At 34.7% G+C, this 60,948-nt stretch overlaps 5 protein-coding genes and 2 pseudogenes across 7 annotated transcripts; 2 read left to right on the forward strand and 5 right to left on the reverse strand.

The window, feature by feature from the left end:
• Positions 1-4,100: 4,100 nt before the first annotated feature.
• On the forward strand, positions 4,101-4,733 carry LOC146957655 (monothiol glutaredoxin-S11-like). Its single transcript, XM_085737885.1, has one exon. It carries the CDS (start codon positions 4,209-4,211, stop codon positions 4,506-4,508), a length of 300 nt encoding a protein of 99 aa, XP_085594011.1. The 5' UTR covers positions 4,101-4,208; the 3' UTR covers positions 4,509-4,733.
• Positions 4,734-9,868: 5,135 nt separating this feature from the next.
• LOC146957656 (glutaredoxin-C13 pseudogene) lies at positions 9,869-10,556 on the forward strand (annotated as a pseudogene).
• Positions 10,557-15,761: 5,205 nt separating this feature from the next.
• Positions 15,762-19,008, reverse strand: LOC146957657 (LRR receptor-like serine/threonine-protein kinase EFR). Its single transcript, XM_085737902.1, has 2 exons — positions 16,202-19,008; positions 15,762-16,105 (listed from the first exon to the last, which is right to left on the reverse strand). Exons 1-2 carry the CDS (start codon positions 18,876-18,878, stop codon positions 15,771-15,773), a joined length of 3,012 nt encoding a protein of 1,003 aa, XP_085594028.1. The 5' UTR covers positions 18,879-19,008; the 3' UTR covers positions 15,762-15,770.
• Positions 19,009-21,539: 2,531 nt separating this feature from the next.
• LOC146957658 (LRR receptor-like serine/threonine-protein kinase EFR) lies at positions 21,540-25,985 on the reverse strand. Its single transcript, XM_085737908.1, has 3 exons — positions 23,195-25,985; positions 22,719-23,102; positions 21,540-21,952 (listed from the first exon to the last, which is right to left on the reverse strand). Exons 1-2 carry the CDS (start codon positions 25,872-25,874, stop codon positions 22,729-22,731), a joined length of 3,054 nt encoding a protein of 1,017 aa, XP_085594034.1. The 5' UTR covers positions 25,875-25,985; the 3' UTR covers positions 21,540-21,952; positions 22,719-22,728.
• A 19,206-nt stretch (positions 25,986-45,191) lies between these two features.
• LOC146957659 (putative receptor-like protein kinase At3g47110) lies at positions 45,192-48,430 on the reverse strand (annotated as a pseudogene). Its single transcript, XR_015030421.1, has 2 exons — positions 45,668-48,430; positions 45,192-45,574 (listed from the first exon to the last, which is right to left on the reverse strand). The product of XR_015030421.1 is annotated as a putative receptor-like protein kinase At3g47110 (transcript).
• A 7,288-nt stretch (positions 48,431-55,718) lies between these two features.
• On the reverse strand, positions 55,719-60,107 carry LOC146957660 (putative LRR receptor-like serine/threonine-protein kinase At3g47570). 2 transcript variants are annotated; one of them, XM_085737919.1, is made up of 3 exons: positions 57,354-60,107; positions 56,847-57,261; positions 55,719-56,144 (listed from the first exon to the last, which is right to left on the reverse strand). In XM_085737919.1, exons 1-2 carry the CDS (start codon positions 57,655-57,657, stop codon positions 56,888-56,890), a joined length of 678 nt encoding a protein of 225 aa, XP_085594045.1. In that variant the 5' UTR covers positions 57,658-60,107; the 3' UTR covers positions 55,719-56,144; positions 56,847-56,887. The 2 variants fall into 2 exon arrangements, with proteins under 2 accessions (XP_085594045.1, XP_085594040.1); XM_085737914.1 differs by lacking the exon at positions 55,719-56,144 and having other exon boundaries at positions 56,756-57,261.
• Positions 57,658-60,107, reverse strand: LOC146957661 (LRR receptor-like serine/threonine-protein kinase EFR). The gene has a single exon (XM_085737923.1). It carries the CDS (start codon positions 60,034-60,036, stop codon positions 57,658-57,660), a length of 2,379 nt encoding a protein of 792 aa, XP_085594049.1. The 5' UTR covers positions 60,037-60,107.
• Positions 60,108-60,948: the final 841 nt, after the last annotated feature.

Below are 60,948 nucleotides of genomic sequence, written 5' to 3' on the forward strand. Positions count from 1 at the left end.
TTAATTTTTTTAGAAAATTTTCGAAATTTTATTTTTTCCAGAATTTTTTCAGAAATTTTTAATCTTTTTTAATTTTTCCAGATTTTTTAAATTTTTTCCTTTTTTTTTCATTTTTATTAATTTTTCAATTTTCCATAATTTTTTGATCTTTTTTTCAATTTTTTATTATTTTTTCAGATTTTTTTAATATTTTTTTCAATTTTTCCAGGATTTTTTAATTTTTTAAAAAATTTTTAATTAATTTTTCGATTTTCCAGAATTTTTTTAATTTTTTTATTAATTTTTTAAGTTTTTTTTAAAAAAAAACTATAAAAAAAATTCTAAAAGATTTGCAGGGACTAAAAGCAAAACTGGCATATTTTTGCAGGGACCAAAAACTATAAAAAAAATTTGCAGGGACTAAAACCAAAACTAGCCTATTTTTGCAGGGACCAAAAGCTATAAATTTTTTTTGCAGGGACTAAAACCAAAACTGGTCTATTTTGCAGGGACTAAAACCATATTTTAGCCTAAATTATAAGTCAATTTTAGACAATCTCCACTATTTATTTGATATGGGACAATTAGTATCCTTAAGCAGTCATAACTGGGATCTATTTCCCAGCAATTAATAGGAATAAAATAGAAAGAGGGTCCACCAAACCCAACTCATTCTCAATCTTTCTTCATAAGGATTCAAATTAAAGCGTTTGATATTTTAAGAATCTTCGTTGTCACATAAATTGATCAACGTCTCAGTATTTACATTCTTGTTGCCTTTGAATTTTTCAGTGAATCTTTTATTTATTTATTTTTTGCATAATAAAGTGTGTACATATTATTCTATCTAACTAACGGCCAATGATGGTACACGCCTGCTGACATAAAACAAATAGCACTAACTTGGTCTCTGGAAGATTTATTTTCACTTGGCTTTGTTGAGAAAAGTCATAACATACACCTTAAATCAACTTTTAATCTCCCAAATATCACAATTGTGCAATTTTACTCCTTTTTTTTTAACGATTTTGGCCTCTATATTTTTTCCTTTTTAATTTCGTACTCTTCCAATTGCCACTCAAATTGTCATGTGAGAGGGATGAAATCTCTAATTAAAATTTTAAATTTATGAAAGTATTGATCGTTTTCTTTTCCTAAATCACAATGTCCTTTAGCTTTTTTTCCTCATTTTGCTGTCATTAGATGGAGAATTAATCGCATGACATACATGAAAGATGAAGCATGAGAGAAACTTAAATAATGATTAGCACCAACCATATGGTAAAGCTTGGTTGAATATTGGTGAAGTAGATGAATTAGAAGTATAAGAAAAAGATGAAGAATACATTCATATTTTGTGTTTTTTATTTTAACTTTAATTTCTTTTTACGCACTATTTTAGCTTCAATTAAAGAACCAATTAATTGTCCTCGTGAGCTTAGCTAAATTGGTATGGACAATGCATAATATAGGCAAGGTTCGGGGTTCGAACCTGGCCACCACAAAAAAAAAAAAAAAACCAATTAATTGTCAAACCTTCGCATAAATTTAGAGGAAAATTGGGAGGGAGCTATCAAATAAGAAAGGAGGGATTATAGGGGACTAAAATTCTCTAACACTGTGTTTGGAACAACAGATTTAGAGGCGAGAGAAGTTAAGGGAAGAGAAATATTGAAGAAATGGACAATTTCTTCTGTTTGGCATAGCGATGAAATAGGGAAGAGAGAAAAAAATCTGCGGGACCCACAACCTTTTTGTTTCTCTTCATATGTGCGAAGAAAGTTGAGAGAGAGGACTCAAATTTTTCCTTTTCCATCTATACCCCTGCCTTCCTTACTTGCTTCTCTGTTTGTTTTACTCTCTTCAATGGCCAAATTAAAATTCAGAACGGCGATGTTGGTATTGTGTCGAGGTTATCAGAAAATTGCATATCTTAATTTACTTCTGTAACTTCTGTAACAAAACACGATTAATTTCTGCATTTAATTTTGTGGGTGGTGGTAACAAATCAATTGAATCCTCTCAAAAAACAATAATCAATTGAATAAATTTGGTTGTGGTTTTGTACAAAAAAAAAACAAAAATTTGGTTGTTGTTTATGTGAGTGAGAGAGTTGAAAAATTATCCACTGATTTGTGCAAAATTGGGGAACCGAATAAAGTACTAGTATTATTTCTAAAGTAATTAAGTTAAAACAACCCACTAACAAAATTAAAAATAAATAGTTTAATTATTTGGTTATTCAACTAAATGTAGTAAGAAATCCTCCTCTAAAAAAAGCAGTAAGAAAGTAAATTAGTTTTCCCTTAAAAAAAAGTAAATTAGTTTTCAATTAGAAATGAAATTTATAAATTGAATGGTTATTTTAAATAAGGGTATATTTGTCCTTTTACAAAATAACAATACTTCTTTCTCTTCTATTTCTCTTTTCATTCTCTTCTACCAAACAACCCTTCAAATCCACTCTATTTCTCATCTCTTTCTCTCTTCCCACACTCTCTCTCACCTATTTCTCTCTTCACAACTTCTCTTCTAAACCAAACACACAAAGTATGTCTGGATGAGAGGATTTTTTGAGATAACTTATTTTAATTAGAGGATAATTCAAAGTTTTCTATGTAAACTCCATTGTTTTGACGATAAACTTAGAGTGTAAGTTGGAATCACAATATGCCTCTTTTATATATTTATTTGAATTTTTCAAAAAATACTTGGTGTGTTTCAGAAGAGGTAATTGGAAATTCTAAGGAAATTATAATTCTAGACAATTTAAATTCTTCAATTGAATTCTCTTTATAATTCTAAAGAATGAATTTAATTTTTTTAGTTTTTAAATGGTTTTTAAAATTCCCAAAATTACACTTTGACCAATTGCTTTGTAAATTTCTTAACTTGAAAAAAAGTTAAACATGTTTTTAGTCTCTACAAAATCATTACCTTTCAAATTTACTACCTATTAAATTTTAATTAAAGTTTGAGTGAAGGCCTATTTCGGTCCTCACAATTTTTTGATGGGTCAATTTAGTCTGACAAAAATAAAACCCAAATTAGTCTCAGACATGTTCATATTGCCATATTGGGGACAAAAAGTCCATGATTCATTATAGCAACGAGAATAATTTGTCCCCAATATTAAAATGTCAGAGACCACTTTGTCTCCAATATAAAAATGCTAGGGACTAATTTGGGTTTTATTTTTGTCAAGGACAAAATTGGGCCATCAAAAAATTGTGAGGGACTAAAATAGATCTTCACTAATTAAAATTTTAGTCCTTCACAATATTGTAATTTGCAACAAAAGCATCTATTTTGAAAACTTTATACAAAAATCGATACTATTAGTCATTAAAATAGTCTATGTAAAATGCAAGCATTGACTAAGTGATTTTGTTTGAAGGACTAAACCTAAAAGCATGTGGTTTTATAGAGACTGTTTTAAGGACTAAAATGTGTTTTAATTTCCTACAAAATTATGACCTTTCAAGTTTACTACCTATTATCCTTAAAAAAAAAAAAGTTTACACCCTATTAAAATTTAATTAATATTTTAGTCCTCCGTGTTATTGCAGTTTGCAAGAAAATCATCGATTTTGAAAACTATATAGAAAAATGGATACTTTTAATCCTTAAAATAGTCTTTATAAAATGCAAATATAGACTAAAAGTGAACAAAAGAAATTGACGGATTAAACTAAAAACACGTGGTTCAATAGGGACTAAAAATGCCTTTAGCCTTTTTGAAAATATCTAAATTTATCATCCAAACAATTAATTCCTTTTTTTAAAAAAATTTCCACATAAGTTATATCAACTCAAAAAATTCTCTCATTCAAACACTCTAAAATAAAAGTAACTAAAATAATAGTACAATATTGATACTTGAGGGGACATATATAATATATGGCTATAGTCTCATTACCTGTCCACTGATTGAAGCAAATGCATGTAAATAATGTCTTTCAAAATATTCAGTCTAAAGTGGCATAGAAGGGTCTTTATATCTCCAAAGTAATTGGGGCATCTAAAAAGCAATACCTCTTTTGAATTTGCTTTAATTTGTTCTAAGTGCTATACCTAGCTAAGTTGCACGTCCCTATAAATAGCATACCATACTTGCTCATTTTCAATAACATCAAGCCTCACATATATATAGTTTACTAAATATTTCCAATTTTTGTATTTAGAAAATAATTTTTTTTCACATTTTATTTGGAATCAGTTATATTAAGATGGAGAAGGTGATGAGGTTGGCTACAGAAAAGGGTGTTGTGATATTCACCAAGAGCTCTTGTTGTTTGTGCTATGCAGTGAACATTCTGTTTCAAGAAATTGGAGTGTTCCCTGTGGTTCATGAAATTGACAAAGATCCTGAAGGAAAAGAAATGGAGAAAGCTATAACAAAGTTGGGTTGTAATTCACCTGTCCCTGCAGTATTCATTGGAGGAAAGCTTGTGGGGTCCACCAATGAAGTAATGTCCCTCCACCTAAGTGGTTCACTCGTTCCACTACTTAGGCCATACCGTATTTAGCTTAATTTGATCAGTTTGATTATTAGGAACACGTGCAAATTACATGCCCTAGCAGCTACCTTAATTTGAAGAATAAAGTACTAGTAGTAGTAGTAAGTAAGATAAGTATTCATTAATAATAGTCTATCCTATGATGTGTGATTAAGTTTCTATTATTTGTTTTCTATATAAGGTAATCTGCAAAATATATTAATCTTGATACTTGTACAAGCTATTGTGATTCAAGAATTTAAAGATTAAGTTTGTAAAATTTATGAAACTAATTATCAGTTATTAATTCTCGAATCAAATTCAATGTCTCTATTTACAATCTATCATTGCATATGAGTCGAACACATGCATGAAGCATGGTACTTCGGGGTTTCAAATATGAAGATTGTCAAACAAGGAAATGAGCTAAAAAGTAAGATAAGAATATGAAAATTGTAAAAACAATATATCGACATAGTTGATTTTCAGTTTCAAAAGATATTTTTCATATTCCTGATTTTTTTTTTTAAATATATTAGAAAATGGTGGGTTTTTTATTAATCTTAGTAATGTTGTACAAAGTCATCATCGAACACATGCTAAATTTAGCGGTTCCTACGATAGTTGTATTACATTATTTATTTTTAGGGCTAAAGTAGTTACAAACTATCCATATCTAGTGTTGGGTTTCAAATATGAGTAGTTAAATCTCATATTGTTAATAATGTTGGATATATAAGATATGTGACTCATATACCTAATGTCATAAGGATTTGGATGAAGATGTGGTGTCTTCCTCACTTGTGGTTTTGAAGTATTTGCACAGTTGTTGTTCCCGACATCCCTAAATTCCCCCAACAAGTAGTATCAGAGCCCTAAATTCGGCTTGGTGGAGGAGCGAGAGCTGGATTCTGCTACAGAAGATGAAAACACTAACACTTGAGGGGCAAATTGTTGGATTTCACACTTGAGTGGTTAAATTCTACATCGCCTATGAATGAATAAAAATGTTGAACATATATAAGAGGTGACCCACAAACCTAATGCTTTAAAGTTTTTTGTGAAAATTTTGTGTGTTCCTTTCTTCTACTCTTTGAGCATAGAACCGTTCTTACTTTCACGCTCCTCCAAACTCCCTAACGATGTAGAGCACATTGAGGTCCTATAGTTGAGGGAATCATACTTTTAAAGAATTAATTTCATTTGTTGCATAAAAATCACAATAACAAAATTACACTCAAATAAATTATAGTACATGAGTCAACTCGACATGTAACGATATATTTTGTCTTTAAATTATTAGTCAAATGAGTTCTCTCTTTTTTAATTTTGAAAAAAACTATTTTCCATCGTTTATATAAAGATATTCTTTAGCATTTTCTTTATGGGTCTTAATAATAACTAAATATTATTTATCAAAAAATGCCAGTGAAATAAAATTTATTTTTTTTCTTCAAAATTTTCATTACTCATAGTGAATATTGAATATATCTTTACGATAAAATATAAAAAATTATTATAAAGCTTACAAACAATTAAACATGTCATTTTATGAAATGATCTTTTCTAAAATTCAAAAGTTGGTGTATAGGTCTTTGATTCATTCCCATTCTTTCTCTTGTGAGCCTTCACTAAAATCCTAGTTTCTTCTCCTTCATCCACCAAAGATGGGTGATTTAGGGTCAATTTTTGATCCAAAATCACCCCTCTAACTCGTTTTTTATTCCCCTTTTATTGAAATAAGTGATTTTCACATCTATTTTGTTTTTTCTTTTGTGATTTCGTCGGCTTAGTGCGACGTTGTTTTGTTCGTCGTCTTTGTGCGACGTTGTTTGTCTTTCTTGTTTCGTTCAGGTATTTGTTCGTTTCAGATTGTCAGACCAGCTTCAATCCAGTGCAGATTAAATCGATGACTTTGGAGTCGTCAACGTTGCAGATCCGGAGACATGGGTATTCTGGAGACTTAAATATAGTCATATGTGTAGGATTTAGTACTTTGTCGTATTATATATGCTATTAACATAGATGTTGTGAGTTTGTTCACAAATTCATCATTTTTGTTTTTAGCGAATTTTCATTGTACTGATGTACTCTATCAATTTAAATGAATGAATATTATTTATTTTTGTCAAGAAAAAAAAATGTACCAAAACTCTTCAATTTCTGAAGGCACAATAGAATTTTTAATTTTTTTTGTGTGCAAAGAAGCTCCTTTTTTAAAACATAACTTAAAATACAAATTGTCTAATTTTCAAACAACTGACTTGAGACGTTTAACTGTTTTTTTTTTTTTAAGAACTGTGTTAATTCATGATCATGTAGAATTCATTTAATTGCTTAGAAACATCAATATGCAACAGCAACAGAATTCGATCGTGTACGAAAGACTTCTCATTCTCAATCTTTCTGCATAAGGATTCAAATATTAAAGCACTTGATAATAAGAATCTTCAACATTCTCACATAAATTGACCATCGTCCCAAAATTTACACTCTTGTTACCTTTGATTTTTTTCTGAGTGAATCTTTTTTCTTTTTGCATTATAAAGTGTTTACATCATTTTAGCTAATGGTCAATCGTGATACACGTCTTCTGGCACAAAATCTAATAGCATGAAAAGAATCTACAATACAGCTCCTTCGGTGGCGTTTAGGGTAGGAGAGGTGAATAGGTCCCCTACCATAGGAGACTGTATAAAAGACAACTTTTTTTTTTGTTATTAAAATGACTTGTGTTTGCAGGTTTGTATACATTGGTAACCTGTTGCTGGAGGTAAATTCTATTTAAGTTATTCATTTAACTGAAGGTCAATGTTGGGATTTCCTCTTACATAAAAAATTAGTTTTCCATCTAGATCTGTCTGGATTACAGATTTGTTCCTCTCTTCCTTGAACACCATTAAAGCTTCGAAGAACACCACACATTTTCTATTATTTGCAAATCTGTTTGCTCTTCCTTGTCTCTAGCTTCTTCAATATATCAGATTTGCATATTTGGTATTGTAGGAGGTCGTGATTCTTTGGTGGATCAATTTCCTCTGTACTTGTTGATTTAAATTTAATTATGTCTTCACTTCTATGAAGTTAAATATCTGTTTTAATTTTATGAATTATTGAAACATTAGTAATCCTTATGTAACACAACAACACAAACACCATGTAGAACCCAGAAATAACATATATTGATTTAGTGCTTCTTCAAAAAAAAACATATATTGATTTAGTGTTTTTGAGAATCAAATCAGCTGCAAATTAGTGTTGATTATTAATAATTATTTGTTGTAAATACTTTTGCTATCTTATAGATTGTGAGGATATGCGTTCTATGTATATAACACCAACACGTGAGCTTGTATGAGCTTGCTGGGAAATTTTTCAATTTTACCATCAATGCCAAAAACACCCTTTTTAAAAATGAATATAGATGTTTAAATAATACAATCTTAATGAGTTATTTAACTTGTGAATCTAAACCATTCAAAAGTTTTCAACTACATCTAATGGTTGGCATCCATTTTGCAAACAAACAAAAAAAAAAAGTTCAGCTCCTTCTATTTAAGTTGGGTCTTGTGTATCCACGTCACTCGATTATAAAATTTTAATGATAACACTTGTTAATTTCTCAAATCATTCAGCCTGGATTTGGTTTTTTTTTTTTTTTTGGCAAAATTATGTCTGAAAACCTTGAAATTTAACTTTTCTGATATTTGACCTTAAAGTTTTTTCTTCTTTTCAAATTAGTTATTTGTGTTATACATTATAGTATTATACTTTTTTTTTTAGGGAAATTATAGTATTATACTTGTAATGTAGCCATTTGTCTCACCTTCGACTTTCGATGCAATAAGAAGCATCTCGATATTAGGATTGTTGAAATTGACTTAAAATTTGATGGATGAAGAAGTGTCAAAATCGTGGAACGATTTTGGACCAATTTTGACACTTTTGTTTTGACAAAAATAGTGGCACGATTTTGTGCTGAAGGAGAAAAATAAAAACGTATTTTCAGCGTGATATCTGTATCAGATAAAATTTTAAGTGTTATATTTCTCTATAAATTTTAAGGGATATATTCTAAATTTTAAGGGTTATATTTTTCAATAAATTTTAAGGGTTATATTCCAAATTTTAAGGGTTATATTTCTCTATAAATAAATTCAGATCATGTATCAGATGAAATTGAGTAGAAAAACAAGCAACAACAAAACTAGGGTTTATAGAGAATTCTTTTGGCAACAAACACTAGGGTTGGGATTGAATTACCATCGATTCACCTTGAACAAACACTATTAGATTAAGTCTCTTGATCACGGAAAGAGATTCGGGACTTTGGGTATATTTAAAATTGAAGATCGATTCTTGTAACCCTTTGGAATAAGTTACTCATCGTTATAGTGGAAAGGAGAGTTGTTCTCCCCACAAAGTAGGTAAGTATTGGATCAAACTAGATAAATAAATTCTCATGTGTTCTTTTCTCTCTCCTCTCTTTCAGTTTTAATTTTACTTGTGTTTATAATTGTCACTCACGTTGAAACTGATTGTTTGATTAATTTACTCCACACATCAAGTATTTTATTGGTGTGATTTTTAATGAATTCCCAACAATGATCTTTGTCCATTGTGGCAAAAATATGCCCCATAATAATTTTTCATAAAGCATCATTCAAGCTCTTTAAACGTCTACATATTTTAGAGTTCTCTAGAACAATTTAAGACACATTACAACCTATAAAAACATGGCAAGAAAACCATATTCACATGACCAACGTCATTAACCTCATTTGCAAAGTGGCTTGTATAATCACTTGATCATGTTATCCATATTAGATCTTAACATTTTATGGCAGTAATTCATGATAATGGTCAAACTTACAGAACTGTAAATACTTGTATAATTTAATGTCTAAAGTGCAAAAAAATATAACCTAAAAGACCACTTCGAGAAAAAAATTCAGGACCAAAAGTCAGGAAAAATGTTAACCTTAAAGGACCACGAACATATTTTGCCAAAATTTATTAAGTAGAACCCATAAAAGATGAAGAGAGAAATGACAATGGAGATGTATGTTTATTTAACTTGATGCTACAAAGGAGAGGACCCCATTGTGATGCTCTAACATGATCTTTGGAAGATTTTTTTTGACCTGTTACTATTGAGAAAGTCATAACATATAATATACGGCTATGATCTCATAACCTGTCTACTGATTGAAGCATTTGCATATGTAAATAATGTCTTTCAATATATTCAGTCTAAAAGTGGAATAGAAGGTCTTTATATCTCCAAATTAGTTGGGCATCTAAAAAGCATAGCCTCTTTAGAATGTGCTTTAATTTGTTCAAAGAAACAAGTCCTAAACCTAGCTAAGTTTGTACGTCCTATAAATAGCTTACCATACTTGCTCATTTTAAGTAACCCTAAGCCTCAAATATATATAGTTTTCTATATATAATTTCCAATTCTCCTTTAGCCTCTACATTTGCTTGTAACTTTTGTCTCTAGAAGATAATTATTTGATCAGTTTTTATATTAAGATGGAGAAGGTGATGAGGCTAGCTACAGAAAAGGGTGTGGTGGTATTCACCAAGAGCTCTTGTTGTCTATGCTATGCAGTGAACATTTTGTTCCAAGAAATTGGAGTGTACCCTGTGATTCATGAAATTGACAAAGATCCTGATGGGAAAGAAATGGAGAAAGCTATAACAAAGTTGGGTTGTAATGCACCTGTCCCTGCAGTATTCATTGGAGGAAGGCTGGTGGGGTCCACCAATGAAGTAATGTCCCTACACCTAAGTGGTTCACTTGTTCCACTACTCAGGCCATACCGAATTTAGCTTACTTTGATCAGTTTGCTACCTTTATAGGAACACATGCAAATTACATGTCCTAGCAGCTACCTTTATTGGAAGAATAAAGTACGTACTAGTATCAGACAAATAACTAGTACTAGTTAGTAGTAGTAAGTAAGATAAGTATTCATTAACTAGTCTATCCAATGATGTGGGATTAAGTTTCTATTAGTTGTTTGCTATAATGTAATCTACTAAATATTCTTAATGAAAAGTCTTATTTATATACTTCTATTGGTGTATGTCCAAAGCCTAGACTATATGACTAGCATTGCTATGTTCTTATCAAATAGAGTCAATTCAATTTAGTCGTTCAAATGTAGGGCATTATAAAATTTTATTTTCAAAATTATTAATATTATAAAAAGGTCTCAAAAACTATAAATCTTTTACCATGTCAATTATTTTGTCAATCATTAAAGGGATCTTCAAATAAATACAACATTCTTTACTTTAGGTTAATTATAGTATTAAACTAGTCCACGGCTAAAAACTGTTACCTAAACTGTACAACACTTTGCTAATCGTGTCCAGAGCTCCTCATAAAAGAAATCGCTACGATTTTTTTAGAAGATGAGTAGGTATGACCTAGTTCAACTTTAGACAACGAATTTTTAGTCGTGGACTAGTTCAATGCGACCTAAAGTCAAAAATATTATAGTGAGACAACTTTCTGACAAAATTGCATTAAACTAAAACAATGACACTTTTGTACTTGTTATTTCTTCATTCATGGCACGCCTTGAATTGTGAATTTATTAAAATACTTCTTGTTTGTTTTTTACACACACAAACGATTAAAGGACCAAATTCTCGAGGTCCACAACTTAGGTCCTACTGCTAGTGGTTGAGGTCCTATCTAAATCCTACGGTTTGCGTCCGATGATCGGCGACTTTGTTTTCGATAACTGAAGATTGTATGAGCGGTAGAAAGGGCTTGCATGACACCCTTGATGTCTAAGGGGCTGAGTAGTAGGGTACTAGGGTGTCCCCCACTCTCGTCCCGAGGCGCTAAATGGCCTTTGTTTTTGAAACAGACAGATTAACAACATAGTAGGATAGACAACCCGAGTCTCGTCTTTCGACAATCTAGATTTTTAAGAGCATTGTTAATAGATTTTACAAACGAAAAAGCCACATATGTAGAGAAAAATATCATATATATTATAAAACTTTTAGGTCTTTTGAACAAAAAATATGTATCTAATATAATATACTATTTAATTATGAACAATCAGTCTTTTTTTTTTTTTTTTGAGCAAATATGAACAATCAGTCAAGCACCCAAAATTTGAAAGAAAGAAAAAATTCAAGAGGATCTTGAGAATAGAATCTTAACGTCAATATGTAAACATGTTCTAAGCACTTATAAGCAGGCATTAACTTTTACATCTTTTTGCATTGTCCGTAGGATTGTAAAGTTAAAAGGAAACTTTCTCTTTTCTCTTATGCATGCATTGTTGAGATTCTTCAACTTTATACTTGAAAAGAAAGATATTATATTCCGCACTTTTTATATTATAATCTCAATTTTTTGTTGTTTTACTCTTGAAGTTGATTTTAATCAAGGGCAGAGTAGGCATTTTAGAGCAACTTCAATGATGAGTTCTTCATGAATTGTTAAGATTAAGAACCAATGTTGTGTATATAAATATAAGCAAATATTGTTAACAATAATCACCAAAAGCCGCTTGTGATGAATTTTAAGAGTAACCGTGATAATATATATAGATTCAAGTTATCTACGATATATTAGTTACTCCCTCCGTTTCAAAATACATGTCAAAGTCAACCACTTCACATATGCCAATGCACAATTTTGACCGTTAATATCTTTAATTATCTAAAGTAAAAAATTATAAAAATTTAATATTTTGAAAATATTTGTCGAGACAAATCAAACAACATCTTACATGCTAATATTTGTATTTATACATTAGTTAAAAAGTATGGTCAAAGTAAGTCAAGTGAATAGTGCACATTGCAAAAATTGGACATGTATTTTGAAACGGAGGGAGTATAATACTCATGTATATATAGGTATGAGTTTTCGATTTGATAAAGGTTAGATTGGTTCACATAGGTCCAAGAAAGAATAGTAATTAATTACATATCAAAATTAAGATAGATTCCAAATCAGTGGATAGATCTAAGATCTTAGTCTTCCACGACATTCAAAGAGAAAATGGAAAGGATAAAAAGGGAGATGGGATACTCTCTTAAGACTCTAAATCCTATCTCTTCCTAGGTTAACCTAGGTCGTTGAACGGATTTGACCAAAAGGTGAGCCTTAGCCAAATAGGAGCTAATTACATTAGTCACCCAAAAACGCACGGTGACTTTGCCAATTTCAGTAATTTATGTTTTTTTTTTTTACCATCTAAACGTATGAATGCCCCGATTTAAAATAGGAGCCGTAGATAGATGTGCTTCTTAACTTTCCAATGTCATTAAGATCACTACCATCAGATAAGTACAACCCAAGTTTTGGCCAACGAAAAAGAAATGGTAAATGTAAAGATGCAGTAAAATCCAAAAATTAAGTAAGAATTTCACCAAGTCCAATTAAAGATTATTAGGCATAACACACATTAAAAACTTTTTTTAAGGACCCAATTACAAATTTAAAACAAACTCAGGAATCCAGTCACAATTTATTTAGTTCATATACCTATTTAAAAATCTTCAAATAATTTAGGATCCAAATAATTGTAATCAAACCTTAAAAAATCAGAACCATTTCTTTTTGAAAAGGAAAATATAAATGCCAATGAAAAATGAATCAACTCAGGTCTCATTGTTTTTGCTTTCATCTCTAAATGCTTTTCCAACAATATGGGAAATAGCTGTCAACGTGTATTAAAAGCATAGGTATATATTTTTTCAGGAATTCAACTTGAAGTCAGTTCAGAGAACTAAAGTGGTCACTGGTCAATTAATGAATTATATGTGTACAAAGTCAGAGATTTTAGGGACACAAGTGTGAGTTGAAGGTAAAAGCATATCTTGCAGATTTGCAAATGGACCATATGGAGTATATATCAATTGGGATATTTTAGTTTTGGAAGCTTATATAGTGGACAAGAAAATTTTATTCGCTAGTCATGCTCAGAATATTAATTTTTAGTGATAAATAATGTTGTTTGACAAGAATCACAGTAATCAGAATAACTGAAGGATTTGAAGGGACCTTACAGTTACAGTGTATGTTACTCTAGATCGGAATTGAAAATAGAATCAATAACAGGTAATTGTTCATTAATTTAACTAATTCATCAGGAGGAAATTATATCGATGAATATAATGCATACAAGACCAAAGGAAAAAGACTAACTCTAATTCTCCAATAGAAAAACAATTTAGTGAGGCAACAATGATGTTAGAAACTCTTTACAAACTTCATTTCTTATGTCATTACCGAGCAATTAACTTGTTTGATTTTTGACACAAAGGATAGGATGGCGCACTTTGTCGTCCACTTTTGCAAACAAACAACATGCATAATATACGCTCTTTATAAACAGATTCGTCGATTTGAAATCTCCCTTAAATCAGATATGATCACAATGGTGGCAAAGTTATCCTCAACGTGTATATTTCTGCCTAAGTTGGTTTGTACAATTTTTCGATACACACCAGTGGCGGAGCGATCGTGGAGGCCCATAGAGGCCTTAGTCCCCCTTAAAATTTTAATTTTGTTTAACAATATATATGCATACAACAATTCCAGATTTTATATTCGATTGCGTTTCTTTTAAGTTATATTCGTGATTTCTGAAAATAAAATGATAGATATATACAAGCCCATGTTTGTTAGTTTACTAAATTTTATTCTTGGTATAAAATGTTTCTGGAAAACACGGGGTAAAAACTGCAATTAAGCCTTTAAATATATTTTTGAAATTTATCACACATATAGCCTAGGATGTTTGACAAAGTATCTGTTGTCAAGTGATATTAAGACCATTCACAATGGAGATCCTCCATTTGGGTGTCTAAGTGGATCTCACGTGTACACATCACTCATTTCTTAATTGTTTGATGCTTAATAAACACCAAATTTCTTTCACCTTAAAAAAAAACATTAAATTCTTTCAACTAAGCACCTAAAAGAATTCATAATGGTATGTATGGTTTCACAGTACAAAGACAATTTTCGCATCCCTATGTAAGTTTACTATGACTTTTACGAAGTTAAGATTTGTAGAAGTTGGTAAATACACGTAGACGTAGGAACAAACACATATTAAATCGCTCTCACCAATAACTATATATCATAACATTTCATCAAAACTCAATTATCTTAAAACAATTTATTAAATATGGTACACGAAAAAGGAGAGAGAGAGTTTTCATGGTCACCATTTCTCTATAAGCACCCAAAATTATCAATGGGTGTCTATTTAGTTTGGTGAGAATGTAAAAATAAACAATTTGATTGACATCAAGAGAATTGGTGTTTAATTTTTAAGTTAAATAATTTTTGATTAGATTTTTCTCTCATCCCTTACCGTAATTCTTTATAAATACAACAAATAGAGATAATAGGATTAAGAGAGGGTAAAGATAGAGGAGGAAAAAGTGAGTGAGAGGAAACATTATGTGTGCAAATTAATCAACCAGCTCACCCTTGCCAATCATCCTCAATTTTGGTGTATCCTGGATGTAGAAAAAGTTGGTGATAAATTAATTTTCTAAAGTGAATGTCTGAACAAAGCACTTGTTGAAGTCAGAAATGTGCAGAACAGTATGTACAAAAAATTGATAGCTAACCATACCTTATGTAGTTATGAATAGAAGAAACACATAATTTTAAATGGTTAGGAAAGGGCACAAACTTGCGGTTTAAGAAATTACAAGAAAGGAAATCATATAAAGAACATGCTACATGTGTGGCATGCTACACCTGAATTTGTGATCCAAGTACTAGAACTGCTAAAAGGGGAACAATATGTGATGATAAAATCTTACTAGCAGAAATAGACTGATCATGAGGATCCACACTTGGGTGTTTTCTGAATTCAGCACAAGTTTAACAAATTGCACAAGTTCTTATAGAATAACTAATGATTTCTTCTAGGAATTTCATTTTATTAGTATATTGTTATGTTTATATCTTACTGAATGAGCTTAACTTTTTCAATCATATCCCTAACATACTAAATGGCATGAACTATGTACACAACATGTACCTATGAGCTGTAACTAAAATACTATTTTCTAGTTTGCCAAAGGTGGAGCTATGGGGTTCATTTCCCATTTCTCGGATCATGCAAAAGCTATACCGCCTACTACCTAATCTAATGGCAAAATAAATAAAAATACAAAACCATAAAATTAGTTGTATAAGTTGGCATGAGTAGCATGCTACCTCTAAATATTCTTTGGGGTTACAAGTAGAAAATTACCTTTAATCCCTTAATCAGCCAAAGCTTTTGAAATTTAATTAAGTTCTGCGATGACTTCCTTGATATTGATTCTTTCTCTTGGAGACTCCACTGAACAAGATAATCCAATCTTAAATAAAGAAGATAAGCACCTCTCAACATTGGGATACAAATCACTTGCGACCTTGGTTGCAACTGCAAAATGGAGTAGAGTTGCATCCACAATCTCCAGAATGTTATTTGGAAATGCAATTTTTACGTAGTTATGGACGTTGTGCCCATCTTTAAACATTTCATCAGTTGGCCTTCTCCCAGTGAACATCTCCAAAAGAAGAATCCCAAAGCTGTACATGTCGCCTTCTGTTGTCAATTGAGAATCCATTCCATACTCTGAAATATGCATATTTCAAGTTAATTAATCATTGCTAATTCAAAACTCATCATTTCAATATAACAATCACAAAAGAATTTTCAAACTATATATACCTGGAGGAGTATAACCTATAGTCCCCTTTATTCCCAATGAACTGGTTTCCTTATTGGAGTTGCCATCAATTGTAGAAACAAGTCTGGCTAAGCCAAAATCACTCACATGAACAACCATGTCATCATCAAGAAGGACATTGCTTGGTTTTAAATCACAATGAACAATAGGATTCTCACATTCATTGTGAAGATAGTGTAATGCCGAAGCAATTCCAATAACAATTTCAAATCTTTTTTCGAATTTCAGTATTTTTTTTTGTCCTGCATTACGATGCAACCATTCCTCTAAGCTCCCATTTGTCATGTATTCAAAAACTATTGCTTTAAAGTCATTACCTCTGTGATCCACACTAGAGCAACATGTGACAATCTTGACTAGATTTCTATGCCTGATATTTCTGAAAACATTACATTCGGCAATGAAACTTTTATGAGCACCTTTCTTCTGAAGGTTTAGAACCTTTACAGCAACAGCTCTTTCTTCTGAATTAAGTTTTCCTTTGTACACAAAACCTGTACCTCCAGTTCCTATCAAGTTCTGAACCGAGAACCCATCAGTTGCATGGTGTAGTTCTTGGTATGATACCTTTGGAAGTTGCTCAATTGTTGAATCGGTGGATACTTTTCTCTGCCTTTTCCTCATTATCTGACAGACAATGATAGTAACGACAAATGACACTAGAAGAAGAAATGCAATTGAGAAGATGATGATCAACTTGCGGCAAATATGGTGCTTTCTCTTTTTCACATTTTTTGGAGGGCAAAGTTGCAGATTCAGTTTTGCTACCCCGCCACAAAGCTTGTTATTGCCAGTCAATGAAACTCTACTAGCATTCTGGAAAACGCCAAGCATGGGCACCTCACCCTCCAACTTGTTAAAAGAAGCATTGAACCATTCTAACACAGAATTATTTTGGAATTCCTGTGGAATCGAACCAGACAAGTTGTTTCGTGACAGGTCTATTTGTAGAAGACCTTTTAATGAAGCTAAAGAAGATGGTATGATTCCATTGAAAAAATTACCCTCTAAAAATAGGTACTCCAAGCTTAAGCAATCTCCGATATTTTCAGGAATGCCACCGGAGAGATGATTTTGAGATATATCAAGCGTCCCAATGGTTTGAAGCATGCCCACCTCAGGAGGCAAATTACCACTTAATGAGTTATGTGATAGGTTGAGCACAAGTGATAAGTAGGAAAGGCTAAGAAGTTGTGTTGGTATAGTTCCACTAAGGTTGTTCATTGAAAAGTCTACTATTTGCAACTGTTTGCAATTTCCAATAGTGGAAGGAATCTTTCCAATGAACAAATTGTTTGCTAAATCCAATTGAGACAAGTGACTGAGATTTCCTAAAGCCGCCGGAATTTCACCCGATAGTCTGTTTATATGTAAAGACAACACTTGCATGTTTTGAAACTTAGCAAAACTCTCTGGAATAACATCAGTTAAGAGGTTGTTCGCCACGGACAAGAAAATCAAGTTTACAAGATTTCCCAGTTCGGTTGGAATTTTTCCAGATATCTGATTGCCAGCCATAGCAAGTTGTGAGAGATGGGTGGACAGATTGCCAATAATTTTGGGCAAAGGACCTCCAAAGTTATTTCTTTCAACAATTACGATATAAATCTGACTACAGTTTACCAAAGACTTTATAAACTCCCAGTCATCACTATTGGATGATGAATTGCTGCCAAGATTATTTTTGCCTACAGCCAATACAGAAAGATCTTGTAGATTTCCAAGATTTGGAATTTGTCCTACAAAATTGTTAAAACCAATATCGAACATTTGAATCCGAGATGCATTATTGATGGATGTTGGGATTGGACCTGAGAATCGATTCGAACCAAACCAAAATTGCCTAAGATTTGGGAGGGTTGTGAACATGTTGGTTGGAAGAGAGCCATTGAATTTATTTGCTGCTGTGTGGACGTGAGTGAGAGATGACATATTGTAAAGTGACCGGGGAAGCATGCCAGATAATTCGTTTCGTGACACTGACATCTTTGTTAAGTTTTTTAAAAGGCCTATTTCTTCTGGTATGTTTCCCTCCAAGTAGTTATTAGACAAAGTGAGAACAGTGAGGGAAGAAAGATTCCATATAGAAGGTGGAATTCTACCAGTTAGATTATTTCTTGCAAGATTGAAATATTCAAGCTTGCTAAGGAAGTGAATCTCCATTGGTATTTGACCAATAAACTGATTCCCATATAATCCAATCTCCGTCAGTTTAGAGCAATTTGTCAAACTCATTGGAAACTGACCTCCTAATGTATTATTGGCCAAAGAGATAGTCTGCAGTCGAAATAAACTGCCTAATTCTCGTGGGACATTGGCACGGAAGCTGTTATCATCAAGGTAGAGGACTCTCAGAAAGGAAAGATTCCCAATGTGAGGTGATATAGAACCTTGCAGTTTGTATCCTACCAACTTGATCTCTGTGACTCTTTGATGTCTATGACCGCATGTTACTCCATGCCACATGCAAAAGTGGGTAGAACTATTCCAAGAGTTTAATACTCCAAAAGGGTCACTGGATATTGATTCTTTGAATTTGAGTAAGGCAGAATAGTCAGTGTTGTTTCCTAAGGCAGAGGCTGATTTGTTCAGGAAATTTGAAGTAAAGAGAAGAAACAAGACAAGGTGGCATATTATATACCAAAAGACCCTTAACATGGTTGTGAATAAAAGTTTCTAAGTTGTAGAATTGCTAAATTTGATATTACAAATGGGATGGGATTGTATTATGTTTTGATATTACATTACATATGCGATGTACTTACTATGTATATAGCCAAACCATGTGAGTGGAGTTCGGATTTTGGAACAAAACTCAACTCTCTTTAATTAATAGCTTGTGCTGGTCAATGGTGTGTACAATAGTTTGTGACATGCCATTTACTTCCTTTTCTAACTAAATATGAAACCAACCCAAGTATCCCGGGTCGTTGGTGCCAGAAGTCAATGTTCATCACCTATTGAAATAAAAAATTTATATAGTACGTGTTCTAAGAATATTTGGTAAAGAAACTTAATATAGTAGTGTATTTGTTTGGAAATTGTCTAATCAGTTTCTAAAAATTCTCTTTTCAACATAGAAGTTTATCTTTTAGGTTCTTTAACAAATGTCTTTAGACACTTATTATCATAATCCGGAGTATTTTATTTGTCCATCCCAAAGATAGTTTCAAGCTAACTAAATATGAAACCAAAAGCCAATGATTTGGATATGTGTGGATTCTTTCTCCACTTCAATTTGTTGACCATTGAACAAGAGTGATGATGTTGCTATCACTTAACGGATGATTGCTTAGTATAAACAATCGAATTTATTTATGTACATAATACTAATATTTTGCTCAAGTGAATGTAAAACCGATCAAGAAAGCAATTAAATTTCTTTAAAAAAAAGCAATTAAATTTTCAATGTTTTTAATATATTTTTTGCGTATTAATTAGTTGAATAAAAAAATTAAGTAAATTTAAAAGCAAATGAAAATATAAATACGTGGGATACGATTTTTTATTAAAGAAAATAATAATAATCAGGCTTTTTTTTAAGGGGTAATAGTCACTTTGGTCCCTGAAATTGTAATGAATAGTCAAAATAGTCCTTCAATATATCAAAACTTCAAAGTAGTCCCTGATTGTGCATTTTGTTAGTCAAAATAGTCCTTAACGTTAAAATATTTCATTAATATTGTCAGATTAGTACTCTAATATACTTACTTATTGCCATATTAGTCCTTATAAGTACATGTTTATTGTCATTTTAGTCCTTATATGAAAAGAGTTATTGTGAACATTGAGATGTTATTTTAGTGGCGGGGACTATTTTGACTAACATAATGCACAATCATAGACTATTTTGAAATTTTGATACAATGAAGAACTAAGATGACTAATCATTAAATATGCAGGGACTAAAGTGACTATTAGCTTTTTTTTAATGAAACAATTGAGAAAAACATGGCATGAAAGGGATTATAGGAACCTGTCGTGGTCTCGTAGTTTTTGAAATATTTCATAAATGTACTTGTTAGTTTGATGCAAAGTTATATTTGAAATATATGAAATATTAAAAAAAAAAAAAATATAGATTAAATTAAACTAACACAAGTATTAAAATAAAAGTATTTTGCTCGGTTTTCAAAAAGAAATTTGAAATCCGATCAGATCCGAACGGATTTCACAAAATAGCATCCAAACACAACCAACCAAATTTTGTTTTGTGCGATTTTCAGTTTTAATTTTGATCAACTTGAATTTGAACACTCATATAATAGTGTTTATGAAGCAATTAACATTGAAGGGGAGAACCATGTTCCTAACATTGAATTTAGCCCATGGTATGTTCTTAACTATGATTCTCTTTCTTCAAGCGAAGGGGAGAACCATGTTCCTGAGTTGTAGGTTACTGGACCGCTCCAGCAAAGCATTAAATACGGTTATTTTAGGTTTTTAAACTAAACTAAACTACTAGACTACTAAAAAAGATAGCGGAACTGCATATATTATAGGTAATTCTTACATTGCAAATTTTAATCTAAGAACGATGAATATTTATGGATTTTGGTCATAGGCTCCACACACTACATATGTTATTGGTTAGATTGGTCCATTGCTTACAATTAAATAGGTAGAATCATAACCCACTTGGGTTGGTCGGGTGGTATTGGCTTGGGGCATGGGAGTGTGCTCCTCCTCGAGTCTCAGATTCGATTCTCCCCGATGTCAATTTAGGTGAGCTAATTTAGCTTCTTAGAAAGAAAAAAAAAAAAGACCAGTTAAGTAAATGGATCATTTACGGAGGAAGTTACTCGACCACAAAGCTGCTATGTTTCAACAGGTTCCTGTAATTCTTTCTCTTCACTTCAATATGCCCACGTTTCTCTTCTGTGAACATGTAATTCAAACGCATAAGAAACAAAATTCCCCTGTTCTGTGATAAAAGGAATGTACGAAGTTTGGAGCCCCCTAATTCCTGTTATTTTTCGTTTTCAAATGAATTACTTCTGCTGTTTATGGAATTTTACATTTCCTACATAATTCTCTACTTTTGAAATGTATGAAAAGTTTGCACAAACTTAAAAGGGAAGATTATGTAAATTTTCAAGATTGAAATCCATGTCACTCTACCTATTAACCAAATGAAATACCATCCAAGTCTACCAGGTTTTATGAGAGAGTAGTGTTGGAGACAAATAAAGAGAACAGGATGATCAGAAGTAGTTGACGGAGAAAACAGAGAGAAATAAAGTTTCAAAGATCTTTCATGAATATTCTGATTTGTATTATATGAAAGAATGATTACCAGAAGCATACAACAAACAGAACTAAACAAATAGAATCTACCGGAAGTCATAACATTGATATATGAACAGACAGAAAATGTAGGAAATAAGTTAAGAGATGCTTCAGTAGATAGATAGCAACAAAATTACTGTGGAGATTCACATAGCCTAGACTTTAATCCTCACCTCTTGATCTAACCTGAGTTTTAGCTAGATTTAAAGTCTAAATTTTAAGATGGTATCAAAGTCTATTTTATTAATGCGGACATTAGAAGAGTCTAAGCTCATACCACAAAAAGATTGTCCATACATTTATTTCACGGGAACACTATTAAACGTAACTATCCATAATCCATGTAACATTAGTGTGTTGTGCAGCACTCCTAGAAATAGAGAAGTGGTAAAGACCATCAACCAGCTCACCCTTTTGCCAATCATCCTCAATTTTTGTGTATCCTGGATGTAGAAAAAGTTGGTGAAGGCAATTGTCTAAGGTGAATGACTGAACAAAGCACTTATTAAAGTCAGAAATGTGCAGAACGGCATGTAACAGAAAAATCGATAGATAACCATACCTTACGAAAGTCAGAAACACATAATTTTAAATGGTTAGGAAAGGACACAAACTTTCAGTTTAACAAATTACGAGAAATGAAAACATGTAAAGAACATGCTACATGGGTGGCATACTGCACCTGAATCTGTGATCCAAGTAGTAGAACTACTAAAAAAGGAACAAGATGTGATGATAGAATCTTACTAGCAGAAATCTGATCATGAGGATCCACACTTGGGTGTTTTCTGAATTCAGCGGAAGTTTAACAAATTTGCACAAGTTCTAATAGAATAATGATTTCTTCTAACAAATTCATTTTATTAGTATCTTATCATGTTTATATTACCCACTTAATGAGCTTAACTTTTTCAATCATATCCCTAACACCTCAAATGAAAGTGTAAATTCCTTTTCATAGTAAATGGCATGAACTATGTACACAACATGTACCTATGAGTTGTAACTAAAATACTATTTTCTAGTTTGCCAAATGTGGAGCAACGGGGTTCATTTCCCATTTCTTGAATCATGCAAAAGCTAGCCCGCCTACTACCTAATCTAATGGCAAAAGAAATAAAAATATAAAACCATAAAATTAGTTGTATAATTGGCATGAGTAGCACGATACCTCTAAATATTGTTTTAGGGTTACAAGTAGAAAATTACCTTTAATCCTTTAACAAGTCAAAGCTTTTGAAATTATATTGAGTTCCGCGATGACTTCCTTGATATTGATTCTTTCTCTTGGAGACTCCACTGAACAAGATAATCCAATCTTAAATAAAGAAGATAAGCACCTCTCAACTTTAGGATGCAAATCGCTTGCAACCTTTGTTGTAACCGCAAGATGGTCATTTTCCTCTGAGAAGAGAGTTGCATCAACAATCTCCAAAATGTTATTTGCAAATGCTATTTTCACGTAGTTATGGAAGCTGTGTCCATCTTTAAACATCGCATCAGTTGGTCTTCTCCTAGTTAACATCTCCAAAAGAAGAATCCCAAAGCTGTACATGTCGCCTTCTCTTGACAATTGAGAATCCATTCCGTACTCTGAAATATGCATGTTTCAAGTTAATCATTCCTAATTCAAAACTCATCATTTCTATATAACAGTCATAAAAGAAGTTTCCAACTATACATACCTGGAGGAGTATAACCTATAGTCCCCTTTATTCCCATTGAGCTGGTTTGATTATTGGATTTTCCATCAATTGTTGAAACAAGTCTGGCTAAGCCAAAATCACTCACATGAGCGACCAAGTCATCATCAAGAAGGACATTGCTTGGTTTTAAATCACAATGAACAATAGGCTTCTCACTTTCAAAATGAAGATAGTGTAATGCAGAAGCAATTCCACTAACAATTTCTAATCTCTTTTCGAATTTCAGTGTTCTTTGTTGTTCTTCATTTCGATGCAACCATTCCTCTAAGCTTCCATTTGTCATATATTCAAAAACTATTGCTTTAAAATCATTACCTTTGTGATCCACACTAGAGCAACATGTGATAATCTTTACCAAATTTCTATGCCTGATATTTCTAAAAGCATTACATTCGGCAATGAAACTTTTATGAGCTCCTTTCTTATGAAGGCTTAGAACTTTTACAGCAACAACCCTTTCTTCTGAATTAAATCTTCCTTTGTACACAAAACTTGTACCTCCTGTTCCTATCAAGTTCTGAACCGAGAAACCTTCAGTGGCATGTTGTAGTTCTTGGTATGATACCTTTGGAAGTTGCTCAATTGTTGAATCATTGGATGCTTTTCTCTGCTTTTTCTTCATTTTGTGAATGATGATGATAGTAAGGATAAATGACAATGCAATTGAGAAGATGATGACGATGATCAAATTACGGCGAATATTGTGGTGTTTTCTCTTTTTCACATCTTTTCGTGGGCAACCTTTCAGATTCAGTTTTGCTACCCCACCGCAAAGCCTGACATTTCCAGTCAATGAAACCCTACTAGCATTCTGGAAAATGCCAAGCATGGGCACCTCACCCTCCAACATGTTAAAAGAAACATTGAACCATTCTAAAACAGAATTATTTTGTAATTCCTGTGGAATTGAACCAGACAAGTTGTTTCGCGACAGGTCTAGTTTTAGAAGACCTTTTAGTGAAGCAAAAGAAGATGGTATGATTCCATCTAAAGAATTACCCTCTAAAAATAGGTACTCCAAGCTTGAGCAATCTCCAATATTTTCAGGAATGCCACCAGAGAGATGATTTTGAGATATATCAAGCGTCCCAATGTTTTTAAGCATGCCCACCTCAAAAGGCAAATTACCACTCAATGAGTTATGTGATAGGTTGAGAAGTATTGATAAGGAGGAAAGGCCAAGAAGTTGTGTTGGTATAGCTCCACTAAGCCTGTTCATTGAAAAGTCTACTCCTTGCAACCTTTTGCATTTTCCAATCGTTGAAGGAATATTTCCAATCAACATATTGTTTGATAAACCCAACTGAGACAAGTGACTGAGATTTCCTAACATAGCTCCCGGAATTTCGCCCGACAGATTGTTTTTATTTAAAAACAATTCTTGCATGTTTTGAAAATTAGCAAAACTCTCTGGAATAACACCAGTTAAGTGGTTGTTCTCTATGGACAAAAAAATCAAGTTTACAAGATTTCCCAGCTCTGTTGGAATTTTTCCAGATATTTGATTGTCAGCCATAACAAGTTGTGAAAGATGGGTGGACAAATTGCCTATAATTTTGGGCAAAAGACCTCCAAAGTTGTTACGTTGAACTTCGACTATATCAAGCTGACTACAGTTTACCAATGACTTTATAAATTCCCAGTCATCACCACTGGAAGGTGAATTGTTGCCAAGATTATTTTCGCTTAAAGCCAAAACAGAAAGATCTTGTAGCTTTCCAAGATTTGGAATTCGTCCTACAAAATTGTTAAAACCAATATCGAACATTTGAATCCGAGATGCATTACTGATGGAAGTTGGGATTGGACCTGAGAATCGATTTCCTCCAAACCAAAATAGCCTAAGGTTTGGGAGGTTTGTGAACACGTTGGTTGGAAGAGAACCAAGGAATTGATTGCTTGCTGTGTGGAGGTCAGTGAGAGATGACATATTGTAAAGTGACATTGGAAGCATACCAGATAAATTGTTTCCTGACACTGACATTTTTGTTAGGTTTTTTAAAAGGCCTATTTCTTCTGGTATGTTTCCCTCCAAGTGGTTATCCCAACAAGAGAGAACGGTGAGGGAAGAAAGATTCCATATAGAAGGTGGAATACGACCGGTTAGATTACTTTTTGCAACATTGAAAAATTCAAGCTTGGCAAGGTAGTGAATCTCCATTGGTATTTGGCCAATAAAATGATTCCCATAGAATTGGAAGACCTTAAGTTGAGAGCAATTTGTCAAACTAATTGGAAACTGACCTCCTAAAGTATTATTGGCCAAAGAGATGACCTGCAGTCGAAATAAACGACCTAATTCTCGTGGGACATTGGCATGGAAGCTGTTACCATCAAGGTGGAGGATTCTCAGAAAAGAAAGATTTCCAAGGTGAGGTGATATAAAACCTTGCAGTTTGTATCCTACCAACTTTATCTTTATGACTCTTTGATGTCTATGACCGCATGTTACTCCATGCCACTTGCAAAAGTGGGTAGAACTATTCCAAGAGTTTAATACTCCAAATGGGTCACTGGATATTGATTCTTTGAATTTGAGTAATGCAGAATGGTCAGTGTTGTTTCCTAAGGAAGAGGCTGATTTGTTCAGGAAATTTAAAGTAAAGAGAAGAAACAAGACAATGCACCGTGCAGATCTAAAGAGACGTAACAATAACATGGTTGTTGAATTGAAGTTGCTAAAATTGTAGAATTGTTAATCTGTTATCACAGATGGGATGTATTATTATGCATATAGCCAAACCAAGTGAGTGTAAAATAGTGATATGCCATTCACTTCCTTTTCCAATTAGATTTTATAGGTGACATTTATTTTGCCTCTTCAAAAGATTTTATAGTTTACAACTAAATAAATATGAAATGAACCAATCCAACTAGCCCGGTCGTGGATGCCAAAAGTCGAGGGATAGTTATCTTTACCAGTGGATACTTTTGTGCTTAGACTTGCTTAACCTTTTTTATTCTGATTTGGATTTTAGCAGAGTTAGAGATCATGACCTGTTGGACGTTTGGTGGCATTGGAGGGATAGTTATCTTTATATTTAATACTTCACTTTGCAAGTTTCGGAGAGATGATTGGAAATTTCCCCACTGATTTTGATTTTGTATCAATTGTACAGTATCTTTTATTTTCTCTTAGTTTGGGGAAATTAGTATTTCCTTATCAAGATTTGGAGAGACACTTACTTTGCAAAGCCTGTGAATTTGACTTTTATAACTCTGTATTTTGATCTAACTCAGATACACCTTGTGTTTAGGTTAATCCTATGATGCATATGTATGTCTATGGTACCCAATACGGGTATGGATACCGGTACGTAATACGCCAAATTTTAAAAAATGAAGGTATGAGTACGTTGGTATAAAATATCAAACAAAAATTTTTTCAAGTGAATTACTACCATTTGGTATTGTAAAAACATGCTTAGAAAAAAATCAATTATAATAAAAAATAGTATAATATTATTCTTTTTTTGAGAATAATATTATTCGTATTTTGGTCCTCTTATTTTTACTCATTCACGAAATTGGTCATTTCATTTTAAAATCACGCAGTGTTGGTCCCTTTTTCATATTTTTCAACTTAGAATTGGAGATGTGATATATTTTAAATGACATGTTATATGAGCCGATGATGTGGAATCTTCACCAACCATGAAATTACTAGAAAATCCTTTAAAAACTTAAATTCAAATATGATATATTACCATTTTTAAGTTCAAAAATTTAAAAGAGAAACCAAAACTCTATGATTTTAAAATAAGGAGACCAATTTTGTGACCGAGTGAAAATAGGGAGACTAAAACTATAATTAAATTTATAATGTATTAATCTTTATACGATATTCCAAACATCCATTTTTGAAATTTATCACAAAGTACCGATCTATTTTCATGGTACTAAGCTACTTATGTGAAAACTACTTATGTGAAAATAAATAATTCGATCGAGCTCAAGTTGTTACTGAGTTTCATTGTAATATAAAAATTAAAGTTCAATTTTCTAGTGAAACAATTTTTTGACAAATTTTACTTATCCACCAAGCTTCAGAATTACTATGATCCTTTTTCCCTAAGAACTAGAAAGTTAACAAAAAAACGCAATAGTACTATGCACATGTTTGATTTCAATTTTTGAGAGTTAAAAGTGATTCAAGAGGCTATAGAATTGATTTTATCATGTTTTGATGATATAAAGGAAAATTAATTTTGCTTGTATAATTGATTCTACTTGAAGCTAGAATTTTAGCTTTTGACTTCTACAATTAATTTCAGCCTTAAATTTATTGTCGAATTTACATAAATACATATAAACATAAATCAGTTTACATTTAACTCACTAATCAATTCATTGAAAATCAAATCAATTCTACTCAAAGCATAACCAAACTTGAATATGAAATGGGAAAGTTAAACTTGTCATCTCTCTTCATTAAAAAAATATATAATCCAGAGAAAGGAGAGGGAAGGAGAGATCCTATTGGAGGTTGATAAGTGCTAGGAAGTGATATTTTCATGTTATATTTTAAGCACTTTTGTTACTTGTTTTGCAAGAAATTTAAGGAAAAGCCGAGATAAAAGTGATAATTGCCTTATTACGCTTTAATTGCCTTACTTTACCCAATTGTGCAGGATTTAACCTCAAGACACTAAGCAAGCATGAAAAAGCCAAGAAAAGTGCAAAAGGCCGCAAGCACTACACTGCTCGCGAGGCGAGCACAGCAGCTCGCAGTGGCGAGCTTCAATTGAAGCCACAAAGCCGTGAGCACCCCCTTACTCGCGAGGCGAGCAGAGCTACTCGCCGTTGCGAGTAAGGGCGGTTTGACCCTCCCAGGGTGACGTGGCAGAAGCTTAATGGGGAAGGAAACAGTACTCGCCATGGCGAGTAAGGCTGCTCGCGAGGCGAGCTCAAGCATAGTGGGAATTCTTTAAATAGCCCACTTGCTATTCTTTGTAAATATCTTATCTTATCATATCTTAGCTTGATATTTTCTTAGCTTCTCTTAGGTTTTAGTTTAGATATTTTCATAGAGAGAAGTAAGGTAGTTCTTCATAGAGTGATTTTGGTTTTGGAAGTTGGATCTTTATTTCTTTGTTGAGACATCACAAGTATAATGAATCCTTCCTTTTCAATCCATCCTTGCAAGGCTTCCATGATGATGTGTAGCTAAACACTCTTTGTTAGGATGAGAGGTACTTGATCTTGCTAAACATGTAATCCTTTTGATCTTGCAATATATGATTCTAGCAATTTATATTCAATATTGTTGTTATTCTTGTGTTAATGCTTTCAATAAGATTCAAGATGATTTGGACACAAACTCTTGAATCTAGAGCTAGAGTAGCAACATATCTTAGATTAACTTCTTTGACAACTTTGTTAATCTTGTGATAATCACCATAATCAAGAGTTCAATGCTTTCGGATGCTTAATCAGGCTGGACACGGTCGATTAAGTTATCCGATCGACTTTGTTATCGTTTAAGGGATTTGGACACGAATGTTTAAACGATAACTTAGAAATAATTATATCACTTTGGACACGAAGGGTAGTTTAGAATTGATTGTGATAATGTTGTTTACAAAGCTAGAATTCGTATGGATCATTAGGTTATGTGTGACGCTTGGTTAAGGAAAGCTACTCCTAACAAGTTTCAATCCTTATTTATCTCATGTTTTACTTTTTGCAATTAGTTTAGTTAGTTACATTTCAATTCAAACAAACAAGTACTCTTAATACTTGGAATGATAGTCGATGTTAAACTGTCATTGATAACGCACTATTCCCTGTGGAGACGATACAAAAATACTTATCTTGTTTGATGCTAAAATAGACATTCATCAAAATGGCGCCGTTGCCGGGGAATGGTGTTTAGTTATCATAGATAGAACGATTGATTTATCGTTTTAAGCATTTGTATATAATCCGTAAATATTTTTCTTTATTTGATAGTTGTTTGTACTAACCCCTTGTTGATAAACAAAGAAAAGTTTCTTGTTAGTTGTTTCCGTTTTAGGATCACCACCTAGCCAAAATCATGGCTGATCATGGTTACTTCAACTTCTATACTCCACCCGAGTATGAATCCTATCCACAGTATCAGCAACATTCTTATGAAGATGAAAGATATTCGGTGATTGAAAATACTTTGAACATCTTCATGCAACAATCCATGATAAACATGCAAGATACCAACCAAAGATTGAAGACTTTATCACTTCAAATTGGGTTGATTCAAGCACAAATCATGGATAACCAAGCCAACAATCAATCCACTCTTGGAGAACAAGAAAATAATCCAAACATGTTTGAGAGGGTCGGAGAGATTGTTGAAGAAGTTGTTGTTCGAAATGAGGTAGTTACAACTGTTGATATTGAAGAAGCAACGGTGGTTGAGAAAAAGGAACGGTTATTAATCAAGGAAGATTTAATGGAAGCAAGAGGGAATAAAGTGAACAAGGTAGAAATCGATCGGGTAATTGATGAGATTTGTACCTTGTTCAATAAACCAAAGCTAGGGAGGTCATGGACTCCAAATCTTTTGTTCCTAAAGTTCATGGAGTTCCTCCCAAAGCGTAGGGTTTCGAAAGATGATGTGCTATCCGTCTCATTTTGGCCACCCTAACGGAAAAGGCGTCGAGCTAACGACGTTAAACAAGCGCTAGTTGGGAGGCAACCCAACTTTGTAAGTTTATTTATTGTTTTATGGCATTTTAGTTATTAGGGTCATGTGCATGTATCAAAACATCCAAAGCAGGAGCCAAAAATTCAAAATTGTCACCACTCGCGAGGCGAGTCAATCTGCTCGCCACTGCGAGCAAGCTGGTAGTCAACATGGTCAAAGACCAAATCACTCGCCACAGCGAGTAATGTTGCTCGCGAGGCGAGTAAGCTCAGTTGGGCAGTTACGCATTCCTAGGCCACTAACTCACATTAACTCCCCTTTATTTTCCTTAACCACCCATTACCACCTTTTCCTTAATCATTTTCGTTTTTACTTCTCTCTCTAAAAGAAAAAAATCACTAAACCTTCTTCTCTCAAAAACAACAACACAACTCTAACCCTAAAACAAACCCTCAACACAAATCAATTGGCATTCTAGTCAAGTCATAATTCAGAACATCATCTCTGCATTTTGCATCTTATTCTAGCAAACAGGTTGGTACTTCACTTCTTTTAATCAAAGATGATTGTATGAAACCCTAGGATAGTGGATTTGGTAATTTCTGATTATTTTTCTAAACTAATGCCCAAATGATTGAGAGGAGACCAAATCATGTAGAGATTCATTTCTTTTCCATTTGCATCCACAATTTTGGGATTACCCTTTTGTTTAAAAAATTTTCATAAAATTAGGGTTTGTGGATCAAATTCGAATTTCAAGCTTAGCACATGATTTAACTCATCTCTTTGGCACTAAAAGGGGCACAATTGCTTTATTTAGGGTTAGGATACCTTTTAAACTGAACCACTGTTGTAAAAATTCGATTTTGGCCAAAATCTGGGTCACTCGCCGTGGCGAGCTTCATCACTCGCGAGGCGAGTGTTCTTTTTAAAACCCAGAATTTCATCTACTTACTCGCCACTGCGAGTAGAGCTGCTCGCGAGGCGAGTAGCTTCAGAACTTGAAAATTTTTGTTTTGGTTTCCATTTTTAGTGATGCCAGTTATGCTGATTTGTTTCCATACTGATATTTAACTGTTATATTGTATTGTGTATGGATTTCCTGGCTGTTTTGCAGGTATGGCTCCTAAGAATTCTCAAAAAAGAAAGAAGGGTGAAACCTCTGCACCCCAATCCTCTAGAAACCAAAGCTTTGACTCAAACAGATTTAAAACCCGTTACCATCAGGATAGGTACGTCGAGTTACTCGACCAAAACATGTGGGCTGAGAGAGTGTTTAACATAAGCCCTAACGGACCTTATGGGGAAATTGCGAAACTTTTGAAAGATCAAGGGTGGGATAGGCTTTGTAACCCCATGACCAACCTAAATGCTGAGCTTGTGCGTGAGTTTTACGCCAATGCTCTTCCAGAAAACCCCCTCACTGATATCTTTCCATATGAGACGGTTGTCCGGGGTCACACCATTAAATTTGATAGGGCAGCCATCAACAAATACCTTGGCAATCCCTTCGAACTTACCCATGACCATGAGTATGATGAATTCCACACTAAGAGGAACTTGGGGCACTTTAAGGTTGATGAAACTCATGAAGAAATCAAACGATTTCTTTTGCTTGAGGGTTTCAACTATGACAAGAGTGAGGCCGGGAGAGAGCATCGCTGCCAATACAAATTCATGACTAACCCAGCCAAAATCATCCAGAAATTTATCCTCTATAATGTCATGCCTAGTAGCCACATGTCTGATTGTGTTGTGGAAGTCTGCCTCCTCATTTACTATATCCTTAATGGCAAACCAGTGGACATAGCTCGAACCATTGCTTGGGAGTTGAGGAAAGTCGCTTTACAAGGGAAGGGTGAGCCAGCAGCCCGCCTATTCTTCCCCGGTCTCATCATGGGACTCATTAAGGATACCGGTATGAAGCTTCCTTCTGCCGTTCATGAGAAAATTCGCAACCCCATCAATGATATTTTCATCACCCGTTTCATCATGGGTGAATCTAAGAAAGATAAAGGTAAGGGTAAGCAAGCTTCATCTTCTCAGGCACCTCCTCCACAGGAAGAACCCATGCCATTCCAACCCACTGCTGCCTTTGATTTTGCTAGCTACGTTCAGTGGCAACATCAAAGCAATATGCACACTTGGAATATGCTGACAGCTCAAAACCATGCAAACACCTACTTCCAACAATCTCAGTATGTCATGCAGCAGCAAGTAGGCTACCCACAGGAGGTGATGGATCAGTTCATGACACCACAGGCTTTTTAGAACTATGTTAATTGGCCTGAGGGCATGCCAGGTCCATATGGAGGGGTTGGAGACTTTGCAGGGCATGAGAATGCAACCATGGGAGAAGATGTAGGTGGTGATGAGGATGATGATAGAGATGATCCAGCAAATGTACCGAGTGCTACATCTTCTCACGATGGCTCGGATGATGATATGCAATCTTAAGGAGGAGGAAAAGTCTTGAAAGCCAGTTCTTCATAGAGTGATTTTATCAAGCTTTCATTCATTTCTTGATGTCTTCCTTATATTTCATTTGCTTTCTCTTTTGATACTTTTTGAACAATGTTACTTCTTTTGTGTTTTGATTTGGCACTAATGACTCAGTTTATTTTTGTATTAGTACAATCGTATTGTGTTATGTTGTATTGTGTTTCGTTGGCACAATTAATTTAATTAGTATTGTGATGTTCTTATTTATCTTAGTATTGTTTATTTTGTATTATGATTAGTTAAATTCATGTTTAGCATATATTTTTTTTGTATGATCAAGTACCCTTTTGGTTTTAATAGCCAAAGCTTAAATTTCAATTCTCAGATGATTGATATTGATTCATAGTTGTGATTAAAGCGCAAAGCCAATGTACAAGTTTCCAGTTTTTCTAGGTTTTTACTCGAATATGGAACGAGTACTTTGTGCAAATTTCATTTCATTTAGTTCTTTACAATAACTTATTTGTTTGTGAACCACGTAGTACTAGCCTAAAAGTGAGGAAACCTCAAATGTTTGTACATATGCAAGGAGACCGGATTCATTGTTTAACTCAATTTTGTTATTTTAAATCCAATAATTGTTTTTAATTGTGTGAAGGCATGGAAGTGATCAAGGCACATTTTTGTTAATGAGTGAAACATACTTGACCACAAATAGCCTACCTTGTGAGTAGAGCGAGTACTTGCTAACCCACTTGAGCCAAATGAATCAGAGTCATCAATTATGAACTGTCAATTCATAAGCACAATGCTTGATGAAGTTGCCTTTAAATTTTTCAAAATTCAGTTCATCTTTGACACACCAAGGACTCTGATATGTTTTTAATTGTTGAACCCTAAAATTTCAATGTTATTTGTCCCTTTTGCCTTAGAGTAGAGGAACATTCAATTAGGGTATTTGTTGATTCAAGTTGGGGAGAGAAGGTAGATGTAAATCTTATGTCAAGTACTATGGTGTAATTTTATCTTTGATCAAGACAACATGTTGTTGTAAATACAAAAAGAAAAGAAAAACAATGTGTACATGAAAAGAAAAAGAAAAAGAGAAAAAGAAAGAAAAATCCAAAAAGAAAATAAGTTGTCAAGATCAAAGTGCTTCATGTTTAAGCACCAAGGGTTTGTAATGATTGGTAGGAAAGGTTGTGAAATTTAATGGTTAATACAAGGAATGTTCCTGATTGTTAGGCTTTTTGATTTCAATTGCCCCACATATGACATTTCTTTTGTAGCCAAGCCAAGTTATAACCCTCAAAGACCTTTTGATCCATGTTCTTTATGCCTTTTGAAATGATATTTGGATGGACACATAACTTGATTGGAATGTTAACTTGATTTCCGGATGTGTGTTCATAACCCTCATTTGTTTGTTTTCAATTGTTTATCTACTTTCAAAGAAGTGTGTTAGGTGTGGTTCGTGAATATATGTATTATTGTTTTGAACTATTTGGCATGAGCTTTGTACATAGGACTCATCTCATATTAGTCGTAGAATTCTAAATTAGTTGGAAACTTAGCCTTGCACGCACATTCATTTTGAATCATTATCTGAGAAAGTTTTCAAAACCTTTTGTACTTGTGTCTTGTTCTATTAACTTGTTTGATTTTCAATCTTTTGTTTGAGGACAAACAAAGAGTTAAGTTGGGGAGAGTTTGATAAGTGCTAGGAAGTGATATTTTCATGTTATATTTTAAGCACTTTTGTTACTTGTTTTGCAAGAAATTTAAGGAAAAGCCGAGATAAAAGTGATAATTGCCTTATTACGCTTTAATTGCCTTACTTTACCCAATTGTGCAGGATTTAACCTCAAGACACTAAGCAAGCATGAAAAAGCCAAGAAAAGTGCAAAAGGCCGCAAGCACTACACTGCTCGCGAGGCGAGCACAGCAGCTCGCAGTGGCGAGCTTCAATTGAAGCCACAAAGCCGTGAGCACCCCCTTACTCGCGAGGCGAGCAGAGCTACTCGCCGTTGCGAGTAAGGGCGGTTTGACCCTCCCAGGGTGACGTGGCAGAAGCTTAATGGGGAAGGAAACAGTACTCGCCATGGCGAGTAAGGCTGCTCGCGAGGCGAGCTCAAGCATAGTGGGAATTCTTTAAATAGCCCACTTGCTATTCTTTGTAAATATCTTATCTTATCATATCTTAGCTTGATATTTTCTTAGCTTCTCTTAGGTTTTAGTTTAGATATTTTCATATAGAGAAGTAAGGTAGTTCTTCATAGAGTGATTTTGGTTTTGGAAGTTGGATCTTTATTTCTTTGTTGAGACATCACAAGTATAATGAATCCTTCCTTTTCAATCCATCCTTGCAAGGCTTCCATGATGATGTGTAGCTAAACACTCTTTGTTAGGATGAGAGGTACTTGATCTTGCTAAACATGTAATCCTTTTGATCTTGCAATATATGATTCTAGCAATTTATATTCAATATTGTTGTTATTCTTGTGTTAATGCTTTCAATAAGATTCAAGATGATTTGGACACAAACTCTTGAATCTAGAGCTAGAGTAGCAACATATCTTAGATTAACTTCTTTGACAACTTTTTTAATCTTGTGATAATCACCATAATCAAGAGTTCAATGCTTTCGGATGCTTAATCAGGCTGGACACGGTCGATTAAGTTATCCGATCGACTTTGTTATCGTTTAAGGGATTTGGACACGAATGTTTAAACGATAACTTAGAAATAATTATATCACTTTGGACACGAAGGGTAGTTTAGAATTGATTGTGATAATGTTGTTTACAAAGCTAGAATTCGTATGGATCATTAGGTTATGTGTGACGCTTGGTTAAGGAAAGCTACTCCTAACAAGTTTCAATCCTTATTTATCTCATGTTTTACTTTTTGCAATTAGTTTAGTTAGTTACATTTCAATTCAAACAAACAAGTACTCTTAATACTTGGAATGATAGTCGATGTTAAACTGTCATTGATAACGCACTATTCCCTGTGGAGACGATACAAAAATACTTATCTTGTTTGATGCTAAAATAGACATTCATCAGAGGTCCTCTCTTTCAGCTCAATCAACTGCAGCCAGAAAACACACACAGTATGTATGCAAATTAAGAAGGAATGCCCAAACAATGTTTCATCTCACATTTCAGACACAATTTCTTATTTTTAGTACTATTTATTAGTGATTTTGTTTCATTTCAATTCCAATTTCATTTTCTTATATAATTACCCTTTGTTCTGTATTCTTATTTTTTAGATGAAATCAAGTAAACGAAATTTGATTATCTATGCAATGTATTGCTGCACTAACCTGAAGAAATTGGTAATGACATTATTTGTTTAACGGTGTTGGTGCCACCTTCAGAAATTTTTGTGAGGCTCAGAACCTGGAAGGGTGAGTTTTATCAAATTCTTTCATGTTCCCATGTTTTTTTAGTGGAACATCACATGTTAAAATCTCGAAAGCATTAGAAATCTTATCTACCAAGGATCTAATTCAGAGAAAACAATTGTAATCCTACAAAGTAATAAACACATCTTGAATTGGCATAACAGTATTTTTTGTTAAATCTCAGCATTCTTTGGTGTATACTGCAAGCAAGTGCTACTGCTGAGACCAAATTTAGTATTTAACCCTTAATAAGGGTTAAATACTAAATACATCATCGCTTCCACTAATTCTGACTTCGACTCCTTCACATAGTAGATATATGAGCAGACAAACAACGTAGGCAATAAGATAGGAGACATGTCAGTAGATAGCGACGAAATTACTGTAGCAATTCACTTTGTCTAGACTTTAATCCTCACCTCTCGATATCAGAGTCTATACGATAAAAGATATTAACAGGAACATAAAAAGAGCCTAAGCTTTACATGCCACAAATGACCAGTTTGTATTATTCAACACTGAGTTCTCAAATGATTGTCCATACATTTTATTAACGGGAACACCAAGAGAAAACAAATCATAACTGTATGATGACATTATTAGTAGATAGTGATGTAACACTAGTATGTTGTGTGATAGACGTTTGGCAAGTGCACCAAATACTATCGAAGTAGTAAAAATATCGATCCCACGAGGACTGTTTTTAACTTCAATAATTCAATTTCGTTATATAATTAGGATGTATAAAATTTATTTTGTTTTGCCACTAGGCAGTAGATTTGGTTTGATTTTAATTAAATCAAGAAACAGAAATAAAGTTGATTAAGAAAATATGGAGAGAGAGATGAGATCAGGTCTGTCGAATCCTCTATGTTTCCCCTAATTGGTTATTGCACCTATTATTACTAATGATTCTCTAGTTTCACGATAGTTAACAAATTAGCCCTAATCAATCCCTTGAGTTAGGACCCTCTTTTTAAACTACAGCCCCTAATTCCTTAGGTGGTCTAATAATCATCAAAGGTTTAAGCACATTAACCTAATATCACTAACAAACGATTATCCATTCCTAGACTAACCATGTTTATTAGAACAATTCAATTAGGTCTAAGTCGAAAGCTATGGTCAGTAGTCATTCGTTCTCACAAAATCATGTTTATATTTGATCAGGATATAAAAAGCATTAAGAACAATTGAATTGAATGAAAACTAGAATATCATTAATAAGTAATAGAGTTTCACAGCAACATGTATCAATTAGGGTTACATAGATTCATCTCTGACCTAATCTCTGAGAGATTTAGCTACTCATAATCGAGTTTACAAATAGCATAATCAATGAAATAATTAAAACATACATGAATTGGTAAAAGGATGAAGAAATCGCCCTTCTAGCCGTCTCTGATGTCTCATAATCGCACTTTACTCTCCAAAATCGTAACCCTTGTTCTTCAGATTGAGTGCAGTATTTATAGAAGTCATGGGCCTGACCCATCAAAATCGCGCCGCGCCATGTATATAGGCGTGCCGCGATTTCCTCTTTACAGGAAGTGTGTAATTTTGCTTCAAAAATCGCAGCACGGCTTGAAATTGGCGTGGCGCGATTTCCTTCGAACAGACTTCAAATTTTAAGCTTTTTGCACTCCAGAACAGTATAAATTGCATGAGAACTCTATCAAAATGTCACAATAAGTCCCTAATATTACGTAATGACATGATGTCATCACAACCCCAAACTTAAACCATTCCTTGTCCTCAAGGAATTTGCTTGCAACAGTGACAAACGACAGTAAAATAACAGTTACCTGACAAAACGATAGTACCCAAAAGTTCATTCTCCTTCTAGCTAAAGATGAGCTAGTTTGACTTGTTCGCATCCACCAATTCACAACTCCTCACATCAAATTGAAACAGGGTTCTACCAGTCGACATGCAGGTCTACATATTACCATACGCTTGAAAAGTTTCTAAACATCAATCAAAGTCAATATCATTACACACTTTTGAGGTCTTTAGGGTTATAACGGGGCTTAGGTGAAAGGTGGGATATATTTGGATAAGTAGGCTACACAAAATTTGAGTTAGGCATTCCTACGGAAGTTAAAGCACAAAATTCATTCCTTCATTCATTCACCTTGTGGAAATACAATCAATGCAAAGGTACTAGAGAACATTTTTAACATATAGGGACTCTCGAGTTTGAAGTTACTCGGATTTTCAATGTTTTGTCCCTTTTTCATCATTCAATTTCTCTTTTTTTTTTGATACACCATTTTTGTGTATATTTTGCATGACAATTTCATAATTCTTTTCATTTTTGTTCTCTTATTCTCTAGTACCCCCACCCCAAACTTAGTTGGTTGCAAATTCCAAAAGCAACCCCAAACTTAATCTTTAGCAACATACTACAATGCCTTAACTCAGAAAATACATTAAGGGACAAATCCTAAAAGTCTCTAGGCTTGTAATGTAGTTTGTCACCGAACAAAAAGTTCTAATCCTACCGGCTCACAATTGGTTAAGAAAGGATAAATTTAACAAATTAAAACAGGGTAGGCTTCAAAAAGGCTCACAGGACCAAGCACTTTTGCCTCAGTGTGTAATTGACAAAAACCAATCAATAATAGAGAAACAATGCAAGTTCTAGAAATGTAGTTGCATGGAAAACTAATCTAAATATAAGTAAATTGAAAAACAAGATTTGGCAATGAACCTTATGGCTGAGATTTCAAGGAGTATGCGACTACCTAGCAACGCCGTACACTTCGCCTTTGAATCAAGTCACCCCTCCTTTAGAACTTTTGGAATACCGTTTCATCAAACAACTGTTACTAAACTGGAATAGGTCACATGAAACAAAACAAATTCATTAATAATAAACAAGTGCAGGAGCAATTACAATAGGGAAATAAGTTCAATGGACTTCGACATTAAAAAGAAAATAAAGAAAATACATCAAAAGAAAAATGACTGAAAATAAAATACAAAGCAGAAAATGCTAATCCATCAGTAGATCAGCCCATGTGCACATCATCATCCGAGTGTCCAGCCCCCGGTGTCCTCAATCCTTCAAAGATGCCATCCCCTTGATCTTGCTCGGTGGTATTGAAATCATCAGTGATTTCCCTCCTCATGCGCAGCCCATACTCTTCTTGATGTGTAAAATATTGCTCCATGCGCTCACGGGAGCCTCCAAACCTCTCATAAGACCCACTAATCGGACCCATATGCAATTGAGCCTCCGCAGCAAACGCAGCTGAGAACCTAGGACGGTTCACCCATAGCTGGTCCGAAGTCTCATTCATCCAATTAGCTTGCACATGCATGAATTCCTCAAGCTTTGGGTGAAGAGGGGCATAACCCCCTTGGCTACTACTCCCTCCTTGCTCCATTTGTTGTTGCCTTGCTGCCTCCCTCTCTCTCTCCTTCATATAGCCCTCATATTTCTTCATAAATCCATCCATTACCGAGTCGGTGATTGGCTTCATATTGCTTGTGTTGAGATCACTATCATAAGCCGGCACCAACTCTTGCTCACACAACCAATTAATTAGACTCCCATGCCCCAATTGTGTGGTGTTTTCGGTTGCTAGATCATGAAGACTATTGGCCAAGAGGTGGCCAATATCTATAGGGTGCTCCTTGATGATGGCGTAGGCAGCAAGCACCCTCTTGAGAGGAATTTCAGAAGTGCAAGATGCACTCTCAAGAGTCTGGACCACATAAGACACCCATGCCTTGGGTACCGGCAGCATCTCCGCATAAGTAAGCATCCGGGACTTTTTCCAAGTCGACCCAGGCCTACACATGGTGGTGATGATCTCATCAAAGGTATCCTCCGTAATAGCAAATCTCTCCCTTCTCAATTTTTCAACCCAACACTCCTCCGGTGCTTGAACATTCAGCCATGCATTGAGAGCATCCGGGCTGAAATCAATGTATTTGCCTCGCACAAAAGATTGAAAGGGTGTATCGGACACCCTTGCATTTGCAAAGAATTCGACGATCACTGTTTTGTTGTTTGCTTCGTCGATCATCTCATTCAACCTCGTCCACCCCCTCCTTCGTAATTTAAACTCAAAGAAAGGATATTTCACAAGCTTTGTGAAATCAAACTTCCTCTCCCCTATGACTTCGAAACTCTTCATAGATTGATGGAACTCTTGGGCTTGGTCATTGATGAAATGGATGGCGTTTTCGCGTGGTTCGGATGCGGCACGAGGCCGTTTGGATTTGCTTGTGGATGGTTTGGGGTTGGTAGTTTTCTTTGAGCGGGTGTTTCTTTGGTTGGAGGCCATTTGTGGTTTAGGAAGATGGTGAAAGGAAAGTTTTGTGAAGTTTGGGAAGGTTTGGGATGATTGTGGTTTGATGGTGGTTTGGATTGGTGAATTTGTGATTGGAATGTGGTTTGATGATGGTTTGGAAGTGAATAAGGAGATGAAAATGAGGAGAATTCGTGACTAGAAGTTTAGGAAAGTTTTGGTAGAGAAAGGTGTGAAGAATGGAATGAAAATGATGATGACCAGTGAAGGATTTATAGGTCTGTTTGGTCAAAATCGCGGCACGCCAAAATGCAAGGCGCGGCGCGATTTTGTGTTTAACGGGCAATAACGGGCAAATTTGTAACGGCTAGTAACGGCTATAAGTCCAACGGCTATTTTTTTTTCATATAACAGCCAAAATCGCGTCGCGGTAATGACCAGGCGTGCCGCGATTTTGGTACAACAAGGAGTCATGCTTGGCTTTTGGAAAATCGCGCTGCGGCCATATATAGGCGCGGCGCGATTTTGAACAAACAGGGAGTTTTCTTTGCTTCCTCAGGCCAAAAATTTTGTTTTCTTGAAAAATTGCCTGAGTTCCTTGAATTTTTGAAAAACTTTTGAGGAGAGAATCATGCAAGACATCAGTACCTTGCATGATTTTCTTGGCAAGAGGTATCCTTGAACAAATTTTTAAAACTTTCCTGCCTTGTATTAAAAGAAAAAAATATTTTTGTGTTTTTGTTTTCGAAAGCAATAAAATCATACCTGAAAAATAAATAGTGGGTTGCCTCCCACCCAGCGCTTCTTTACCGTCACTAGCTTGACTGATGACTATCCCTAAGGATCAGTTGATGTCTCTCCCTCTTCATTGTTTGGGAGTCCTCCTTTACGGTACCGTTTCAGCTTTTGTTCCTTACCCTTGAAAGTTCCTTGTGCACCAGACTTCCTTAGATCCAAAGCTTCATTAACAGGCTTGTTCCTTACCACCCCTTTGTCATAGTACCTCCTAACTCTTTCTATCGTGTCAGAGAGAATAGAAAGCATACACCATTGAAAAGTAGCCGGCTCATTACACATTCCAAAGGGGATCTTCTTATAAGCAAACACACTACAAGGATTAGTGAAAGTAGTCTTAGGCATTTTGTTCCAACTTCCAAATCCACCATACTTATTGTCAATGATGTCTTCTGATGATTGTTGTTGCATTTGATCTGTGCTTGCTTCAAGTTGCTTGACACACTTTGTCACCCCCACGTCTTCAACCACTTCCTTACTTTCAATAGGCTTAACAATTTCTCCTTCCATAGGTTGAATAGGTTGAGATTCAAGGGAGTTCTCTTCGACTGTTTCTTCAACAACGTCAATCCGGTAACACTTGTGGTTCTCATCTTGGTTCTTCATTGCCTCAAAGATATTGAAAACTACCTGCTCCTTATGGAACCTCAACATTAGCTCTCCACGTTCAACATCAATCAAAGCACGACCAGTTGCAAGGAAAGGTCTTCCTAGAATGAGTGGCATGTCTTCATCTTCAGCCATATCTAAAACCACAAAATCTGCTGGGAACACCAAGTCATTAACCTTGACTAGCACATCTTCAAGTATACCGAAAGGATAAGAGATTGACCGATCAGCTAAAGTAATGGTCATTCTTGTTGGTTTTGGTTCCCCACACTTAAGCTTCTTCATCATTGAAAGAGGCGTCAGATTTATACTTGCTCCCAAGTCACATAAAGCTCTTCCAATGTCTACCGGTCGAATTGAACAAGGGATAGTAAATGCACCAGGATCCTTCAGCTTAGGTGGCAGCTTCTTTTGAAGAATAGCACTACAATTTTCAGAAAGTGCAATATTCTCATCATCCTTAGGCTTCCTTCGTTTAGTCAACAAGTCTTTCATGAACTTAGCATATAACGGCATTTGATCAAGAGCTTCGCCGAAAGGAATGTTCACCTGAAGTTGTGAGAAAAGTTGGATGAACTTCTTGAATTGACCTTCATCCTTTTCTTTCTTCTTTGAAAGGTGAGGGTATGGAAGCTTCACATATGATGGAATAACCTGTGGTTTGTCTCCATCTTTCAAAATTTGACTCTTCGACTTCCTCAAGATTGAATCTTCATCAATTAACTTCTCACTTTTTTCTCCCTCTATTTTTTTCTTCCTTTCGTTTTCAACTACTCCATGATCATTTTCTTTTTCAACTACACCCTCATCATTTTTTTCAACTACATCGTTCTCCTCCATCTCAACTACTTCATCAACCTTCTTTGGAGCTTTTGGAACTAAAGGTGTCAAAACCTTTTTGCTCCTCAATTCAATAGCATTACAAGACTCATTCTTAGGGTTGTCTTTAGTGTTACCTGAGAATCCGCCTTTACTTTGTTCAGCCAATTGCTTAGCCAATTGCCCCAGTTGAGTTTCAAGCATCTTCCTAGAAGCTTCATTGTTCTTTCTTTCAGCTTCTTGACTCTTCTTCATCTCTTCAAAGTTGCCTTGAGTCATCTTCATGAAGTTCATCATAGTTTCCTCAAGAGCTGATGGCTTCCTTTGTTGTTGTTGAGGAGGAGTGAGCATCTGAGAGTTCAAAGCATTGTTATTTGAGTAGCTTAGATTTGGATGCTTATTAATGCCTGAATTGTAGTATTGATTCTGCCTTTGATAACCTCCCATGAAGTTAGCTTCTTCACTTGATCCTTCCGGAACACATTCACCGTTGGGATGTTCTTCACCACATAAGTCACATTTGATTGCAGCCACTTGTTGTTGCTTATGAGCCAAAGTGAAGCCTTGAAACTCCTTAGTTAGAGCTTCGATTTGTTTATTCATAGCTGCTTGGTTAGCAAGGATAGCAGTTTGTTCACTCACCCCAAACACTCCTCTTTCTTTCTTTTTAGCTTGATCACGATACTCATTGCCAGCCATGTTTTCAATTAGAGCTTGAACTTCATGATCAGTTTTGCTCTTGAGACTACCTCCCGCGGAAGCATCTAAGAACATTCTAGTGTTTGGAGTTACCCCCTCAGTGAAGATTTGGAGGTATTGTTTCTCGGTGAACTCATGATTAGGGCACCTCTTAAGAAGCAAATTGAATCGCTCCCAAGCATCATACAATGATTCACCTTCTCCTTGCTTGAAGTTAGAGATCTCCATCTTCTTTTCCCAATATTTAGACATAGGGAAATATTTCTCCAAGAACTTCAGCTCCAACTCTTCCCATGTTTGGACAGTCCCGTTTGGTATTGTCAGCAACCAATCTTTTGCTCTTCCCGTCAAGGTGAAAGGAAACAGCCTTAGCTTCTTTTGTGCTTCAGTCACGGTGGCTGGTTGCACACAAAACTCGCAGGTTTTAGCAAAGCGGCTCAAGTGTTCATGAGGACTCATAGCTTCAGTCCCATCGAATTGCTTGTCCCTCAAACTGTTGAGGACAGTTGTCTTGATGTCGAAAGCTACGGGGTTAGCTGGTTGAAAAGTGTGGGTCAGTTGACCGCGATGAGTGGCTAACCCGTACTCTCCTAGCTTAGGTCTTGGTGGTACAACTCCTTCTCCTTCCATAGTTGCAGATTTAGGAGAAGAGATCGTTTCAGATTCAGTTGAGAGTGGCTCCGGTATTTGTTCTCGAACACCAGGTGGAACGGACTGAGCTAACCTTTGCGATCGGACAGCTTTCCGAAGTGCTCTAGCAGTCCTTTCAATTTCCGGATCGTACTCTAAGTCGTCTGAGCTCTGTTTACCTCGCATAAATAGCAAAATACCTTAGTAGCACTGCACAACGCAAAGTAATCAAGTGAATATGAAAACAGAAAAATAAAAATAAAAAACAGAAAATTAAATTGCAAAAACCCTAAATTATAACGTAATTGCCTTGTTGAAATAATTCAACAGTCCCCGGCAACGGCGCCAAAAACTTGATAGACGTTTGGCAAGTGCACCAAATACTATCGAAGTAGTAAAAATATCGATCCCACGAGGACTGTTTTTAACTTCAATAATTCAATTTCGTTATATAATTAGGATGTATAAAATTTATTTTGTTTTGCCACTAGGCAGTAGATTTGGTTTGATTTTAATTAAATCAAGAAACAGAAATAAAGTTGATTAAGAAAATATGGAGAGAGAGATGAGATCAGGTCTGTCGAATCCTCTATGTTTCCCCTAATTGGTTACTGCACCTATTATTACTAATGATTCTCTAGTTTCACGATAGTTAACAAATTAGCTCTAATCAATCCCTTGAGTTAGGACCCTCTTTTTAAACTACAGCCCCTAATTCCTTAGGTGGTCTAATAATCATCAAAGGTTTAAGCACGTTAACCTAATATCACTAACAAACGATTATCCATTCCTAGACTAACCATGTTTATTAGAACAATTCAATTAGGTCTAAGTCGAAAGCTATGGTCAGTAGTCATTCGTTCTCACAAAATCATGTTTATATTTGATCAGGATATAAAAAGCATTAAGAACAATTGAATTGAATGAAAACTAGAATATCATTAATAAGTAATAGAGTTTCACAGCAACATGTATCAATTAGGGTTACATAGATTCATCTCTGACCTAATCTCTGAGAGATTTAGCTACTCATAATCGAGTTTACAAATAGCATAATCAATGAAATAATTAAAACATACATGAATTGGTAAAAGGATGAAGAAATCGCCCTTCTAGCCGTCTCTGATGTCTCAAAATCGCACTTTACTCTCCAAAATCGTAACCCTTGTTCTTCAGATTGAGTGCAGTATTTATAGAAGTCATGGGCCTGACCCATCAAAATCGCGCCGCGCCATGTATATAGGCGTGCCGCGATTTCCTCTTTACAGGAAGTGTGTAATTTTGCTTCAAAAATCGCAGCACGGCTTGAAATTGGCGTGGCGCGATTTCCTTCGAACAGACTTCAAATTTTAAGCTTTTTGCACTCCAGAACAGTATAAATTGCATGAGAACTCTATCAAAATGTCACAATAAGTCCCTAATATTACGTAATGACAGGATGTCATCATTGTGCAGCACTCGTAGAAATGGCAAAGTGGTATAGACCATCAACCAGCTCACTCTTTGCCAATCTTCCTCAATTTTTGTGTATCCTGGATGCAGAAAAATTTGGTGATGTAGGTAGTTATCTAAGGTGAATGTCTGAACAAAGCACTTATTAAAGTCAGAAATGTGCAGAACAGCATGTAACAAAAAATCAACAGCTAACCATACTATACGCTGGGATACAAGTAGAAAATTACCTTATTTCCTTTCATCAGCCAAAGCTTTTGAAATGATATTCAGTTATGTGATGACTTCCTCGATATTGATTCGTTCTCTTGCAGATTCCACTGAACACGATAATCCAATCTTAAATAAAGAAGATAAGCACCTCTCAACATTAGGATGCAAATCCCTTGCAACCTCTGTTGTTACTGCAAGTTGAGTGTTTTCCATTGAGAGGAGAGTTGCATCCACAATCTCCAAAATGTTATTTGGAAATGCAGTTTTAACGTAGTTATGGAGGTTGTACCCATCTTTAAACATTTCATCAGTTGGTCTTCTCCCAGTCAATATCTCCAAAAGAAGAATCCCAAAGCTGTACACGTCGCCTTCTGTTGACAATTGAGAATCCATTCCATACTCTGAAATATGCATGTTTCTAACAAATCAAATCCTAATCCAAAACTCAACATTATTATATATCAGTCACAAAATAAGTTTCAAACTATACATACCTGGAGGAGTATAACCTATAGTCCCCTTTATTCCCACTGAGCTGGTTTGATTATTGGATTTGCCATCAATTGTTGAAACAAGTCTAGCGAAGCCAAAATCACTCACATGAGCAACCATGTCATCATCAAGAAGGATATTGCTTGGTTTTAAATCACAATGAACAATAGGCTTCTCGCATTCATAGTGAAGATAGTGTAATGCTGAAGCGATTCCATTAACAATTTCTAATCTTTTTTCGAATTTCAGAGTTCTTTGTTGTTCTGCATTCTAATGCAACCATTCCTCTAAGCTCCCATTTGTCATGTATTCATAAACTATTGCTTTAAAGTCGTTACCTTTGTGATCCATACTAGAGCAACATGTGATAATCTTGACTAGATTTCTATGCCTGATATTTCTAAAAGCATTACATTCGGCAATGAAACTTTTATGAGCTCCTTTCTTCTGAAGGTTTAGAACCTTTGTCTTCCTTTGTACACAAAACCTATACCTCCGGTTCCTATCAAGTTCTGATCCGAGAACCCATCTGTGGCATGGTGTAGCTCTTGGTATGATACCTTCGGAAATTGCTCAATTGTTGAATCAGCAGATGCTTTTCTCTGCCTTTTCCTCATTATCTGATAGATGATGATAGTAAGGACAAATGACAATAGAAGCAGAAATACAATTGAGAAGATGATGATGATGATGATCAACTTGCGGCGAATATGGTGTTTTCTCTTTTTCACATTTTTTGGTAGGCAAATTTTCAGATTCAGTTTTGCTACCCCGCCACAAAGCATGTCATTGCCAGTCAATGAAACTCTACTAGCATTCTGGAAAACACCAAGCATGGGCACCTCACCCTCCAACTTGTTAAAAAAACATTGAACCGATCTAAAACAGAATTATTTTGTAATTCCTATGGAATTGAACCTGACAAGTTGTTTCGCGACAGGTTTAGTTGTAGAAGACCTTTTAGTGAATCTAAAGAAGATGGTATGATTCCATCTAAAGAATTACCCTCCAAAAATAGGTACTCCAAGCTTGAGCAATCTCCAATATGTTCAGGAATACCACCAGAGAGATGATTTTCAGATACATCAAACCTCTCAATGTTTTGAAGCATGCCCACCTCAGGAGGCAAATTACCACTAAATGAGTTACGTGATAGGTTGAGAAGTATTGATAAGGAGGAAAGGCTAAGAAGTTGTATTGGTATAGCACCACTAAGGTTGTTCAATGAGAAGTCCACTGCTTGCAACTTTTTGCAATTTCCAATAGTTGACGGAATCTTTCCAATCAACAAATTGTTTGATAAATCCAACTGAGACAACTGACTAAGATTTCCTAAAATAGTTGCCGGAATTTCACCTGAAAGTTTTTTATTTTTAAATATATTTCTTGCATCTTTTGAAACTTAGCAAAACTCTCTGGAATAACATCAGTTAAGAAGTTGTTTTCTATGGACAAGAAAATCAAATTTACAAGATTTCCCAGTTCTGTTGGAATTTTTCCAGATATCTGATTGTCAGTCATAGCAAGTTGTGAGAGATGGGTGGACAAATTGCCAATAATTTTGGGCAAAGGACCTCCAAGGTTATTGCTTTCAACAATAACTATATCAAGCTGACTACAGTTTACCAAAGACTTTATAAACTCCCAGTCATCACCACTAGATGATGAATTGCTGCCAAGATTATTTTCACCTACAGCCAGAACAGAAAGATCTTGTAGCTTTCCAAGATTTGGAATTTGTCCTACAAAATTGTTTAAACCAATATCGAACATTTGAATCTGAGATGCATTAGTGATGGATGTTGGGATTGGACCTGAGAATCGATTTGAAGCAAACCAAAATTGCCTAATATTTGGGAGGGTTGTGAACACGTTGGTTGGAAGAGAACCATGGAATTGATTGCTTGCTGTGTGGAGGTGAGTGAGAGGTGACAAATTGTAAAGTGACAAGGGAAGCATACCAGATAATTTGTTTTCTGAGACTGACATCATTGTCAATTTTTTTAAAAAACCTATTTCTTCTGGTATGTTTCCCTCCAAGTGTTATACCAAAAATTGAGAACAGTGAGGGAAGAAAGATTCCATATAGAAGGTGGAATTCGACCAATTAGATTGTTTTTTGCAACACTGAAAAATTCAAGCTTGGCAAGAGAGTGAATCTCCATTGGTATTCGACTAGTAAAATTATTACCATATAATCTGATCTCCCTCAGCTGAGTGCAATTTGTCAAACTGATTGGGACCAAAGAGATGGCATGCAGTCGAAATAAACGGCCTAATTCTCGCGGGACATTGGCATGGAAGCTATTATCGTCAAGGTAAAGGATTCTCAGAAAAGAAAGATTTCCTACGTGAGGTGATATAGAACCTTGCAGTTTGTAGCCTTCCAACTTGATCTCTGTGACTCTTTGATGTCTATGACGCATGTTACTCCATGCCACATGCAAAAGTGGCTAGAACTATTCCAAGAGTTTAATACTCCAGAAGGGTCACTGGATATTGATTCTTTGAATTTGAGTAATGCAGAATGGTCAATGTTGTTTCCTAAGGCAGAGGCTGATTTGTTCAGGAAATTTGAAGTGACGAGAAGAAACAAGACAAGGTGGTATATAATAGACCAAAAGATACGTAACATGGTTGTTGAATTGAAGTTTGCTAAAATTGTAAGAATTGTTAAATCTGTTATATCACAAATGGGATGTATTAGGTATATAGCAAAACCATGTGAGTGGAGAATTTGGATTTGGAACAAAAATCAACTCTCGTAATTACTCACAAGAACAAGAGTCAGTCTCCGCTGAAGTGCCGGTCAATGGTGACGTACAATGTCAATAGTTTATGTGATATTTTTTTTGGTAACAGATGCCATTCACTTCCTTTTCCAAGTAGATTTTATATTTGACAACTAAATATGAAACCAACACAAGTAGCCAAAGCGTGGGTGCCAAAAGTCAAGGTTCATCACCTACAGAAATATTTTATAGAATTGGATACTTCTGTGCTTAGACTTGCTTAACCTTTTTTATTATTATCATTTGGATTTTAGCAGAGAGTTAGAGATCATGACCTGTTGGACTATTGGTGGCATTGGATTGATCGTTATCTTTCTCTTTAATTGTATTTTTATTTGCTCTTTGTTTGGGGGAAATTAGTATTTCCTTCTTAAGTTTTGGTGAGTCTTGTTTTGCAAGGCTTGTGAATTTGACTTTGATAACTCCGTATTTTGATCTAATTCAAGAACACCTTAAAAACAGGATTAAATGCATTCACAAGATTGATTATTTTTTAGTAAATCAATTAGTAAAATTAAGAATTTTTTTAATCACACCCTAAAAATATTTGATTACACCCAAATTCAATTAAAACTTAATTATAACCAAAATTGTCCTTGTCATATTAAATTTAGAGGGAAGACTCATTTTAGTCTTGAGAAATTTTACAAGATCCAATTTAGTGGTTAGGAAAAATAAATGCATCTTTTAATACTTGAGAAAAGAACCGAAACATGTTGGTCCTACCCTCTTTACACATTTTCTTTGGATGATGAGCGAAAGTGAAAAGAATACATCGTTACCTAGTTCGGTATTATTAGAGATACATAGTTTAGTTACAAGGAGTACTAGTCCTATTAGTATATATAGGTGTAACCTCCCCATAAGTGGGTTAACTCTCTCATATTGTAACATTTCATTTTCCATCAATAGAAAGAATTCACAAGCTTTTCTCTCCTTCATCAATGGATGCCATGTTTCATAACATGGTATCAGAGCGCTATGGAGATAGCGAATTTGATCCAGTTTCTGATGAAGAAGAAGATTCCGATGGTGATGAAGAAGAAGATCTTGAAGCTTCCGCATCAGAAAATTCTTGTTCTTCTACTTCGCAAGCTTCGATTGTTTTCGGCAGTTTCGACGGTTCCGTTTCCACTCCTGTTTCTTCACCCTGGATCGCACCAGAAATTGATGGATTCACCATCAAGATCGGTGAAGTTCCTTGTTTTCTGGAAGATTCTTGTTGCATCGATCACGAATCTGTTTTTGATGCTTCAGCAGAAAACCAGCAAACATCATTTCTTGATTCGGAGTTGATCGTCTCTGCCAAATCAACGAATTCGACGCATCACGAATCTGAGTTCAACGTTTCTGAAGCCGTCGCCAAGAACTCGAAGCATCGCATCATCAACATAAATTTCTCATGCTCTGGACCTGTTTACGACGCCTCTGCCTTCGTCGGAAAACAGGATCAAACGGTAATTGCAGTCAAGAATCAGTTTCAATGCTTCGATCTACATGACGAACACATCGTCGATTTCGATCCCGGCGGAAACCTTTGCGGTTCGTTGTCCTCTTCTCTGTCAAATTTCATTTCAATGTTGTTCTCTGTTTGCGTTTTCGTTTTCGATCCTGGTGGAAGAATTTCTTGGTTCTTGCTGTTCGTTGTTTGCAAAGCTTCAACTCAGAATCAATTGTGGAAGATACCTTGGGATGAAGAGAGAGTATGCGAAGAAGAATTGATTTCAGTATGCATCACATCATGTCCATAATCACGTTTTTCTTATTCTTGTTTCTGGAAAAGAACCATGTTTTTAAGCTGAAGCAGAAAAAGCGCTTTTGGGATAAGCTGTTTATGGTTCAGCTGCGTGATTAAATGAGTTGTTTTTGGATAAATTGTGTTTTGCATAAGTTGTTCTTGGTTCAAAAGCGCTTCTGCATAACATCAAGAGGATATTTGCACTTTCTTGTTTCATGCTTTAGAGTATAGAACCTTTACAGATGCACGTTTTGAATCAGTTACTTTGCATCAGATTATGGAAAAGTGATTTTCAAAAGCCACGTTTGGTACAAACCGTTTTGGTGAAGAATGTTCAGTTAGCAGTTTGTGTTTCTCCTTCGTTCTGGTGTTTAGAGCTTTGGCTATGGGAGGATCAGAATTTCACATTGAGTCTGGGCTACCTTTGTTTTTCTATAAGTTTTTGTCATTTGCTAGTTTTACCTCCATTTTAGTTAGTTACTTTATTATGAATAATCATTGTAATTTCATTGTATTTCAAACTCAAATTGGTGAATTTTTCCCATTTTGAGTTTGAGGGGGACTATTAGAATATGAATAATCAACTATGGTTAGTTGATAGGTAAACTAGAGTTAGTAGCTTGGTTAAGAGTTAGTTAGAGTTAGTTACATAATTAAACTCTATATATAGGAACACTCATGTATCATTTCATATCTTTTATTCATTTGCATCTTTGTGATGACTCCTAGAGAGAACTATACAATCTATCTCTCCATTGCATTTGATCTAGAACCATGGAATCCTCTAATTCATAACATGGTATCAGAGCATATTTGGTATCTGCCTTGAAGGATATTTTCCGCTGCATTTTCTTGAGAAAATCAAATTTTCTCTATTTTCTTTTTCTTTCCTATTTTAGAATTTTTTTTCTCTCTTCACTTTCTCGAGAAAATCCATTCAATTTTCTCTGTTTTCTTTTTCGTCATTCTTGATCGGATTTGTCTTACCTTATCTCAATTTCATCCAATTTCTTTGATTCAATCCTTTTTCTGTGGCTTCTCATCAACGATTTTGCTCTTAATTCGGCTAGATCTCGTTTTGATCACTTTCCCCTAAATTCTAGGTTTCGCGTTCTGTTTTTTGTTCAATGTTCATCTAATTTCATGTGCGATTCACAATTCATGTTCAATTCGATTTTCAATTTTGTGTTTTCGCAATTCAGTTTCGATTTTCGGTTACTTCGACCACATCGTGTTTTCCTCTGTTCGTTCTACTTTGTTCTGGTAGTTTTGGTTCAATTTCATGCGTGATTCAAAAGTCTTGATCGAATTATTACTCGATCGCAATTTCCAGTTTCGATTCCAATTCTTGATTCGAATTCGTCTTGCGACTCATCTTTAACATATTTTTCGATTCAAGTCGGAGTCGTTTTCGCATCGATTCTCTGCATCGTTGATATTCCAACTTCTTCCTGGTTTTAAAGTTGTGTCGTATTGACTATTCAGTCTTCAAAAACGTGTTGTGTCGACATTGCAGTATGTGACTATATTGCTCACTAGGTGTTTGTGGAAAGTCCTCGCTGATTTTTTTTTGGTGTTGCATTCAGTTTTCCAACATTGGTTATTGGTGTTTGTTCTGTATAGTTGCGCATACATCATGGTATAATTGTGTGGGAACTGCTAGCTACTGGATTTACTATCTTGCAAGGAGATGTGCAACATTGCAGAGTTTGTGTACTACAGTTTGGTATTGGTGCTGGTTTAGAATCCATGACAACTAATCCAATGGCATGGATGCTAAACGTGGTGGTGCTGATGGGTTCATTCATTGTTGGAGGGCTGTTGAAGGTTTGCCCCATCTGTTTGAGCTTAGAAGCTCACAACCCAATAAGAATATTGAGGTTCGACTTTGGGGTCATGATGGTTCGGTTACTTCACTTGCTTTAGATTTGAGAAGGATTTATAGTGGCTCTTGAGACACGACTGTTCGTGTTTGGGACCGGCACTCGATGAAATGCACTGTGGTGTTGCGGCATAGTGACTGGGTGTGGGGACTTGTCCCTCATGATACTACAGTTGTCAGCACATCAGGTTCAAATGTCTATGTTTGGGATACAAATAGTGGTAATTTGGTGACTATTATTCTTTTATGCTCAAACATGGAAACCCAACACAGTACAATCCCTTTTCCTACTAGTGCACCTTTGATCATTGGTTATGGATTAGTGGATATGATTTGCTACTTTGTTGGTCTTCATAGTTTGGAGTGGTTGCTTTCTGAAGCTTTGTGATTTGGCCTATTATTTGTTTCTGGCTATTGTGACAATTGAAGATTTTTTTTTGGATTTGGTTTAGCTTCATTATTGGAAGCATTGGTTTTGGCCTATGGTTTGAATGCATCAACATGGATTTGTTTTCTATGGTTTGAAGACACATCACATGGCTATGCATCTCTATTGGTTTGCTTTTGGTTTTTCTTGTCTCGGCTTGGCATAGGAGGGCATCACTTTTATCTTTGGAAGCTTGGTCTTGTTGCTTCATGGTACTTTTGGTGTGAAGTTTGTTCAACATTTGACCTCCTTCCATTGTTGACTATGGCTCTTCCTTGTATTTGGTTTTTCTTGTCTCGGCTCGGCATAGGAGTGCATCACTTTTATCTCTGGAACCTTGGTCTTGCATATGACCTCCTTCCATTGTAGACTATGGCTCTTCCTTGCACTTCTTTTTGGATATCATCATTGATTTTGGATATCCTTGTTCTTCTTGTCTTGTGCTTCTTTCTTGAGTTCTTGAGAACTCTTGATGGTTAAGCGTTGTGCCTTAATTGGCTTTGTTGATATTGGCTTCTACCGGATGGTGGTTAAGCGTTGCTTTGATGCTCCTTCTTTCCATTGGTTCAACCTTGAGTTGTGGTTGCTTCTTGTTGGATGAGCACTTGTTTGATATTTTTCTTAGCCGATGTATTTCCGGCATCTTTCCTTGTATTTTCTCATTTCAAGTTGGATGTGTTTTTGAACACCTTCCAACTTGAGGGGGACTATTAGAGATACATAGTTTAGTTACAAGGAGTACTAGTCCTATTAGTATATATAGGTGTAACCTCCCCATAAGTGGGTTAACTCTCTCATATTGTAACATTTCATTTTCCATCAATAGAAAGAATTCACAAGCTTTTCTCTCCTTCATCAATGGATGCCATGTTTCATAACAGGTATGACAGAAAATGAAAGGTAATTACGATTTGACATCCTTTATTACGTAGTTCCTTCATGGTTGCCTCACTTACCACCCCTTAGGCCGCGTGATACACAGAGAATTTCTTAATTTTAGTAGTGTTTAGAGCATCCACATTAGAGATATTCATTTTTTTTAAGGAAGAGATATTTATTTTAGATAATAGTGAATACATATCACTTATTTATTTTTTTAATTATAATATTTAATAAACACACAATTCTCTAAATAAATAAAATAGATACTAGTGAATACATTATTTATATTTTTTAATTATAATATTTAATAAACACACAATTCTCTAAATAAATAAAATAGAATAAAAATAAAAATAAAAACTTAATTCTTTGAACCCAACATCAAAAAAAAAAAATAAACACACAATTCTCTAAATAAATAAAATAGAATAAAAATAAAAATAAACTCAATTCTTTGAACCCAACATCAAAAAAAAAACACTTCTTTTTAAAAAAACACTTTTTTTTTTGTGTTGGTCTGGGTTTGAACCACAGACCTTACATCCTTACATATATTATGTTTTGTCCCTGAGCTAAGTTCACGAGAACAGAACCCAGCACTTCTAAAAAAGTTTAGAATCAATTTATTTTAACCGTTAAAAGAAATTGAACATGCATCGTTTCAGTAAAAAGAAAAAAAGAAAGAGGAGTGTTATTTGAACAATGACAGCTTATTTGACCACCATAATTTACAAAGAAAAAGTAGTATTGGCACGGAAACCTTGACACTAGAGAGATAAAGTAAAAAATAATGTGAATATGAGAGAAGATTGTAACAAAAGTTGTCACAAAATAGATGTTCAGATATCATTTCTCAAAAAGAAATTGGACATGAAATGAAAGAGTGAGAGTAAAACTACTTTTCCCACTAAACATGCATTGTTTCCATTTCAATTTCTAGTTAAAAACCTTCCACGCTCTTCTTGTGGCATATCGAATCAGAGGTAGAAAGTAACGATGGATCATCTACAGAGAAAGCTACGCGACCACAAAGCTGCTATGTCTCAACAGGTTCCAATATTCCTTTCTCTTCAATGTTCAATTATTTTTCTTAAATTGTTTCATTCAAATATATAATGGGTCTTGTTAACCAGTGCCCCGAGCACTAGTTAAGTAACTCAAAATAGAAATAAAAGTCAAATTTTACATTGAAAAGAACACATTTTAACTTTTAAAAGGTAGAATACACAATTTTCAAGACAACATTTCCCTTTATAATTCCTTTATAACAAGTGCCCCCTTCCTTTATAACAAGTGCCCCTGGGGCACTTGTTAACATTTCCCATATATAATTACCCGTTGTTTTCTTATTCTTCTTTTTGAGATGAAATTTGATAATCTATGTTAAAATCTCTTTGTTTGATTCATATTGTCCCCATGTTTTTTGGTAGAACTTTACATGTTAAAATCTCTAAAGCCTTAGCGATCTACCAAGAATCTTATCCAGAGAAAACATTTAAAATGCTAAGGGGAGATTATGTCAATTTTTCAAGATTATACACGAGAATAAAGTAAGCATAGTGGAGATTAGGTTGTTGTGTTAGATGTGTGGTAAGACGAGATAGGATTAGGAATGACACACACCATTAGAGAGAGAGTTGGGTAACCCCTATAGTAGAAAGGATGGTAAAAAAACAGGTTTAGATGGTTTGCATATGTACTGAGAAGACTTGTGGATGTTGTGGCACGAATGGAAGAGAGTCGGATCAATAGAAATAGAGGAAGACCTAGAAAAACTATAAGAGAAACTATTAGGAAAGATTTGAGATTAATTGGTTGGATCCAAATATGATTTATGATAAAATATTATGGCGTAATTTGATTTATATAGCAGACATCACTTAATGGGATTAGACTTCGTTGTTATTTTTTGTATGCTCTACTTTTAACGTCATCTGTTTTTAATCTTTTTCTTCTACGTACTTTCTTTAAATTGTCAAAAGATATTATGTTATTTTCAAGATTGAAATCCATGTCACCCCACCTATAAACCAAATGAAATACCATCCAAGTCTGCTAGGTTTATTGAGAGAGTAATATTGCAAACAAAGAGAACAAGATGGTCCGAAGTAGTTGACTGAGAAAACAGAGAGAAATAAAGTTTCAGAGATCTTTCATGAATTTTTTAATTTATATTATATGAAAAGATGAATGGCTTACAACAACAGAACTAAACAAATAGAATCTACCGGAAATCACACCATAGTAATATATGAGGCGGACAGAAAACGTAAGCAATAAGATGAGAGACAATTCAGTAGATAGCAACAAAATTACTTTGGAGATTCACATAGTCTAGACTTTAATCCACCTCTTGAACTAACTTGACTACTTGAGGTTAAGCTAACTTTAAAGTTTAAATTTTAAGATGGTATCAGTGTCTATTTTATTAACGGGGACATTATAAGAGTTTAAGCTTTACATGCCACAAATGAGTAGTTTGTATTATTCAACACCAAGTTCAAAGTCTAACTCCCGTCACAAATGATAGTCCATACATTTTATTAACGGAAACACTTAAGAGAAAACAAATCAGAACTGTAAGATTACACTATTACACGTAATAAATGATGTAACATTATTGTGTTTTGCAGCATTCATATAAATGGTGAAGTGGTAAAGACCATCAACCAACTCAATGTTGCCAATCATCCTCTATTCTTGTGTCTCCTGGATGTAGAAGAAGTTGGCGATGAAGGTAATTGTCTAAGGTGAATATCTGAACAAAGCACTTTTTACAGTCAGAAATTTGCAGAACAACATGTAACAAAAAATCAATAGCTAACCATAACTTACAAATAGCAGAAACCCATATTTTCAAATGGTTAGGAAAGGACACAAACTTGTGGTTTAACAAATTACGAGAAATGAAAACATGTAAAGAATATTCTACATGGGTGGCATACTACACTTGAATCTGTGATCCAAGTACTAGAACTGCTAAAAAAGGAACAATATGAGATGATAGAATCTTACTAGCAGATAAGATAGACTGATCATGAGGATCCACACTTAGTTATTTTCTGAATTCAGCGCAAGTAATTTAACAAATTTGCACAAGTTCTAATAGAATAATTATTTCTTCGAAAATTTAATTTTATTAGTATATTCTTATGTTTATATTATTCACTGAATGAGCTTAACTTTTTCAATCGTATAGTGCTAACTCCTATCATTGTAAATGGCATGAAATATGTAGTCAACATGTATCTATGAGTTGTAACTCAAATAGTATTTTCTGGTTTGCCAAAGGTGGAGTTATAAGGTTCATTGCCATGTCTTGAATCATGCCAAAGCCATACTACCTAATCTATAATGGAAAAAGAAATTAGAATACAAAACCATAAAATTGGTTGTATAAGTTGGCATGACTATCACGGCACCTCTAAATATTCTTTTGGTGTTACAAGTAGAAAATTACCTCCAATCGCTTAATCAGCCAAAGCTTTTGAAATTTTATTATTAATCAGCCAAAGCTTTTGAAATTTTATTAAGTTCTGCGATGACTTCCTTGATATTGATTCTTTCTCTTGGAGACTCCTCTGAACAAGATAATCCAATCTTAAATAAAGAAGATAAGAACCTCTCAACATTACAATTCAAATCACTTGCAACCTCTGCTGTTGCTGCAAGATGGTCATTTTCCTCTGAGAGGAGAGTTGCATCAACAATCTCCAAAATGTTATTTGGAAATGCAATTTTTGCATAGTTATGGAGGTTATGCCCATCTTTAAACATTGCATCAGTTGGTCTTCTCCCAGTGAACATCTCCAAAAGAAGAATCCCAAAGCTGTACATGTCGCCTTCTGTTGTCAATTTAGAATCCATTCCATACTCTGAAATATGCATATTTCAAGTTAATCATTACTAATTCAAAACATATCATTTCTATATAACCGTCACAAAAGAAGTTTCAAACTATTTTTACCTGGAGGAGTATAACCTATAGTCCCCTTTATTCCCATTGAGCTGGTTTGATTATTGGATTCTCCATCAATTGTTGAAACAAGTTTGGCTAAGCCAAAATCACTCACATGAGCAACCATGTCGTCATCAAGAAGGACATTGCTTGGTTTTAAATCACAATGAACAATAGGCTTCTCACATTCATTGTGAAGATATTGTAATGCCGAAGCAATTCCAATAACAATTTCAAATATTTTTTCAAATTTCAGCATTGTTTGATGTTCTGCATTTCGATGCAACCATTCCTCTAAGCTCCCATTTGTCATTTATTCATAAACTATTGCTTTAAAGTCATTACCTTTATGATCCACACTAGAGCAACATGTGATAATCTTTACTAGATTTCTATGCCTGATATTTCTGAAAGCATTACATTCGGCAATGAAACTTTTATGAGCTCCTTTCTTCTTAAGGTTTAGAACCTTTACAGCAACAACTCTTTCTTCTGAATTAAGTATCCCTTTGTACACACAACCTATACCTCCAGTTCCTATCAAGTTCTGAACCGAGAACCCATCTGTGGCACCGTGTAGCTCTTGGTATGATACCTTCGGAAATTGCTCAATTGTTGTATCAGTGGATGCTTTTCTCTGCCTTTTCCTCGTTCTCAGATAGATTATTATAGTAAGGACAAATGACAACAGAAGAAGAAATGAAATTGAGAAGATGATTATAATGATCAACTTGCGGCGAATATGGTGTTTTCTCTTTTTCACATTTTTTGGTGGGCAAAGTTGTAGATTCAGTTTTGCTACCCCGCCACAAAGCCTGTCATTGCCAGCCAATGAAACTCTACTAGCATTCTGGAAAATTCCAAGCATGGGCACCTCACCCTCCAACTTGTTAAAAGAAGCATTGAACCATTCTAACACAGAATTATTTTGAAATTCCTCTGGAATCGAACCAGACAAGTTGTTTCGCGACAGGTCTAGTTTTAGAAGACCTTTTAGTGAAGCAAAAGAAGATGGTATGATTCCATCTAAAGAATTACCCTCTAAAAATAGGTACTCTAAGCTTAAGCAGTTTCCAATATTTTCAGGAATGTCACTAGAGAGATGATTTTCAGATATATCAAGCCTCTCAATGTTTTGAAGCATGCCCACCTCAGGAGGCAAATTACCACTTAATGAGTTTTGTGATAGGTTGAGTAGTAGTGATAAGTAAGAAAGGCTAAGAAGTTGTGTTGGTATAGTTCCACTAAGGTTGTTCATTGAAAAGTCTACTGATTGCAACTTTTTGCAATTTCCAATAGTTGAAGGAATCTTTCCAATGAAAAAATTGTTTGATAAACCCAACTTTGACAGGTGACTGAGATTTCCTAAAAAAGACGCCGGAATTTCTCCCGACAGTTTGTTTATATTTAAAAACAGTTCTTGCATGTTTTGTAACTTTGCAAAACTCTCTGGAATAACATCAGTTAAGAAGTTGTTTGCAATGGACAAGAAAATCAAGTTTACAAGATTTCCCAGTTCTGTTGGAATTTTTCCAGATATCTGATTGTTGGCCATAGCAAGTTGTGAGAGATGGGTGGACAAATTGCCGATAATTTTTGGCAATGGACCTCCAAAGTTATTACTTTCGACAATAACTATATCAAGCTGACTACAGTTTACCAGTGACTTCATAAAATCCCAGTCATCACCACTAGTTGATGAATTGCTGCCAAGATTATTTTCGCCTGCAGCCAAAACAGAAAGATCTTGTAGCTTTCCAAGATTTGGAATTTGTCCTACAAAACTGTTTAAACCAATCTCAATCATTTGAATCCGAGATGCATTGCTGATGGATGTTGGGATTGGACCTGAGAATCGATTCGAACCAAACCAAAATTGCCTAAGATTTGGGAGGGCTGTGAACACGTTGCTTGGAAGAGAACCGTGGAATTGATTGCTTGCTGTGTGGAGGTGAGTGAGAGATGACATATTGTAAAGTGAAAAGGGAAGCGTACCAGATAATTTATTTAGTGACACTGACATCTTTGTCAAGTTTCTTAAAAGGCCAATTTCTTCTGGTATGTTTCCCTCCAAGTAGTTAGCAGCAACAGTGAGAACAGTGAGGGAAGAAAGATTCCATATAGAAGGTGGGATTCGACCGGTTAGATTATTTCTTGCAACATTGAAATATTCAAGCTTGGCAAGGGAGTGAATCTCCATTGGTATTTGGCCAATAAATTGATTTCGATACAATCCGATCGCCCTCAGTTGAGAACAATTTGTCAAACTGATTGGAAATTGACCTCCTACAGTATTATTGTGCAAGGAGATGATCTGCAGTCGAAATAAACGGCCTAATTCTCGTGGGACATTGGCACGGAAGCTATTATCATCAAGGTAGAGGACTCTCAGAAAGGAAAGATTCCCAATGTGAGGTGATATAGAACCTTGCAGTTTGTATCCTACCAACTTGATCTCTGTGACTCTTTGATGTCTATGACCGCATGTTACTCCATGCCACATGCAAAAGTGGGTAGAACTATTCCAAGAGTTTAATACTCCAAAAGGGTCACTGGATATTGATTCTTTGAATTTGAGTAATGCAGAATGGTCAGTCTTGTTTCCTAAGGCAGAGACTGGTTTGTTGAGGAAATTTGATGTAAAGAGAAGAAACAAGACAAGGTAGCGTATAAACCAAAAAACACGTAACATGGTTGTGAATAAAAGTTTCTAAGTTGTAGAATTGCTAAATTTGATATTACAAATGGGATGGGATTGTATTATGTTTTGATATTACAAATGGGATGTATTAGCTATATAGCAAAACCATGTGAGTGGAGAGTTTGGATTTGGAACAAAAAATCAATTCTCATACTAATTACACGCAAGAGTAAGAGTAAGTCTTCGGTGGAGTTCCAGTCAATGTGGAATAATAGTGTGATATGCCATTCGCTTCCTTTTCCATGTACTCACTTCACGGTTGACGACTGACTAATTATGAAACTAACCCAAGTAGCCATGGCGTGGGTGCCAAAAGTCAAGGTTCATCACCTATAGAAATTTTTTATAGAATTAGATACTTTTGTTCTTAACCTTTTTTATTATTATTATTTAGTGGCATTTGATTGATACTTGTTTTATATTTAATTGTATTTTTATTTGCTCTTGGTTTGGGGAAATAATTTCCATCTCAAATTCTTATCACCTTAAAAAGAGCAAATACTAATAAATTATCGTGTGTTACGAGAACCAACCCAGAGAGAATTATAAACTGGATTACTATGATCAGATAGCTTCCCAAATTCATCAATAGATAGATAGATGAATTCATACCAAAATTCAACCGCGTCATCAGAATCTTAACAGGATAAATAGCCTTACTGTATTTGTTTTACTATTGAGCTTTAATTAACTGGATTTTAGGGATTAAATGGATGAATTCATGTTGCACAAAATAACCCTTTAATCTGACCATCAAACCAGTGGTACAGTGTTGCTGGAAGATGATGGGTCCAAAGAGAAAGGAAATTGTTGAGACTGTTTTGTAATGAAATTTCTAAAAGGTGGGTTTATAAGAGGGATTACATACACAAACTAGCTATCAAACAATATTGTATTGGTTAA

The sequence above is a fragment of the Medicago sativa genome, chromosome 1 (genome assembly GCF_051527215.1).
Source record: "Medicago sativa cultivar Bolivia chromosome 1, Bolivia_mono, whole genome shotgun sequence".
Lineage (NCBI taxonomy): Eukaryota > Viridiplantae > Streptophyta > Magnoliopsida > Fabales > Fabaceae > Medicago > Medicago sativa.

What these genes read in the sequence shown, in the direction of transcription:
- LOC146957655 (XM_085737885.1), top strand. Translation starts at nt 4,209, where the DNA reads ATGGAGAAGGTGATGAGGTTGGCTACAGAAAAGGGTGTTGTGATATTC.
- LOC146957657 (XM_085737902.1), bottom strand. Translation starts at nt 18,878, where the DNA reads ATGTTAAGGGTCTTTTGGTATATAATATGCCACCTTGTCTTGTTTCTT. An exon ending in TATAGGTTATACTCCTCCAG is followed by an intron (nt 16,106 to 16,201) that starts GTATATATAGTT and finishes TGCATATTTCAG; the next exon opens with AGTATGGAATGGATTCTCAA.
- LOC146957658 (XM_085737908.1), bottom strand. Translation starts at nt 25,874, where the DNA reads ATGTTATTGTTACGTCTCTTTAGATCTGCACGGTGCATTGTCTTGTTT. An exon ending in TATAGGTTATACTCCTCCAG is followed by an intron (nt 23,103 to 23,194) that starts GTATGTATAGTT and finishes TGCATATTTCAG; the next exon opens with AGTACGGAATGGATTCTCAA.
- LOC146957660 (XM_085737919.1), bottom strand. Translation starts at nt 57,657, where the DNA reads ATGACAAATGGGAGCTTAGAGGAATGGTTGCATCGAAATGCAGAACAT. An exon ending in TATAGGTTATACTCCTCCAG is followed by an intron (nt 57,262 to 57,353) that starts GTAAAAATAGTT and finishes TGCATATTTCAG; the next exon opens with AGTATGGAATGGATTCTAAA.
- LOC146957661 (XM_085737923.1), bottom strand. Translation starts at nt 60,036, where the DNA reads ATGTTACGTGTTTTTTGGTTTATACGCTACCTTGTCTTGTTTCTTCTC.